General features: G+C 38.7%; 1 long non-coding RNA gene across 1 annotated transcript; it reads left to right on the top strand.

Annotated features, from left to right (window-relative positions):
- Positions 1–22616: 22616 nt before the first annotated feature.
- Positions 22617–45779, top strand: LOC120750551 (uncharacterized). The gene is made up of 2 exons (XR_005700041.2): positions 22617–22857; positions 44193–45779. It is a non-coding gene; the product is annotated as an uncharacterized LOC120750551 (long non-coding RNA).
- The last annotated feature ends 26310 nt before the right edge of the window (positions 45780–72089 follow it).

Raw genomic sequence — 72089 nt, 5'->3', positions numbered from 1 at the left:
TGAAATCTGTAAGAACAATGGCCAGCACCTGGACTTGGTATCAATCAATCACAAAGCAGGGGACCTTGGGTCGTGCCAGAGGGTCACAGAGACCTGATGAAGACTCTCCTGACTTCATCCTTTGAGACCACTGACCCAATTCAAGGGAAGAACTGTGCACACGTGAAGGACTGATAGCCTCATTTTAATACAGAGCGGGGATGGGAGGTGCTGGGGTTATGCGTATGTATTGTGTGTAAGATCTTGGAAAATAAATAGAGAGCAAAGAGCCTTGTTCGGGGTGGCCACGCCTTTCGGAGATGACTCCCGTGCCGCCCGCCGGTGAATAAACATACCACTTTCTAACTTTAATTAGTTAGAGGGTCTTTGTCCGTGACTATATCAGTTTTCAATAACTCACAGGGAAGGTGCAGAGAAGATGGAGCCAGGCTGTTTTCAGTGATGCCTGATAACAAGGCAGGAGGCAATAGGCAACAGCTGAAACACAGACAGGAAGCTGTCTCTAGATCAGGAAATACTTTTTTACTATGAGGGTGACTAAGCCCTGGCACAGCTTGTTTAGTGAAGTAATGGATTCTCCATTCTTGGGGATATTCATAATTCACCTGGTTCTAGGCAGCCTGCTCTAGGTGACCTGGCTTGAGCAGTGAAGTTGGACCAGATGACTTCCAGAGGAACTTTCAAACATCCACCATTCTGTGGTTCTCCTGTATTTAGCATGTTTTAAATTGCCTTGGAGAACAGGCCATTCAGGTAGAAAATACATTTCTTCCAGTTGCTGCTCCTCAGTGCAGGTCTGCTCCAGGGCAAAAGCATTGGGTTGCCAGGAAGCAGCACTATCTCATGAGGCATCTCTTCTAATCACTGGTTAGGTGTGGACTCTGAAATTCCTATTAGCTTGTTTGCATCTGATTTCTTGACAACACTAATTTTTTCTCTAACAAGAGAAAAAGGGGAAGTGAAAGTACAAAAATTGCAGACAAGAAGTGGTGGGGATTTCTGTTTTCCACAAACACAGTTTTGGGGTATTTTTCAGTAGCAAAGCAAGAGAGATCCTGATGATGGAAAAATATGAAATTGTTGAATGATTACTTCCTCTGAAAATGTCAAGTGAACATATTTCTGTGGGATGTTTTGGAGATGGAAATTCTGCAGAGTACTTCAATTTTAAGACTGTGGCATTTGTGAGTGGGGGGTATGAGGTTTTGGTGGCTCATTTGTGAGGGTTTTGATGTGTGTGGTCGTGTTAGTGAAAGATGGCTCCTACTAGATTGGGGGCTAGGCATAATGTCTGTAAAAAAGAAAAAGTTATCAGAAATTTCTCTCCCCTGTAAGGGAAATGGAATAAATGTTTCTAGATATAAGCTCTGTGAAATGGTCTGCAGTCTAAGTGTTCAGCGTTATATCCATCAGCACAGATGAAAATTGGGTTAGTGAGTAGGAAGCTTTCCTTGAGTCCCACACTGGGACAACATCTTTAGTATTTCTTTTGTTGTTATTGCAGTTGAACAACAATGCCCCTCCAGCCACAGATCCTATAGCTTTGTGCTGCTGTTGCATCAACCTACTAGCTTATAATTTGGTGGTTAAATAAGTGCCAAAAAATAATTTCTGCCTCCTTATGGAAAAGTGCTCAATGTCGTACACTTTCCCAAAAACTACTTTTGCCATCCAGAAGTAGAATATCAGCCTCAGCAACTCCTTTGACCTGACTCCAGTGCTTTCTATGAAAACAGACAAAGCAGAGGAAATTCTGCTGGACACTGTTAGCTAAAGTCAAAAGGACAAATTTAACTTAACGTTGATCTGGCTCTCTCTTCACTTAGGAAGCAGAACCTGAACTTTAAATATCTGAATCAAAATCCCTCTTTGTGTCCATTTTGAAGGCTTTAAAATAATTTCACTCTTCCCATTGTAAAGCACCTTTACCACTGCTCCTGGTGCCTCCATTTTTCGCTCTGATCCTCCACTGATGAGCAGTTTTTAAGCTGTTCTGAACTAGAGCAAGTCATATCCCAGGTGACAGGCTGTTTCCAGAGGTGGTGGCAGGTCTGGGATGGGCCCTGAGGTTGCCACAAACTAACAGCAGTAGCTGTTAAATGGCCTCTTTGCCAACCTCACATTGTTTTCAGACCTTGATTTGACCAGAGCTTGACTTATTCTTGACGGGGTGATTCACTGCCGGTATCCCCATATGTCCATAGTCATTCTCTCAGCTGACTTTTCACACAGCAGATGGTTTGCTTAGTTGTTGCATTCATACACCAGATTTTTTACTACCTTAATGTTGCACATTATCAGTGGAAATGTGGTAAGTGAGGATGATGATCTCTAGTTATAATTGAAATTGAACTTCTGTGGCTCTTGCTGCAACTGTGGTATGTACCTCACTTCCAGATTATTCTGCCTTATGTTGTTTTCTGTCCCTGTTCTATTTCACTCAAAGTACAGGGCTGTAAATCCAGATTTCTGACTATTATTTTCTGCCAGATCAAAATAAACAAGAACAAAATTAGTTTGTTTGCTTACCCAAAAGAATATAGAATATATAGAATTGAAGTAATAGGCATCAGAGTGCTGAAAATTTTGCTATCTTATTAGCCACTCAATTTCCCATACTTTATCTATGGAAAAATGGGGCATCAGACTGTCTCTATTCCCTTTATTACATGATAGGGAACATCACTTAGATCTCATGTCCCCTTTACAGTTAAATATTTTGAAGAATGGCATTTATGCTTGCATTTAACTGCACTACAAATCTGTTGCAATGAATACAAGCTGGAAACATATTTAGGTGTACTCTGTACAGAATGTGTACTCTGTAATTTATTGCTTGTGCCATGTACTGTGAAACTTGCTGCAATTGCAAAGTTTATACAGTGATGGGTGTGTAAGAGCTAATGCAAAGCATGTAAATTCGAAGCACAAATGAGATCTTAAATGAGCTCAGATCAAACTGTTCTCCTTGTCTTTACTATTCAGGAAACCTCTGTTTGAAAAAAACATTCTTCTCTTTCATGAGATTCTTTCACCAGTGTAGGCTACTAGACAGGTATGGATTTAAAATATGACTTCAGACTCCTGTGGGATTATAAAGTTCTGTCCCCAATCAGGTAGTGAAAATAAATATGGGAATATGGTTACTTTTCACAACACTTAGTTTTGGTCTCAAGGAATCAGTCTGTTTAGATGTCATTTTGCCTAATGACAAATATTATTTTAAATAGTTTTACATTTTAAAAGAAAGTGTTTTCCTAAATTTATATTTATAGAAGGTCTAAGACAGGATATGTTTCCTCAAAATAATTAATGAAATTCTGTGTATTAATATTTTCTGGTGTTCCCTTGGAAAAAGCCGCTTGATTGGAATTGTTCTTCAGCTCTTCTAAGAGAGCTGTGACTTGCCACTGTGTCACATTCAGGTCTGTATGTGCTTGCATATAAAATTATTATTTGCTGTAATTAGGTGTAGTTCTACTCATTATAGGGAAACCTCTCTACCCACTTTCCTGTTAATTCTTCTAATGAAAAAGTAAAATTTTTATAGAAGAGACGTTAGCTACAGAATTACAGTTTCCTTTCAAATTGCAATATTTTTACTGATTTAAAATTACTTTGTTTGGTGTGTTTCTTTGGTACTGTGTATCATATTTAAAAACAGTAAAATTGCAAGTGTTCTGAGTGACTGAGTTACAGCAGAGCATTTTAAATTTTAATGAGGTTGAATTTGGCTTTACAATGATAAAGATGGAAAACATCTGAAATTCAAACTAGGTTTAGCAGATAAGTAGGAGTCAACATGACAATAGTCTGGATCTGGTGGGGTCGAGTAGATGACTGAGACCTTTCTGTCTCTCAGTTTTAACAAGCTGATGAATTTCTTTAAGGGTGCTCTGGAGGGTGAGGAGAGGATGTAAGCTGACAGAGATGAGTCTATGAATATTTTACCTAGAATTTCACTTACCCCTGTGCATCATCTCTGAAACAGAGACAGGCATCTCACTTTTTTCCCTGTTCCTCATACCAGAAACAAAAGCTGCTATCCAGTGCAGTGTTGTGTCCATTTCTTACTAAATTTGAACTAGTAAGAAGGCAGTAGGATTAGCAGGTATTAAGGACATTGCCTTACATATACAGGATAGCTGAGTGCTTTAACATATGAATTGTGTGAAGGAGTTTTAACATGATTGGGGAAAAAAAAGCAACTCACAAACACTGTCCCCACTCCCCTGCTTATTGCACTTATCATGCAATTGTCTGTTATAAACATTTGGATATTTGTATCAGAAGGACTCATGCAATAATACAGAGTTCTTTTATTTGGTTGTTTGGGGTTGTTTGTTTGTTTGTTTATCTTTTTCCTCTGGATCCCTGAGGAAAAGTTTTTGGCCAATAACTAAGAGCATATAATCAGCCAAATATATCTGAGATCAGGTTCTTCTTGTACTCTGATCTATTTATTATAGTTTTATTTATCATTTTCCCACCTGGCATCTAGATATTAGAGAACCATAGTTGGAGCCTTCATCCCATGTCATCTAGAGAGCTGATGACTTCTTGATACTATTTTTAAAAGAAAATAGTAGTCTACAGACCAGAAAGATCTCAGCTAAAGTAGATGAAATTTTCTTGGAGATCATTTTCTTGTCTTGACCAATACTAATTGTATTCAGTATAAATGGCTACATTAATAATAATAATAATAATAATAATAATAAAATGTCAGTATTTTATTCTGACAATTACTGTTACACATTCAGTACAAATTCTCAAGAAACTGTTTAATTTTGTGAACCATACTTTCACTTAACATATTTATTAATTCCTTAAATGCCTGTGGAAAAGTCTGCTTGAAAAAGTAAAGTTTTGAATCTCTAGCCAATTTTAAACTGCAGCAAAAACTTCTTTGGCTCTTAGGTACTTGAGCTCAAGTAGACACAATTTATCTTACGTTGATTGATGTAGTTATGTGAGCTACCTTAATTCTAATTGTATTTTGTTTCTGTTTTGTTGCTCAGTGGTGATTTTGAGGGGAAATGTGTTCATTGTTCAGTGGGAGTTTCTTTAATTTTTATTTTACTTTATCTACAGACCCCCATGGCTAAGATCCATTAACTGTCCCATTTCTCTGCCTCTGGCATAGAACTTGTACTCTGTGGTGTTCAAATCAAGGCAATGCTGAAATCTCATTTATCTAATAAGTAGTCAATTCCATTTCTACTGGTAAAACTGAAGTCTTATAAATAAGTAGATGTAATTTCATGATTCATCTTGGAAAACTGAATTAAACCGGAGGAATTTTGAATAATTTATAATAAATTTAAACAGATTGGACATGTAATATTAATAAAAATATTCAGTGTATTTCTGATTTTAAGTGTTCACAAAGGACCGCTTTTTCAACTCAATGAGTTGAGCAAAACTGTGTGTTTGTTGGTTTTTAATGAAGAAATCTTTACAATGGAGGACTTTCGAGTCTAGAAAAACTCTTGTTTGGCCTGTGCTAGTTGTATGACTGAGGTTTTTTAAATGCAAATTCAATTGTAAATTTTTAAAGTCACTTTATTAAATTTGGGTACAATTTTAGTGCATAAAGCACTACAGAAAATTATTTTTTCACCTGGGTGGAACTGTCTATAGTACTGTTTCCCAGTAAAGGTTTTGTGGAAGCATTTCTGTGCACTGAATGTGCCATAGTCTTCTTTCCATCCATATTGATGTTCATTTATGACTTTCTCTCAACATGGAAGTTCTTTCAGGCAGCACTATCTTGTTGAAAAAGCCTAAAAATATTTATTTGTAAAATATCATTAGCCCAAACCTTGTATTTTCACTGAGGCCGCTTTGAAATGCTTTGTCTTCTATTTCCATGCTTACTGGTTGAATAGGTTTCAAACTCCTGATTCTTTCAAGTCATCGGTCTTTATTTCCAGAAAGTGGCAAATGCTACAGGCATAACAGGCAGAAGCTATGCTTGTTATCCATGTTATAGTGAATTCTGTGTCTTTTCAATAAAAAAATGTGTTAAATTTTATCTAGACATATGTGGCTGTTTATGTATAGTTGTACATGTTGCTTTTATATAAATCCTGATGCTTTATTCCTTGGACAACATTTTTCTTTTCTTCTTTCCTTGTCTCTCAGCCTCAGTTCTGGCAAGCAGAATCCAGTCTAAGGCAAGATTGCCAGTAGTGGCATGTTCTGTCCTTGGCTACTTGCCTTGCAGCTCCACACTGCAAGAAAAAGAGGACCTGAAGAGCTTTTTATATAATGCTGCTCGGGCTAAACTCATGGTAAATAGAGGTAAAAAGATGAATGGCATAATGAAATTATTTTTTTTTACCACTGCTTCTTTAATGAGTTCTATGTTTTGGTAGTCTATAGAAATAACAAAATTAGTCTGCTGCCATTGGCATAATAAATCATAGAAGACTGCTAACAATGATGTAAGGAGTCATTGCTAGCAGGAAAAGCAGTCTCTATCAATTAAAAATTTGCCTAATTGAATTCTAATAATTGTAGAGAGAATCTGAAGTATTGACTAGATGGAAAAAGTTGTGCGTTTGCTTTGCCAAGTGTCCAACATTTGTACTGAGACGTATCGAAAGATGTAGCTTGTGTCAAGTTCTGTTGAAATATTTAATTTGAACTGAAAATAAAAACATTTTCTATGCTTTTGTTTAAAAGACACTGGAACCAGAGCATTGTGTTCACTTCTTATGAGGAGAGAGTAAATTGATCTCAATTATTAACATTTGTAGTTTGAATTCTTTATACAGGAATAACCTATCCACTACCCCTTTCTTCCTTGCTACTTTCCTTAGAGAACAGATAACTTTTTTTCTGTGGATTGTGAATAGTTTTGCAAAATTGCACATAAACAGGCATCCTCTAATACAGGATACTACTTTTCAATATTGAAGTTTTGTAAATTTATATCTGGATATATGTTGCTGCATGGAAAAAAACAAAACAAAACAACAAAACAAACAACAACAAGAAAAACCACCAACAAAAACCAAACAACCCCCCCCCCAAAAAAAAAAAAAAAAAAAAAAAAAAGAAAGAGAATGAACAAAACCAAGAAAAACACCCTAACCAAGGCAGAAGTAGAATCTAGGGAAATGGACTAATAATTTCTTGTGTGCATTATACCTTCCCACTGCATGATATTTGGGGCATAGGACATGTGCTTTCCAAGCTTGACTGTTCCCTCAGCAGAGAATAAGGAGCAGGAAAAATAAATCTTTTACACACAAAAAGCTGTGAACTTTTCTTTAGGCTAACACAATTTTATTTGCTAAATTGTCATGTTTGAAGGAAGACAGAGCCCTGAGATGGAGTGACTAGAGACTCTGTATAGGTTTAATTACCCCTTTAAGCATAAAAATATAAAGTGCACCTGAATACTGATAAGTGCAAATAAATAATTTGGTGAATGAAAATGTCTGAAGGAGGCTTGTTTCCATCAGAGTTCTCATATGTTCATACTGCCCACTAGGGGAGACAGGTACTTTAACTTACTTTTTTGGTGTTTGGCTTTTGGGGTTTTTTGGGAGAAGAGGGGAAGGTGGTTTTTTTGTTTGTTTTTTGGGTTTTGTTTGTTTGTTTTGTTTTGTTTTGTTTGTTTTTGTGGGGGGTTTTCTTTGTTGGTTTTTTTAAAATAATTTTCTTTCCTTTTGGGTGGGGCTTTATCTCTAGTGTTGTGCCTCAAAGCAGAGAGGAGACAAAACTTGTCCCTGTAGTTTGAGATCAGGATCACTGGGTACCCGTAATTCTTCCAAGATGTCTACTGCAGGGCTATGACTCTCTGATAGCCTTCTCTGGTACAAATCCTTGGAAACGCACAGCAGTAAATGGTCCAATGGCAATAAAAGGCATATTCCATACTTGGGTAGGAAGGATAATTACAGATATTTTAAGAACTGCCTGAATGTTTCAGAGTGATTCATCCCTAGGTTTTTCTGCACAGCTGGTATATTTCTCTGTCACAGCTATCTGGCAACTAGGATGTTATAATTCTGTTTATATTTGTGCATGTCTATCCCCTGTATGGCTTAGCCTGCCTTAACAGTGTGTAAATACTGCTGAGTACATAACAAATGAAAGGTGATCGTGGAAAGACACTGTTCTATTAGTCATTAAAAAGCTCAGACACGTGGGATAGAATTTTCATGAATCTGCTTTCTGAGAGACTTTCAGTGAAGGGTGAATGTCAGTCATCTAGCTTGCTGATTTGATAATAGTTTGGATCTATTTCAGATACCTGTCTGCAAATCAGACTGAAAATGTTGAATTTGGAAGAAAGGAGAAATGAACTATTTCAGGAAGTGTATGAACACCTCTAGTTATATTTTGGTTTAATACTAATTGAAACGAGTATTGTCTTTCAAAAATATGATGACTCCCCTCCACCCCATCCCAGTCCACACCCACAGATATACTGCAGGTGAAAAGAAAAGGTATTCAACGAAATATTTTGATATTTCTGCAAGGACTTTTTTGCTTAAAAAAAAAAATATAATGGTACCAAAACGAAAGGTGACAGCATGTGTATGTATCTGTTCTCCCCTCTTCTTTTACAGTCCCAATTACTCTGAACATACATCACAAAACCAAAAATCCTAGAATGGTTTGGGTTGGAATGGACCATAAAGATCATTTTGTTCCAACCCTCCTTCCTTGGGCAGGAGCATCTCCCACTAGACCAGTCTGCTCAGAGCCCCATCCAACCTGGCCTTGAACAGTTTAAGGGATGGGGCAGCCACAGATTTGCTGGGCAGTATATTCCAGTGCCTCATCACCCTCACAGCAAAGACTTTCTTGCTAATATCTAATTTAAACCTACCTTACTTCATCTTAAGGCCATCCCCACTTGTCCTATCACTACATGCCCTTGTGAAAAGCTCCTTTCCAGGTTTTTTGTAGGTTCTTTTGAGTACTGGGAGGCTGCTGTAAGGTTTCCCCTGGAAGCTGTCTCTGATGAGGTCTCAAAGGGCAGAATCCCCTCTATGACCCTGCTGGCCACGCTGCTCTTGGTGCAACCCAGGACATAGTTGGCTTTCTGGGCTCTAAGCACACACTGTAAGTTCACATTGAGGTTCCCATCCACCAACAACCCCAAGTCCTTTTCCACAGGGCTGCTCTTTTTGCATCCTCTGCCCAGCCTCTACTTATGCCCCACACTCAATTTTGTGGTTTTTTTTTTTTTTTTTTTTTTCAAATGTAACCTTTGCACCTTTGTTTAGCATCCAGTTACAAACTCAGGAGCTGAATCATAGTAGCTGTACTCCTATCTGAGATTAGTTGAATCTGTCTATATTTTCTTATTGTGGATTTTTCTTTTCCCTGGTTTTGGAACAAAACTGAGGCCCCTGAGCAATGTGGTCTGTGAGGAGTGGTTTGCTGCTCTCAAAGAAATCATTTGATAAATGGAGTGATAGAAGGCTTCAGGGGAGTGCTCTGTCAATTTCAAGAGGAATAAAGTGTGTTTAATTAAAGTAATCTCTGTTTAGATTAAAATAAATCACTTTGTGCCAAGGGTGGGTTTTTTTTAATGACTATGGGATGCCATTCAAAGGAGATGCAGGAAGCTGATATAGTACTTAAAACTCTATTTCCTCAACTCATGATTGATCACTTAGATGATATGCTCAGCCAAGAAAATGTTTATTAAACAGTATTCCACAGCACACCCGTAATTGGTAGGAGATGTGGCACTGAGGAGAGAGCAACAATTCTGGAACAGAGAAGTTCAAAGGGATAGAGACTTTGCAATGCATCAGAGAATTGACTATTTTAAAGTGACAACCCATGGACTGTAATCTGCCATGTCCTGTCAGCACTGTAATAATTACCAAGAGAAGTGTCCTGCAGTTAGACAGCCTCAAAGTATTAGGTCTACAGACAAAGTTTAGGAGTATAACTGCTCTTAATGAGCTTGGAAAAAATTTGTGATCCTGCCTCCATCTGTGAGGGCAGTTTTATTGGTGCTTCAGTCTCTCACTTTTCATTTCTTTTCTTATCTGCTTTTTGATTTTTTTTTTTATTATTATTTTTATTTTTAGTGGGTAACTTGGCTCAAACCCATTTTGATATCTCCAGTTATTTCTATGTCTTGTGCTGCACAGCAGAACCTAAAATTATCTCTGCTCTGCAGTGGTGGGAGCACCTGCTGTCTCAGATCTTTCTCCCACATGGAGCTGAACATTCCCCATACTGAAAAGCAGTGGGGAAACAGCTGAACAGCTCTTCAGAACTGAGGAGGTGATCTGTGATGGTGGGGATGAGGGAGACTAGCACAATTTGTAACAGAAACAAGCTTGGAAGGACAGAGTTTTCCTGGAAAAGGTGTTAGTGCATGCCTTCATGCCATGTAAAGAGGGGCAGTAACCTAAATTTTTGCAGATATACATGGCTTTCCATGTTCCAGGAATGTAGGCAACAAAAGAAAGGAGGATAGTGCCTCATGATATTAATTATGACTTATCAGGAAGATATGGCCTTTGGTTTTGTGACTGGGTGTCTCCTTTCTTCTCCTTCACACAAGGTCAGTGTGAACCCATTGATCTTTGTAACGTATATATATATATACCCTAAAATGATTCATCTAGCTGGTGAAACAAAGGTTTTCTTCATCCAGGTAACGCCACTGATGAGGCTGGCTGTTATACCATTCTGCACTGCTTCTGTGAAATAAACACAGAGCTGCTGCTGGTTCCTGTGTACGACACAGAACTTCAAGGACAGGGATCATTTTTTCAAGGTTCCACAGCTCTCCTTGGCTTCACTCAGCATTGAAGAAGCCTTTTTCCTGTTGGCATGTAGCATTCTCTGCCAAAATATATGGTGAACAAAGCTGAACAACTAGGGTGAATGTTGTCTGCTCTGAGGTGTGATTTGGTTCCCCATCCCAGATTTGAAGATGAAACATTAACCTGAGTTTGACTGAATTCCTGATGTGCTCAGTACTTTTGAGAATTGAGTTATTGCATATCAAATATTTGTGCATGATTTGTCTTTCATGCTCTGTGTCCAAGTGTGGTTTATTTTCTGAGGATAGTTATAGTGGAAATTAAGTGTTTTTTAATAAAAAAGACTAGTGGTGCTGGACTGTGGATTACTTTTTGTATAGAGACTTCTTTGGTTGTGCTATTTAATCCCTGTTGTAGTTTAGTAGTGGCAATCCCCAATTTAATTTTCCTGCCAAGATTCTCTAAACCATGCTGCCGCCTGTTTGCTCTCCTTCCTCCTTTTCTGTCCCTATGGGTGAGGAGAACTGGAAACACAAAAGGCAAAGATCAAAGGCTGAGATAAGAACAATTTATTTGAAATGGCAATGAGGTAAAAAAGTGAACAGTAACAACAAGAGTGTGTATGGATCCTTTCCATTCTAGTGAAGAGCTGTGAAATTTAGTGATCCCTCCATTGATTCTGATTATGTAATTAGCTGTGTATTGTACAGGAATAGTGCTCTTATACTTTTACAGTACAATCATTTTTTATAGACGTTGTAGGAATAGTTTATCTCCTGAAGTGTTTTTAAACTCTAGTAATAAACACTTACAGTTCTGACATTTTAATATTAAAGCCAAAATGGCAAATGTGATGGCAAATTGCTTTCATCTGACTCTCTCTGGTTTTGACTTCACAGTGACAAGCCCTCCAAGGTGGTCATTTCACAGTAATTTGTTTTCTACAGATTGGGCCAGTCTTTTCCAAACCACTTTCATGGTTTTGGGGTTAAAAAGAATGTGTGCTGTATATTTCTATATTAGTGCCCTCGGGGGGTTACTTGGTTGCAGGAAACAAGTGTCATGGCAACTGAAAGAAAATCCTCTCTTGAAGCTGCTAGCCCAGCATGGTTCTCCATGCGTGGCTCTTGCGACTCTGAACTGCCATTAAGAAAAGTGCTCCTTGGGGTTTTGTTCATTGTTTTGTTTTGTTTTTTTTTCTCCCCTGCAGCAGTCTTCAGTAACTTTCTTCAATTCTCACTACTCACTCACTCTAAAATTAGGAAAAAAAAACCCTCTAAAGTTAGAAAATGGTGGAGAAATAAGGGATGCAAGCAAATCTTAAAAGCTGTGCTCCTGGCAGAAAAAAAACAAACAGGGATTATCTGGAGACCAGTAAGGAATATTGATTTTTCTATTAGGCAAAAATAACTCAAATTTATTCAGTCTAAATATTTTACAAATTAACTCTTTCCCCTTTGCACAGGCAGAAATTGAACCAGCATGAATTCTCTCAAATTTCTTGAAGGTTTTCCTTAATGTGCATCCTTACTATATGTTTGAGTTCCAACTCCTTCATGTGTGGGATTTTACAAAAAAATATTCAAACATATATTTAAAATATTTAAAAGCAAGACTGCAAAGCAAGTCAGCATATACAATCTTAACTAGTCTTTGCACTGGTACAGAAATAGCATTTTGTTTACCCTTTCTGTCACTCTTTGGGTCAGTCTGCATTGTGATGTTTGAGTTAAATAACTGAGATCCAGAGGAGAAGGGTGTTTGAATGATCTATTTACATCTTTTAAGTATAAAGTATTACCTTCACGGCAACCTTGCTAATTTGCTGATGGTGCAAAGATTAAGAGGAAGGCATATCTGAAGAACTCCTAATGTTAACCTAAGTGCAATGAATTCTGAGTTGAATGAATAAATAATCAAGCAGGCTAGAAGCACAATGAAAAATTGTTGCTTGATCATGCAATTCTACCGAGTTTAAAGCCATGTTAGAGTGCTGTTTGCAGTCGCAGGAAACTGATGGAAAATTTGTTTGGTTCAGCATGGTTGGAAGCAGCTGTGAACACTTCACAGAACTGACTGCTGTGTTGGAGGGTCTTTGTCTTGTCACCAAAATTTTTGGATGCCTCTACAACTTCAAGATCTGCCTGCTGCAGGAATTTGCAATTCTGCTCACTTTTGGTTAAATACTTTTGCAATGGAGAGCAGGGTTAAGATGAACTGACTTTCTGTTTTGATATTCAGCAGCTGGATGTCTGGAGACTATTCTGTGGCCCATCCTGTGGTTTTTCCCATGGTGAATTACAGATTTGCTGAGGTGGGGACATGCTTCTGAAAATCAACTGGTCCATAGTCCACTCCTCCCACCCCAGCTGGATCAGAGAGGGGTGTTAAACTACAGGAGGTTGCTCATGGCTGTGTCCAATTTAATTTCGAATATCTACAAGGACAGACATTTCACAGCTTGTTCTCATGATTGGCCATCTTCAATGTAAAAAAGTGTTTTCTTAGGTTCAACTAGATTTTCCTTATCTTCAGTTTGGGCCAGATGCCTCTTCTCCTGCCACTAGAAACTACCAAGAAGAGTCTAGATCTGCCTTCTTACTTCCCCTCAGGTATTTATTGTACATTTATCAGATCCCTCTGAGCTTCTCTTCCAGACTGAACAGTCGCAATTCTCCCAGGCTCTACTCATATATAGAACAGAATGGAATAATCTGTCTGTTGAAAGGGACCTACAGTGACCATCTAGTCCAACTGCCTGACCAATTCTGGGCTGACCAAAAGTGCAAGCATGTTATCAAGGTCATTGTCCAAAGATCTCTTAAATACTGACAGGCTTGGGGCACCTCCCACTTGGAAGAACAGATAGATTCCAGTCAGTAGGGATGCCCCCAGGCCCTCAATATTTTTGGTAGGTGGTCAAGAGAGGTCCTGGTACATAATCTGCTAATTCCTGCATTACTCTGGAGTGAACTCCATTAGGCGAAATATTCACAAATGTGAATATTCTTTGATGGAGGTGATCCCTGACAATTTCAGTGTCACTGTTCCCATGGTCCTCTGGCTCAGGGGCAGCCCATACTCCATGAGTATTAAAAATTTAGGCAAAGATTGCATCTGATGCTTCCACTTTTTCTTCATCCCTTTAAGCCAGATGCCTGTCTTCAACAACTGTTGGTCCAATGCTTTCTTACTATTAGCATACTTTAAAAAGCCTTTCTTATTATCTGATACAACACTCTCCAGCTTAAATTCTAACTAAACTTCAGCCTTTTGCACCTTCTGCCCGTATAAGTAAATTACAGGTCTGTACTCCTGTGAAGCCTGACCTTGTTTCCATAGATGATTGTTTCTTTTCTTCTTGAGCTATGTGAGGAGCAACCTGTTCAGCCAGTCTGGCATTGTCTTTCTTGACTTTTAAAGTGGAATTGCCTACTCTTGTGGTTCTGAAAGGTGGTTCTGAAAACCTGATTAGCCCTCAAAGACTCCTAAGACCTCAAAAGGAGATTCCCAGGGTACTTTGCTAAACAGCTCTCTGAATAGCTTATAGCTTGTTCTCCTGATGTTCAGGGTAGAAACCCTGCTGCTCTTTTTTTTCCCACTGAAAATTCAGAACCCAAGTTCATGATCACTATGACCTAGGTAGGTAACCACCTACCATCACATCCCTCATGAATTCTTCTCTATTTACAAATAGCAAGTCTAGGAGGGTATCTTGCCTAGTTTGCTTACAAAGTAGATGCAACATTACCACCGACAAACTTCAAGAATTTACAACACCTGTTTTCCACTGTAGGGTGAAGTTCCCAGTTGATATCTTGGAATTTGAGACCACCTCTAGGGACAAGGGCTGCAGATCAGAAATTTTTCCTAATTGCCGATAGAATTACTCATGCTCCAAGATTCAGCTGTCTTTATGGCTATTCACCAGACTCGTTGCAGTATGTACAGATGTCTGTTGTGCTGGGGAGCCCAGAATCAGACTCAATGCTCCAAACTTGCCTCAGCAGTGCCAAGTAGAGAGGAAGGAACACCTGCCTTGACCTGGCATTGTTCCCCTAATGCAGCTCAGGGTACTGTTAGCCTTCTTTTCTGCAGGGGCACATTGCTGTTATGTGATCTACTAGGTTCTACCTGTAAAGCTGGGGTTTGGCCGGCCAGGATCCAGCAAGTGCTCTTGAATGGGTTTGCTCCTCCATAGGTCTGGTATTTTGCATTTTCATTTGTTGAACTGCATGAGGTTCCTGTCGCCACCCTTCTCCAGTCTGTTCACATCCTTCTGCATAACAGTGAAACAGCCTGATGTATCAACCACTCCTCCTAATTCAATATAATCTGAAAACTTGCTAAAGTTGCACTCTTCCCCATTATTAATGGGACTTGTCATGAAGAAGTTCAATTATATTGATCTCAGAACACATCTCTTGGGGATACCAAGCACTCCCTCCAGCTGGACTTCAGTGCCACTGGTGACAATCTTGTGAGTCCAGCAGTTCAGTCAGTTTTCAGTCTACTTCTCTGTCTATTTTCCTGCCCCATAATTAATTCATCAGCTACGATGTCACGGGAGATGGTATTAAAATCTTAATAAATTTGTTACAAGCAACATCCATCCCATCCCATCCTATCCCATCCCATCCATCTCATTCTCCCTGGTTCCTTATCCAGTAAGCCCGTCCCATGACCCTGTAAAGATAATTGGAGTCCATCTTACAGTGATGTTGGCCTACTCCTTCGGCACCCATGAGTACTTCCCATCAAGTCAGCATGTGTTCAACTTGTCTAAGCATTCCCAAATTTGGTCCTTGCACATCAAAGAGATGTCTCCTCTGTCCTCATAAATTTGTTGGTAAGACTGGAATTTCAGAGAAATTGTTATGCTTTGCCTTTTCACTGATATGCAGTTCTAATGTCCATTAAGCTGATGAGATTCCTGCCATTTGGATCGAGCAGTGTTCATCAGAATGCTCTGACATTTCAGAAATCTATTTCAATGAGGGAAATAACGGATGCATTTATACTTATTCCCTACCCGCCTCTGCAGAAAACTCTAGAGCAATGATTTTTAGGTCCGCTCCATTCAATTTGGCTTAGGTTTTTTGAGCAAGTATGAGTGAGTGGTGAGTTGATGCTTAAATTGACAGCTGAAGGAGTTTAAAGCTAAACTGAGGCACTAGAAGACTGGAATTTGAAGGAAAAAATTAAATGGGGAGATATGTGAAATCTAAATACTACCACTTATAAATGTGGAGAAAGTGCTCAAACAATCTGGTGAAAAAGAAATTAAATTCACTGCTAATTACCTCAGGCTGAACTGAAAGGTCATCTATATCTTACAAGATTAATTTGTTGTTTTTTTCTTTGCTTTTACTGTTCAGTTGGGAAGCAAACAGTTAAATGTACATGCTATGAAGTCCAATAAAGCTCTGTCTGCAGAATTAGCAGTGTAATTCTGTTAAATCTGCAGTTTACTGTGAAAAGTGGTGCTTCTGCATGCTAAACTCTAAATCCAGATTAGAAGGTGTTCATGAATAGTGAACAAATCCTGCTAGAATCATCCTACCGGGTTTTATTTTATAGAATTGAGTGGGCAAATTCGTCTCAAAATCTTACATGATTTTGCTTCTGTGAATGAAAGGCAGCTTGAACAATGTTAAAACATTGCAAGTGTTTTGGGGTTTTTTGGTGTGTTATATTGGTATTGGTTGCACCTTTATTCATCTACTATGATCTTGAGTTTGCTGATGTCTGTATTTATTTAGTTCTGTGAGTGGCAGTGGATCTCCACTGGGTTTGAATGCTTTTGTATTTTATCCATCAGGATACTATCATGGTGGTGTTTTGGGGCTTTGGTTTAGGGTTTTTTTTGACAGTAATAATACTACTACTAATATACTTCCTACTAATGATGTTATTAGTAAATTGCATTTACCAACTGGTCTATTTGATTATAAATGTTTATCTACACTTGTTAAATCTGCTATGTTTTTTCTGGGTATGGCAAACCTGTTTGAGCTGCTACTAAATTATTGAAAAACCTGACAGTAATGCAGTAGCGATAATGAGCTCTATGGTGATCTAGCAAGAGAGGGGCTATCTGTCCACATTTCCTGTGTATAGTTAGTTTCTTCCCTCCTTTTTTACTTTATTCTTTGGTCTAATTGTCCATGTTAGAAATAGTTTAGACTACTGGCTGTAGCTTGGAAATTGAAGAAATCTGTGTGGATTTCTGACACTGCTGTAATCTTTCTGGTGTGGCCTTGAGGCTATTGTTGGACTTGGATTTTTTTTTTTTTTTTTCCCCCAAAATGATAATACCTTTTTAATTCTAGATGTTTGTTTAGCATATGATAACTAGCATGTCTCTTTTTCAACTTTTTCTCTTAGCTTGGAGGAAAAGTCTCAGGGGTAACTTTATTTCTCTCTATAGTTATCTGAAGGGAAGTTGTAGTCCTGTGGGGATTCAGTCACATCTACCAGGTAACAGGTGACAAGACCACAGGAAACGGCCTGAAGTTGCACCTGGGGAGGTTTACATAGGATATTAGGAAAAAATTGTTTGCTGGAAGTATTTTCAGGCATTGGGACAGAATACATAGGAAAGTGATGGAATCACCATCTCTGGAATTATTCAAGAGGCATCAACAATGAGGCACTTGGGGATATGATTTAATGATGAACACTGTGATCCTGGGATTTGTGGTTGGACCTGATGATCTTAGAGATCACCAAAATTTTTCAACCTTAATGAGCCTATGATTCTACTACAGACTTGTTATTTTTTAAAAAATAGTCCCACACTCAGATCTTGCTAAGGTGAAATTCATTTAAGAAGGAGGGTGATTAGTGGTCCATTCTTCAGACAGACTTATGTAGAGATAAACTTCTCTTTGCCTCCTTCAGGAGGTTAGTGAGGTGAGACTGACTATGTGTCATTCAGCTAAAGGCTGCTGTGCTGTTATCTGTCAGTCACAGTTCTCCACATGAGGCACTGAGGGTCCACTAGCACCCCCAGACAAATACAAGGACTTTTTTCTTCTCTACTAGGTGCTAAACCTATCTTCATCTCTCACCTGAGCTATCTGGTACTGTTTTCCTTCTCCACTGCTGATTTTCAAAGTTCTTTCCAGCTTCTGTTTAAATAGTTTATTTTTAACCAGTTCAAGAGTGTTCAGGCTCCACCCACTGCTTTCTACCTAAAAGGGTCATCTTTGAGACAAGCGAGGGTAAGAGCATTGATTTATAATTTACAGGGAGTGTGTAGTTGTAGGTGTGCTGATGAATAGCTCTTTGGAGAGAATAGAAAAGAATTAACTTTCAAAGAGAGTGCTACCTTTGCTAATATAAGTACAAATACATGACTTCAGAAAGTATGCTTATTGTATTGTTTCCTTAATTAAAAGTAGGAAAAAAATTCCCTTGGGGAAAGAGAAACATTGGTATATACAGCTTAAGAGATTTTCTTAGAGGACATCTAAATTATTCCTAGGTACCAAGGTGATGTCTGAATTTTACTTCACTTCATATATATGAATTTATAATAATTACAGTAGCTGGGAGTATGGAAAATGCAGCATGTATTCCAAAGCAACAGATGTAAAGCAATAAAATCTCCTTAAAATTAAAATATGCCATTCTCATGGGCCACATGAAATACTGTATTCAGCTGTGGTATCCCTCCCTCTCAAAGTCTGTGGGAGGAAACAGATGAATAATAATTATTAAGAAATTCTTGATGCTTAAGTGGAGGTAAACTGAATGTAGGCATTATGGAGATATGGGGAAAGGCATGCAGATGATGCCCATGATAGGAGGATGAAATCTTCCTCAATCATTTGACTCAAGTGAGGGATACCTCACTTTGCTGGTGCCAGTCTGGGATGCTGCTACCCCCCTAGTTAGGTGTGCTCTATCCCTTTTTTCCTGGTAATCTGCAATGGTGTTGAGCTGGGGCAAAAGGGCAGTCTCAAATTTCTGTCCCTTTGTTTTGTGTCTCAGTGAGGCAATCCTTTTTCTGTGGCTGACAATGGAAATAAGTAGCAGTTTACGTGGTGTGGCTTTGCTGTGCTGCTTTCTTTTTCTGCAAAATAGTTGTTATTTGTAACAGAGCTGCAGTCAACATAAAGTGCTCTGGATCATGGACAATTAAAAAGACATTATATTTGAGCCACAATTTCTGACTGTGAAATTGTCCATTACAAGGTTGCAATGCTTGCCTCTTGTGCTGCAGTAACTACATCTACTTTCCTCTTTTGTTTTTTCCACGGTAACTGGAATGGGATTATCTGAAAGTCAGGTGTTGCTATGCAGTGCTTCACTTTGCTCTCATAATCCACATCATACTCTAATAAGATAGCTTCAAAACTAATGAGAACCCTTGACTGCAAGTCTCATTAATCCACCCTCTGCCTCAGGTACTTATTAAGCATTCTTCTCTTGTTTGTTTGACTCTTGAGATACAGAAGTGAGGAGTAGAAGATGGTGTAAAAATGCTGTAGTGAACTTTTTTTTAATGTCCTGACTGGGGGAAAAAATAACAGATGTCTTATCTCGTTGCATCTTTCAAAACAGAGGAGCTGTCAGTGCCCTGATTCATTTTAAAAAGGAAGAAATTACCTGAGCTACAAAAATGTGCTGCTGACACAAGCTACACTCAGACTAGACTACCATGGGAAGAATTAATGAAAATAATACTGTTGGGCAATTTACAGTATAACCCCTGATCTGAAAAATAAAATGTCTAAACAAGGAAGAACTGGTGCAGGATGGGACAGGAATATAAACAACTTTGTGGCTGAAGAAGAGTACAACTCAGTGTCCCATGCTGGGGGAGGGATGTGTGGAAGTGGTGGAACAGAGCAGAACAAAAACTCATGATCCCTGGGAACTAGGATATCGGTATTCTCTGTACTTGATGTGTTATCGGTATCTACCATGCTTGTATTTCTACTTTTGTCAGCTTTACCAAGATATTGTGCAGTGATGATGGATCATTCACAGCCGCATACATTATGTGTCTGGCTCTTCTAAACAATTTGTTGGGATATCAAGTGATACTACAGACATTCGAGACCAGGAATTTGATATACCACGGAGTATTTAATCAGTTTTCTTTGGCTACCAATGGCATTATCCATTGTCTCTTTCATAATTTACCAGATGTTTTCTGCACTAACCATATCTTATCTACATATTATATGAGAGAAAATAAAAGTTTAATTCTGTCAAATCTGTGTGGGACAAATATTTGAAATCTGAGGGTAAAAATAAAATCCCTGAAGGAACAGAGTTAAAAAGTAAAGTGTCCCCTGATTTTATGATGCCATCCTTTCTGTTGAGCATTAACTTTTTTTCCATACTTCTCATTCAAACCTATGGTTTCCTGTATTATTGATATCACTGTTGGAATCTATGCTATGTTAGGGTCTATATCTTCTCTGGCCTGTGAGGAGACAGACTGGTCTGTCACTATGTCAAGTGTTTTTGTTCCCAGATGTGGTGCATATATATGTATCACCCAGATGGTCATGTAAGGAGTCTTAAATACGCGTTTTCTCACCTGTGAAAATGGCTGTAAAACTTAGCAAGGACACTTTGGAAGTAAATAGCTACCACATAGTATATTAGTTTGAAATACCTTTGATGGGTCCAGCCTGTTCAGGTAAATGGCTTAAATTATGTAGCGAGACAACGTCCCTGGACGTGCTTGGTAAAATAAAAGGTTTGATAACAAGGAAAATAATAAACATAAACAGAAAGAAAATGCAGGTCGAACACAGTGCAGAGACCATTCTGACACTGTTACAGCAGTCCTGAAAAGCTCTTTGGTTCTTTTGTGTAGTCCCTTTTGTACTTAATAGTCTAGGAGGATTCCACTGGGAAGTTGCCAGTAAGGAGAGGTACAGACTTTGAAGGACTGTGACAAGGTCCAACAGGTGCTTCTCTCTTGACATTGAGTCAATTACAAAGAGAAAGACACAGAACTTTCTAGTTTGGTTTCCTTATATGTTTCAGGTAAGCTGAAACCCTTTTCCTTATACAGAAATTCTCACTCAGGAGTGGGGGGTGCATTACGATAACGTAGTACACTGCTAAGAGGGGTGAAATGCTGAGCCCTGAGTGTTGTCATGACAGTTCTTTCAAAAATATTTTTTTAGTTTTGTAGCTATCCTTAACTGTTCCACAAGGTTTCCTTGATCAGCCTCCATCTTTTTTTGGATTATGTCCTTTTTCATTTATTTGTAAGCATTTCTTTATGCTCATCACCATTAATTAGATAGCAACTAATTGTAGTCAAGAATCAATTTATCTAGCAGCAATAATCCTGACTAAAGTCGAAAAAAAATTTAGGAGTGGAAGTTGTATTTTAAGCACCAGATGATTTGGTTTCAGAGGTCTTGATCAAATTAAATGGAGGATCAAATTAAGTGCCAACTGGTGACTAAATTATACTGTAGACACTATACTCGCAACAACTAGTTTTCCCATGCAAAAAATACTTATGAGGTGAAGGGTAGTTATTTAGAGCTGCAGCAGCTGTGTCCTATATTTTTGACTGCCTTTCATTCATCTGCCTCTCAGTCACTTCAGAGGAAATATGGCTTCTCCAGGAGACACATTCAAACTGCCCTAATGCAGCAGTTTGGTCTCTTTCCAAGAAATGCCATACAAGTAATGCAGTGACTGATTCCTAACTGAGGCTGTAACTAAGGAAAACAAGCACATCAGAACTGCTGGTACATCACCTATACAACTGGCAGGAATACAAAACAGAGACAGCTCAGCAGAAGCATTGTGTAGCTTTTTCTATCAAATATAACAAGCATCTCTTGTTCATTCTTAATATACATAGTTTTACAGCAATGCAGATTTTGTCAAATAGCTCAACGTTCTTCATTTCCAAAGTGTGATTGATTTAAGTGAAGTATGGGGTTCTGTGCCTTTGCTGGGAGAGGGAATAAGCAGAAGGAAATGAAGCATGGTCTTGTAAAGGGAGATATTAAAACCAAAACTACAAATGGAGAATAAAATGTTTCATTGAGAAGTACATAAATGTTCACAGTGCTCTTTTTCTGCTCTAGTTGCGCATGAAGCACCTCAGGCCAAATGCCATTCATGGTGTGCCTGCCTCTCTTTTATGCAGTCATATGGGGTCAGGCAGAGTCAGTAATTAGCAGTTGGTAGAATGAAGTCTAATCAGTAAGTCCTGGCAGTCATTTTGCACCGATCACTTTAGACAACTCTATGCTCTATAAAACCCTTCTGAAGGCAACCACTGACTGCTTCTCTCTGAGTCCAGTGGCAGATTTGTGTCCATAGATGCAAGGAGTGTGAGAGCTTCCTTCTAGTCTCCCATGCCTTCTCATTTTTCTGTGCAAGTGGCAAATCCTGTGAATCAGCTGAGTCAGTGTTTTCAGTCTCCAAAGGTGTCTTTTGTTCTCTACTCTGCTGATTACTTAGGGAGGAGTATCTTTCTTGTGAATTGGCTGAGATGAAAATTCCATTGCTGTGTTGGTGTGGCCCTTGCTTTTAGCTGTCTGTTTCAAAGTCAAAGATAACATACTTTTAGATAAGAGAACATGACATACCTATAAAGAAACTTTGAATAAATCAATCCTGGTATGAGGGCTAAAAGTAACTTACTAGAGTGAGATTGTCCCAGAAGTTTGCCTACAAGATGGGAGTCCAATGGCTGCACGAAAAGGGAATACAGGTGACCTGGCCACTGATAAGGAACAGCTGTGTTAGTTACCCAATACAGCGTTGCCCCTGATAAGTCACAGCAATAGCCAATAAAGATAAGTGTGATAAAAGGGAGTGGGTTAGCTAGTAAGGGAGGATCAGGAAGGAGGAGGAACCTTGAAGAGGAGGGAATAAGAGGATCACGAGGAAGACTGATCCTGAGGAGATAGAATTATTGCTGTGAGGTTAGTCTGGGTCTGCATTTAAGGCCTGTTGTTGGAGCCTGCAGCCACAGTTCAGCAGGCAATAAGCAGCAGTCAGAGGCTGCAAGGGAAACCTACAGTAGGAGCTTGCTGCAGCTGGAGTCAGGATGGCGGAGCTGTAAAGAGGACTAAACCAGGGCCCTTTTCATGCTGTGGTAAGCAAGAAGTCTCTGTCTTGGCTCATTTCTACCCTCCAACAAGAGGGCTGCTGCAACACAAGGACCATTAACTCTCTCTCCTAATCCTGTGCAATCTGAGATTTGGGTTGAGTGTTATTTGGGGCTCATCATCTACCCAGAGGGTTCGTCCAGTGCTCATGAGGTTCTCTTCCCCTTCACTCACTCTTTCTTGACTGTCCTGGATTGTAGCCAATGCTATTAGAACAAGCAGCCAGCACGTGTGAGATTGTCAGTGTCTGGTCAAGGAGGTGTCAGATAGGAGCTGCTGTTCCTTTCAGGCGTAACCCATCTGTTGTTTGGACCCTACGCGTGGTGTTTCGCAAGTGCTCAGGAGAGAATGGCAATTAGGATAAATAGCAAGGCTGAATCACTGTGGATTTGCAGCTGATGGTGTATTGATTTAGGGGCAAGAATGTTGAAGTTGTTGCAAGACGTGACAGTATAAAAGCAGGCTCACAAAGTTAGCAAAACTAATGGTATGTGTACTGGCTTAGGAAAGAAAATAATGAGAAGAAAGGTATAGAGAAACTTGGTAATGTTCCTCTCAGTTTACTGTGATAGCTAATCATAATTTAGAATATTCTTGGCTTATTTGTGATGAACCTTACAGTAATTGGTAATGAAAATTGTAAAATATAAAAGAGGTAACATTTGAAAAAATAGATGGCAGCTTTCTTACTGTTATCCCTTTCTGGATATTGGATTCTAGTGTTTGTCCTAGTTATTAGGAGAATATGTATGGTAATCAGTAGACTTATTTAATGGAAACATTTTTATTTACTAAGTTGTTCCAATGTTTTTCTTAGCTTTGTGATGTAAGTGCTGATACCTAGAGTGTGTTGCAGAAATTTACTTTCTCAAGTGATAGAAAAAAGGGGACAATGCCTTTCACTTGTGGAGAGCTGCTATTTTGTAGTAGCTTTCTCTGATTTCTGTAGTACAGCTGTGAAAACTTTTTGGTTATTTTCCTAAGAAGAGAGACCAAATACTTGTGAGTTTTCATGTCGGTCACCAAAATCTGACTGCAGCCATGAAAGCACAGTAAAATTTCACTCTTGAGCTATGTCACTGTGCTGCTGACTTAATGAACATTGTCACTCTCTCCAGGCACCTGCACTAGCCAGAGGATTAAATCCTAGCAAAGGCATTTTCCCCCTAATTTCTTAGATTTTTGGCATTGCTTCTGAAATGTTGGCAATAGATAGCCTATGGTTTTTCAAATTGCCCAGTCTCAGCGGACATCCTGATTTAAGGTGGCCAGCTGTTCATCATTACTCAGGGCCCTCATTAAAGCCCAGACCTGCTGGACTCATCATTGCACTGAAGTTATGGAGTAATATTGTTAGTAATGCAAATTGGAGTTGAATTCAAATGCTTAAACTTTTGTTCAGGGTCTTAAATTTTAATCAGATTTCTCTTTACCTGAAATATCATTTTCATAATGTTAAGGTTTATGCAAAGTAGCCTATTATTTATTGTGATTTTACTGAAGATTGACATCTAATTAACTCTTAGTTAACAGTCAGTAGTTTTAGTATAGTTATTCAATTGCAGTGACTTGAGAGATGACAGTGAAATGACTGCATACGGTGCTGCTTATATTACGGATTATAATTTTTTTTATAGTAAGCAATCAGCAAAATCTTAGCCTATGGGTTAATTCCAGTATATTAGCACAGACGTTTGGGAAGTGCTGCTGGTATGTCTGTGATGTTATTGTTAAAACTAAGGGTTGTAATTATTTGTCATGCAAATAGTAAAAATGCAAACTGTCTAGCTAAGATTGCAGTAGTGGGACAAGGCAGTCAGCAACTGCTTGGTACTCTGGGGGTATCACGGTATTTTGATTAATGCTGGACTGCACAGAGGACAGTGGGTATGAATTAGTCTCGATTCACTGTTCTACCTCAGCAAAATCAGGATGGTACTAACATGTAGTGGTGTTAGACTTTGGCCTGAATCTGCTACTTTTTCTGGATTTTGTCAAGTGCAGCAAAAACTTATATTAGAAGAGTATTTAATTGACATTTTAAATTAAAACCCCAAACAAACAAAAACTAGAACAGGGTGTGTTGTGATTGTTTTTTTTTTTTTTTTGTGTTCCAAACCCACATACTTGAAGTATAACACATGCACAGAAGTGGAAGGGCCTCAATGGGATCAAAGGTGCAATTTGGCTAGGTTTGTTGGGTGATGGCTTTGGTTTATTTTTTTAACATTCACACTGCATAAACACTCAGTAGGAAAAATGGCATTAGAAGCATTGTGACATTTGATCTTTTTGCGTTTCTGTGCTGTTTAAACTAACTCTTCACTTATCTTCATTATTCCCTAGATACATTTCTTATTCTAGTCTGAACATTGTGAGACAAAGCTTTAAGGTGGTATGAATTTAATTTTTTTTGTCTACTAAATTGACAAATTCTTCTGTCAAATTTCTATTCTGTATGTGATATACCATTGAAACGAACTTTAATATTCTCTCTGACAACTAAATACCCTGAGCTTTTTTGACTGCTTATTATACAGCATGTTTTCCAAGTCTTCAGTTGTTCTTTAGGCTATTTTTTAGTGGAGTCATATATCGCCACATTATTTTTTGGTGAATGCACACCAGATCTGAATTCTTATATAATGCTTATTACATGGGCACATAAGGCTTCGATCTTTCCCCTGTATTTCAGAATTGATCCTGTAAAGCATTCCTTTCACAGCAAGTTTCATTTCTTGGGATACTTAGGTGTCTAGAACTCTGCAGCAAGGAGTTTTGGATGACAAACCTGGAAATAGAGATTGTGTGGTTGTGTCTAATACCTGGTCCAGAAGTCTGTAACATTAGAAGATGAATTATTTTATGCTTGAGGAGAGGGGAATGTTTAAAAACTGTTTAGGATGGTCCAAATATATTTCTGTCCACCCTCTGTTTATGTGTAAATATATTGCCTAGAATCTGGGATGCCTCTCCTCTACCCTGAGCAGTGGATTTAATATTTAGGCAGTATGTTAGGTCTCAGAACTCATCTCCAGAAATGCTGCTGTTCAACCATGGTTCCCCATTTAAAACAACATTTTAAGGTCTATTACTTTGGGAGGTTTGAATTTGTGTAATGCATGCCATGCCGATCTTGCGTAATTATTATTCATTAATTAAGGTCAAATCTAATCCTTTACAGAAATCTATTACGTTAACAAGTTTATCCACCTATCAGCAAAAGCTCATTTGAAAACAAGATTTAGAATTCATAAGACCCTGTTCATTGTCTTTGATTACATTGCATTCCTTTTAACACTTAACAGTGCCATAAATTAGTAATTTCATTATTTTATTTGGATTGGTGCCAGGTCTACTGATTGCTGATATTAAGCTAGTCAGCCCATTTGCCTTTGTGAAGTATTGTTCCATCACTGCTTCATTTTCTTGTACTGTTAAACGTTTTAGACCGCCAGAAGCTACTGAAAATCTGCTTCTGTGGTTCAGGTTGCTTCTCAGCCAGCTCTTTTTTGTATGGCTGTATACATTTTGTGGCTTCTTTTGTTTTGCTTACCTCAGAAATTTATATTTGAAATGTTAAACTGGCATTTACATTTCAACAATAACTGAAGATGATCCAGAAGTTTTGTTATCTTTAAAGGATGCAAATACTTTTTACTATTCTTCACAATATTCAGGAGAAAAATGTTTAATACTTATGCCCTTTTTTATATTATTGTACATAACTTGTAATCCATAGGTACTATTACTGAGATCATTTGTGTTCTTGTGCTTAAAAAAAAATCTTTGAGTGCTAGTCAGAGAGGTACTTTTATGTCTGTTATTTGTTACATGAAATTTCTGTTCTCTCTGGCTTTTAATTCATATTCAATGTTATAATGCTGTCAGATTCTTTGTGTGAGTGTGTGTGTGTATTGACAGATTTTTCTTGTCTCTCTAAAAGCAACTTCTGAGTCCAAGTGATTTTCATTCAGAGTAGATGGAATGTGACTTTTGAGGAAGTCTCTTAGTTGTTTTCAATCATCTTTAGCTATTTGAGCTGTAATTTGCACTTTTGTTGCTTCTCTAGGGTGAGTAGATAGACATTTTAAGGCTAGACGAAAGGACACATTTACAAATGTTACACTTAGGTTACAAAGTTTCACTTTTATGCCTGTATGCAACAAGATAGTGACATCTGACTCTAAGAAATGGTTAAGTCTCTTGTTTTGAGAATTTTTCATCTGAGCAGGCGATAGCTGATGTAGAATAACCATGTGTTGGATGTGGAATATTTGTGAGTCAGATTTTGTTTCGTGTAAAACGAGTAAAAATTACAGAACATTTTAGTTCTGATATTCTAAGACATCTAATATTTGAGGTTTAGTTTGTTTTTTGTCTGTAACAGACAACTTACAGGAGAAGTTTATGCTGTACTCCAGTGTACAGTGGTGGTCTGTAGAGATGCCACCTACTAGCCTTGATAGTGATCATTTATCTGTAAATGTTTGGGAGCTCTTGCTTTAGAGGTGAGGTGAACTTGGAGAAGAGCAGTACTCACCACTTTCCTTTACCAGCTGATTCCTATTGGTTGCCTTTAAATAATTACATTTTAAACACCTTCCACTTTTAATTCACTAATTTTTAATGCTAACTACTCTGGGTCGATGTATGTGAGGATCTCTTGTTTCTGTTAATGGGTCCTCACTGGTAGTGTAGCTATAATTTCCTCAGTTTCATTGGTACGATGTCCCACTATGGCCAATTTCTGGAACATCTTATGGCACTTACTTTTCTTACAAATTCCCTTAAGAGTATGTCTGTATTTCTTGAGTAGACATGGGTTCAGAGAGGAAAGAAAGTTATCCCTGAGGGCAAAAAAACCCCACTGATGTAGGGGAGAGAGTGGATTTATGAGCTATCAGTATGCTCTTGTCCTTGGAAGTTTTCTGTGTAAATAAGAAGAGGAAATTCAGGAGATTATATTTGTTCAAGTAGATGCTGATTCAGACAAGGACTTAAGTGTGTGTCTCATCCTCAGGATGCAAGAAGACTCATCTCTATTCAACAAAGCTTTTATGTCACCACTTAGAGATGGGCACATGCTCAAGTGCTTCCCCAAAATAGAAACATAATTATTTTCAGTGTGTTGACTTAAAACACTTTGCTTAGGCTGGTACTTGACATGTGGTTGGTAATCTACTCCCAATTACTAAGCAAAGCCCTCTGTCCTTTCCAGTGAAAGGTTTAAGGCTGAGTTTTACAATATGCATACCTGTCTGTGCCTCTGTGTTTGTAGTAGTGAGCTTCAATGACAGATGGAGAGCTCAGGTGGGGAATTGCAAGCTATGGTTAGCAAAAATCCCTGCTTGCTTTCCTTTTACCTGTTTAATCAAGTATAATATCTGACCTGATGGATTTTTTTTTTTAATATCAGTGCTAGGAAATAGATTTTGTACCTGTTAAAAGTGCTGCATTTGGATTTTTTTTTTTTTTGTGGTGGTGTCAATCTATCAAAAGTCAGGTCAGCATCAAAAAGTTTCTGGGCTGCAGTAGAGATGGTCTCCTTGGACAAGGTTCTGCTCCTGGGGGGGAAAAAAAAATCTGTACACAACTTCTTTTAATGTAGACATGGAGAGAAAGTGTGGAAGAGAGTTTTGCTCTGACAAGAGTTTTAAGAAAAAAATCATTGTGTTATGAAAAGTTGTCCCCTAAGACAATGGCAATGCTGCAGTTCATATGTTGTATTACAGAGTTAATGTGTCTTCTCCTCTGAATGTTATCTGGGCAATTAGGGATTCATCGAGTTTTGTCACTTTTCATCATGTAATCCTTAGTGAGTGCATAGCTCCCATTATTTTAAGGGTGAGTTCCCGTGCCTAATTTCTTGCTCTCTGCATGTTTTTCTACTCCTTACATTTTTAAACAGATAGGTTGACTTGTTCTTTATACACATATGCCTCTCTGTATCCCTGTGAATCCTGTGTGTCTCTATGGCTCCTCACAGACCACACAAAGTATTTCTAGCACTCTCATAATTGAGTGGGAACACACTTGGAACTTTTAACTTATAAGGCTCACCTGAAGGCAAGTCCATCAACTCTTGTTTGATGTGAGCCAGTGTATGTCTGTATTACCTCAAGCATTTCCACAAAAATATTAGTATTTTTTTAATTTCTGCTAATATTTGCACATGTTCTTGCAATATATGGGCTTGTCTGTACTAACACCAGCACTTTGTGCAGGCAGCAGAAGCATCCAATTTTGAGTAACTCAGCCTTGGGGCTGGCCTGGAAGGAGATGACAGCACTAAAGCGATGAAATAGTGTTGAGGATCTGAGATGAATTGTGTCCTACCTTTGCCTTCCCCTGTGTTGATCTTTATTTGAATCTGTTTAGGAAAGATGAGTAGAGCTGTGATGCTTGCTGTGCAGTGCTGCTGTTGAAGGTATCCTAAACAAATTTTCCAATGATAGGTCACTGCTGGAGTCTGAAGGCCCTAAAAACAACTAGGAAAATCAGGCACAAGCCATAAAATATTGTTTGGATTAGCAGCAGAATAAAAATATTAATTTTGAGGTACAAAGCTGATATATTGGTCTTCTGCTTCAGGGTGTTCACCCATCTCCCTGCAAAAGTGCTTTGCTTGGTTTTTAAATGACTTGTATTTTTTTGATACGTGCAAGGGACCATGTGGGAAGATTGCCCTTTCAGGACAGAAACTCTCCTGGCTGTGAAGGGAGATGATGGATGCTTCATTGCCTACCTGTTGCCAGTGAGAGAAAAAGAAATGACTGCAAGAGTTTTTCTTTTCCAAGTCCCCCTCCAACCTTATCTTGATGGATTTCTAGAGGTGTTTGGTCCTCCAGAGGCCTTGGATTGGGTCAATAGGCAAGTGGGTACCTGCCAATACAGGGCAGTGGAGACCCATGTTAATGGAGGGTGCGTGTCAAGCCCACCCACCGGACAGCAAACACCTTACTTCAGATTACCTTGTTATTCCTGGACCATATAATTTTCAACCTGAGTATCAGTGTATGACAATGCTTTATAAAGCATTTTGGGTGGATAAGAGTGCGGTGAAGGAGATGAAAGGCAAATGACCCCTCCAGTTCTTTTACTGGGAAGGAGCTGGATTGCTGAGAATATTTTTTCTTTTAATTCTGGTAACTGTACTGCTTAGAGACTGTGGGTGCTCCTTAGCCTTTATGCTCACATCTCTGCATCCCACCAACTGTGCAGGATGAAGAAAAAGTCCTTATTTCTCCTGGATGCGTTTCATCAGAAAGATCTTGTTTTACATTTTTGTTTTGGTGCTGTGTTGCTGTTTGTTTGGTTTTGGTTTCTTTTTCTTGTTTGCCTGTTTTGGGGGTTGTGACACTAAGCTCTAAGAAAATTCAGTTTCAATTTAGGTTTCTATGCCCAGGGATCAAAACATGTTCTTCCTGCAGAAGAGCACACACAGGGAGTGGAGTACTTAGCTTATCAGTCAGGTGTTCTGTTCCATATCACAGCAGGTAAGACTTGGACCCAGATTTTTGTTTTTCTTTAAAGCATATTTTTTCCAGCCAAACTCTCCTTCTGCATCAATCAGCACGAAAAAAGGGTTTGAATTTGTTGAGGAAAAAAAATAATGGTTAGCATATTTTCTAATCAAATAATGGGAAGCCCTCCAATTTTTATGCTGGATTTGGTTATAGCAAAATTATAATTTGTCCATGGACACTAAAAATAATTTCTCAAGCATCCAAGCCTTGAAAACAGAATATGTTACACAGTACTTTCCCTTTAGCTCCATATAAGGTTGTAGCTTTTTCTGCCTGTATAGAACTTCTCTTGTGAAATCTCTCATGTACAGGAAGATTGAAGAGAAGGCATTCAGCTCTTTCCTTGTGAAATGTCATCATTGTAGCAGGTTCCAACACAGATTATGTGGAGAGATGATGAGTATGTGGATCCTTTTCACAGTCATCTGAGACTTAAAATACTGTGTAGATTATAAATTAGTTGGAAGGGTGAATGGACAGTCTACCCATGCCAAATTTAGACTTCTGTGGTCTTGCCAACACAGCACTTCACAAATTACACAGTGCAGGACACAAGGCTGGATGGGCCATAAACTTCAAAGGCCCTCAGTGGGGTCTGTTTGTTTTAGACTCTTAATTATGGCAAGTTTTTTTCCTGATTATACAATGAGTTTAGAAATACAGAGTTATGTGTGCTTGGTTTCCTGGATGGAAACACACTCTGTAGCTAAATAAGATGAGACAGTTTGATGTTGGAACTGGAAAATAACAGATATTGCAAGCATCAGAGATGTTCCAAATGAGAATCAATGGTTCTCAACTAAGCACAGGCTCACAGGCACGGTTAGGATGATAAACATTTACAAAAATCTGGAGGGTGTCCAAATCAAGCAGAAACAAAGTGTTTTTAGGGGTGGTCCATGAAATATGATGAAATAAAATTTGGCAAAGCAAAAAAGGCAAACTTAAAATTGCAGAGGATAAGGGGGGGAGAATCCCCCAAACAGCAACATTTTCTTAAAGAAACTAGCATCAGTTTTCATTTATTCTGAGGTATTTGGCTACTGGGCTATTACCGTTACTATTTGGGACGGCTCAAATAATGATACATAGAACACCAGTTCCTTTGGAGGGCATTATAGCAAAGGATTATTGGAAGACAAACTCTTATCCAGTGTTTTGGTACAATGATATTATTGGTTGTTTCAGACCAACACCTCTCAGTAAACATCTTTACTATAAACAACTTGGAAAATCAGCAGGTGTCAGGAAGAAGGTATCTACAAGGATTGCTTTGGGTTCCTCCTTATGCTTTCCCAGGCCAAAGTGAGAGAGCTATGGACTTGGCTTTTCCCACAGGCTTCAAGCTACTGCCTGGAGCCTAAAATCTAATTTCTGACCACTGTCAGTTCCCACAGGCTATCTAGTTTGTCAGAATCTAGCAGCACTGAGTACTTCTGAACAGGTATGTCTTTAGTGTTCTGTCCTCTCAGATACAGGGCTTCTAACTGGGGAATATCTTCTTTCCTTTAATGTGAGACAGCTTGGGTGAGCGGGGGAACCTTTTGATCGTGGAGATTTTTACACACAGGTTCTGAAAGCTTTCCCTGTTTCTCTGTCTTTGGTAGACTTGTAGTTAGCAGATAAGTACACAGTTGCAGAAAAGAAGTCCTGTTAAGGAGAGAATGAGAGGATGCTAACAGCTCTTTACTGTTCCTTAAGCACTCTGCAAGATCCAATGTGGTCTGAAGAGAGGTTTTTCTTTAAAATGTCAAGCCCTGCTCCTTTTCTTTCTGGTTCTCGGCCTTTTGCCCAGGTCTTCTGCCAAGCATCTGAGAACAGGTGCTGTGCTCAGAGAAAATACTGCTGCTTCCCACGCTCTGTATCTTGTAGCCCTGTGTTCCCAGACGGAGTTTGCATGCAAGTGATGCATAAATAAAACCATTGAAGCTTGGTTACCTTCTTGTTTTTCATGTCCTGCTGAAATTCTGGAGCTCCTCCTTTTCATCTTTGCTCTCTTGGGATGGGAATGTTAAGTCCTGAAGACATGAGGCCGCTGCAGTTTGTTGTTGCTAAAACAAAAAGTGAGAGAATTGTTTCTGCCTTCCATGTTTATCAGATGCCAGACTCGTAAAAAGATAGAGCCAAGCTCATAGACCTTGGCTGCTTGAAATCAAGGGATCCTCTGTGAAAGTTGCAAGAGATTTGAGTTTTTTCTGTGCATGGAGAAAAACCAAGGTGTACACAATAAGCTGTGGTTATATCTCATCTTGTCAGAAAAAGATAATGTCATTCTGGCTGATATTAAAAGTCAAGCAAAGTAACATGGGTAAGTAAAAAATGTTTAGTGTGACTTCAGTCTGGGACAAAATTATTCAACAACTGAAACATGTTCCCTTTGGTGAGGAATTAAAGGCTGGAGTACGTATTCTGTAAACTAATGTTTACAGAGTACCAGTATAGAGGGAATTTATTTTTTTCTAGGAGACCCAAAACAGATGCATGAGAGCTGGACTTGTCAAACAGCAGATTGTCAAAACAAATTTATGAAATTTCACAGCTCTTGCTACAAGTGGAGAATAGTGGGAGATAAGTAGAATGACTTGGTATGGGTGGCAAATTATATAGGGCCTTAAAAGTGCAGTTATACGTGACTTGTAAACTGACAGATCCCCAAATCCCCAGCAAGAGGGACCATTACTGAGCAGATGCTTTTTGAATGGAGCTGTGAAAGTGCCAGTACTCAGTCTAGACCTGGCTGTTCAGCACTTTTATTGGTGGTCTAGAAAGTAAACACAAAACTGCTACTGAATTGAAGAGCAGTCAGAAATGCACACTGGGTGAGATGAAAGACTTTGGTTTATCAGAAAACTGTCTAGGGAACATATGCTGTGTAGTATATAAACACAGAAGGGAAATAATGGGTTCTGAAATGTATTCAGTGTAGTGAGGGAAAAGGTAGAGATAGAGCTAGTGGCTGAAAGATAAAGGCCAACAAATTTAAAGAGGGAAAATCAGTGTGCACACAAAAATGCTAGCAAGGGATTGACCACTGGAACAAATTACCATGAGTAAAAAGAGCTTTCTGTCTCTCTTCACATCAAAACTGTCTGGAAGATATATTTTAAACCAAACAGAATTCACTAGTCCTAGGGGTATGTGGGCAGTCTGTATTGTTATTAGATATAAAGGTGGATGGGGTACATAATTCTAAAAGGTCTTTGAAACTGTAACTCTGAAACAATAAACCACTGCCTGCAGTGGTTTAAATTCAGTATGAGTCCTTACTATTTGCTGTGTGCCTTCCCACAGGAGGCTGAAGTGGTTATGCATTGCAGTAGAACCCCACCAATTTAAATAGCATGGCAATACTGTGTACAAAGGAGGACTAACATGTAATGTGGAGCTTTCTTACCCTTGCTCTGGTTTCTGCATTTATACCTGCCATTCTGGGATTTGGTTTCAAGTCAAGAGTTAGTTCACAGTTTCTGGGGTCAAATTTTCTAGCTATAAGGACTCTGTTGTGTCTTTGGGAGTCTGAAGCAGATACTTGGAGACAGTTCCCAGCTTTCCATGGGAAAAACTGGTGCTGTAATGATATAGTATTAGTGTAAGAAACACTGATATTCTTTTTCTCTTCTGTTATTGTTACAGAAAAATTAGTCTGCTATAAGGTAATGAAGGTTTAATTTCTCTGTAATTACAATGATGCATCAGAAACTTGTTGAATACCATCACATAATGCTTCATTAGAATAAGGATTAGTTGTTCCTCAAACAATAAGGAGCTACAATATCCTTTTTTACAGGAAGCTTTGTCTTTAGGAGGGAATGTTGTAATAAGTAGAATATATTTGGTATGAAATTGTTTTCCCAACTAATAATAAATGTCTCCTTTTCACCTTTTTTAGGTCATGGTTGTATTTGACAAATAATTCAGTTTACAGCATGTTATTACTCGTAAAATGCAATAGCTTGTCTCTCAATGTCTAGAAGAGAAGACGAACCAGTAAAGTCTCTGTTTGGAAACTTGTCTTTTGCAAGGCAGAGAGCTTATCTGGCAAGCTCAAAATGCCTTGCAAAAATGGGCTGCCTTTAAGAGACTCAAAACCATAAAAGTCTAGGGGTGATTAGAAGGAGAGTCCTGTATTTGCCAATTAAGGCCTTCTCACAGCCTTGGGAAAAAGAGAAAAAAAGTACATGGGAACATACGCATTTGCATGCCTGTCTCTCCGCCACCATAAAGGCTTTGACAGAATTAAGTGAACCATAGTGAGTGTATACCATGGAAGCATCTGGTCTGTGGTTTCAGCTGAATGCCCTTCCTTTCATTGTCTCTTTGCTTGTGTGTTACGAATTTCATGGACTGGCTCAGGTTGCTCATGCTGCCTTACAGGCAAAGGATGTTTCCATCAGCACAGCACTCAATGTCCTTCAAAACAGATTGACTTCCCTAGAGAAACACAAGTGTCATTCAAGCAGAGATGATACAATGGAAATCTCATTCTCATGGTTTTCTGAATTGAAACAAATTGCCTTATTTCTAGTACAAGTGAGCATTCCAAATAAAAATGACATGGAGAGACCCAGTCAAGAATAGATTATGCTCTTGAATTGTGCAACTTGTATGCAAATGAAAGGAAGCTGGCTGGAAATGTTGCTATGATCCGTGCAAGAATGAAAGTGAAACTTTGTCTCTGTTTTCTAAATAGAGTGCTAACTAGGTTTGGTGTCTGAATGTCAAGAGGGGAAGAAAAAAGCACCATTAAACTTAGTGGAAAGGAGGAATTAAAAAATAGAAAAAAATGAAGATAAAATCCTGACTTTTCAAAAATCTCAAATGCAAGTAACACTAAACTTTCAATATTTCTCTCTCTGTGTGTAGTCAGTCCTTCAATGACATTCAGTTAAAACCCTCTTGTTATTTTAAACATGTTTTTGATTGCATTTTCTGTAAAAGAGAAATATCATGCACAGAACAAACATGAGCCTAGAGAAACCAGAAGTATCATTATGGCTCTGTAAGAAATGAGTTTGATGACAGCTCTCCTAAGTTTCTCTGGTAATTTCTCTCTCTTCGTATCAACTAAGGAGAAAATGCATTTGCCTTAGCAAGGGAAACATTCACCCCTTCTATTTTGTGAAAACAGTATGGATAATGAAAACTCTTGAGGGAAGTGGGGCAGCAGTTGGAAAGCTGTTATTAGACCCTGGCAAAGCTACTCATACCCTGGTAGACCACTTCTCAAGGTTCCCCCAGTCTACTGTAGAAAAGACAGACAGTGTGGGAGCTGTAAATAAAGGGAGTTAACTTCACTGAAACAACATCTTCAAGTAGAAACTTGTCATTAGCAAATCTGAACTAGGGATAATTGTTTGTTCCTATGACCCAGGCAGATCCGTTGTGGAATACAAGTAGGTATCCATCTATGCCTGAATATGCTGCAAATGCTATTGCTGAATTAATTATCCTTGTGTCTTCTTGTACACACTAAATACAGAAGAATGGAGCGTAATGTAAATTATTTTAAAAGTTACTCTGTTTCTATTTGGGAGATTCTTTTCTGCTAGTTAGTAGAAGCAAGAGGAAAGGTAATTCTTGTTGAACACAGGACAAAATATAAGACCAGTCAGTTTGGTCTTTTATGTTTGAGGATGTTAGAATGTGATTATTTACCAGGAATTCTATCAGTGAAACTTGTTCTTGACCACATGTTCCGTGTGTGCAGGGATATGTGTTCATGAGCACAGGTATGAAAATGCAAAATTTAGATTAGATGTCAGGAGAACTGGGTTTTAGGAATCCATCTAGATCCTTTCTTCATCTTCACAAAATCAGTTTGATTTTGATGGTGACCACACGTCTTCCTCATCCATGCAGACTCTCCATTTTGCAGTCTGGGATGTGTCCTTTCTTGATATGTGAAATCTTACTTTAAGGTTTAGTCTAATTTTTCTTGAAAGATTCCCAATACTCAGGTAGTCAGTTATGCTTCCCCTATTCTCCTCAGAGTCTTTTTCTTTTTTTTATTATTTTCAGGTAGGAGAGAGAAGTTTGCTACTTTTCCAAACTATTTCCTTTATCTGAAAATGTGGGGGATTCTGTAAAGAAAACTTAATTTGATAGAATCGCCTGCACTTGAATTTACAAAGATGTAGCAAATTAACTTTCAAAATAAGTTTATATATACCAAAAAAGTACTCACGAGTTTTCATTCGCAGAGATTTATGGTAAAAGAATTGCAAACACACACACAAAAGAAGTGTGTTATTTTGTTGAATAAGCACACACGTTAGCAGATGAGATTTCTTGTAGAGTAGAGGTAGTGAATGATAGATGACTTATCTTTCCTCGATGTACTTTAAAACAACACAAGGGAACCTGCTTTATAAACTAGTCCACTGTAATCCTGAAAACTCATAAACAATAAAGACATTGTGAAGTGCAGCTTTGTTTCTTGGAATGAAATGCCCATTTTTGAAGACTTTATTTTTTCCTTATTTGAAATCCCAATAAACTTTATGAGAATGTTGTTTCTGAGATTCTAATTCTGCAAGAGAAATGAGACTACAAATTCAGGTAAGATTTATGTGATCTAGAAACACATACACTTTTTTCACACTTTGAAATGGAAGTTATTTTTAATCTACGGATAATAGGAACGTTAGAAACAACCTCCAGAAAATGGAGACAGGACAATATTTTCGTTTCCTCTGTAAAAAATGGTTTAGAAATAAATTGTTCACAGTTAATCTGAACACAGATTCCCCCCTCATATGAATGGAAAGATGCCTTCAGTGTATAGGTTAGAATGGGACCTTTACTGCAGTCTTTATATTGGAATTGTTATCAAGAACCTCTGTTATGAAGCTGACTATTTTCACAGCTAAAATATCTGCTTTCATTATTCTATTTCAGGTCTTAATGTGGGATACTTAACAATATTTTCAGTATGTTAGTATTTAAGAAGACTTTTAACTTACATTTTGAATTCAATGCTTACGAAGAGTTAGGTTATTTTCTTCGAGTCCTTGTGTCAGATAAAGACTTACCCTAAACAGGGGAGGGGCAGCTTAGAGAGATGTTCTATGTTTTTGGGCTTTTATTGCTGTTCTCCATGCTGTCCCCCTCCTTCTCTGCACTCTTCAGGAGACTCCAATGGTACCTTTCCTTGTGGCTGGCTAAGTGTGACCAGGCGCTCCATGTGCTCTGGTCAGTCCTCTGTGCTGGACTTGCAAGGCTTAAATATCTTGTGGGAAGAATTGAATAACAAGGGATTTTTACTGTCATAATCTCTAATCTTTAGGCACTTAAGCGTTCATTGCCCCTTATAATTGAGGCTTTAAGAATTAAAGTGCTTAATGGAGAAACAGAATGCTCAGTTCAGAATATGTGCTCTTCTGAACAAGTCACATGACAGACTTGGTTAAAAACACTCAGAAGCACTGCATATCCAACCTATGGCAATAGAATTTACTGCTGCTTAATAGGAACAATGGGTTATCTAAAGGAAAATTTAAAATATGGATATAAATGCAATTACTATAGTTTGTTTTAAAATGCTTTTATTATAAATTCTTGTCTTTCAAAATTTTGTGGTTTTTTACAGATATTTCCATTTCAGACTAAAATATAAATATATATAATAAATGCACAACTTGTGATGATGCTAATGTGTAAAAATGTGAGTAGCCTCAGTAGTAATTATCATAGTCTCATAGAAAGGTTTGGGCTGGAAGGGACCTCTTAATCTCTTATGAACACACCTTCCTCCCCTCCTCTCCACCATTATCTTTTGCTAGATAAGGCTGCTCAAAGCCCTAGTCCTTCTAGTTCTGGTAGTTTGTCTGGGTAATGCAATCCACTGTCTCACCACCCTCAAAGTAAAAAAAAAATCAAACCCAAAAATTCTTCCTTATGTCGCATCTAAGTCTAGCACCTTACAGTTTAGAACCATTTGCCCTTGTCCTGTCACTTAGAGCCTTTGGCAAAAAGTATGTCTCTTAAAAGCCCTCTTTATATAGGGTCAATGTGAAAAAAATTTTCTAAAGTTGGGAAAAAATGTAAAGTAACAAATTCAAGGTGCCAAAGTTTCAGAAGATAAATATTTAGCGAGTCTGATTTGTGTAACGTAATGCCTATCTGCACTAATACTTTTGACACTGTTTCTCAGAAACCTGTTGGTGGAATATTTTGACTGTTGAAGATGGTATGCCGCAAGATTTTTGCTATCACCAAAGATCTTCAGTTCTTGGCCAGGGATTTGAGTAGTCCATAAATTAATTTATTTAATTATGTGTAGTGTTTCAAACTGTCATTAGTTATGCATACCTGAATAAAGAGGGGGAAAAAAAATCAAGGAAACTGCTGAAAAGTATGCTGCTTCTAGCAAGGACACCTGGAAGCTCTTTTGACTTAATCTTATTCTGTTTCTGTCTAGTAGTATTGCCAGGATACTGAAAAAATGTCATACTGTGACATTACAAGTGGTTTATGTTTCTAGCTGTGTTCCTATTTTCATCATTCCTTCACCTTCATCTTTCCGAGGACTTCAAGGAATAAAAGAAAATCTATAATTGGTGCTGTATCCATTAGCATAATTATACAGAGCAGACTCTGTAGTTGTCTTAATATGCTGTCCATACTGCAGCAACTGCATTTCAACTATAAAATGACTACTCTGGTCTTTTAAACCTTTGATAAGAGGGTGCATAATTACTGAACTATACCTCTGATCTTTTCTCTCAGCTGTCTCTGTTCTGTTCTCCAGGAGATAAGGTTAGGGCTTTTGTGTTAGAAGATGACCATATTACTGTTATAGTAGCCCCTGAAATTAAGGCTTTCATATTTCTAGTAGGTTTTCAGTTTTTCTTCCCTAAATATTTCCCTTTTTTTCTGCCTAAATGTGCTCTATCCAGTATTAGACCTAATTTTTATTTGCTGCCAATTGTGTGGGGAGTAGTCCAACAGCCTCATTTGCTGTTTATTGCATTGAGAGAGACAAAATTGCGGTTTTCAGAGTAAAAGGAGGAAGTCAAGTGTTGTGACAAGCAGCTGATGGGTCCATCTCCGTGGATATGGTAGTACATGTCCTGCTTGCTGGATAGGCAGCACCCAGGCTGGGCAGAGAGGAAACAACCTGCGTTCAGGGGGATTCAGCTTCTCATCTGACCTGCAGTTTGGTGGGATATTATTTGATTCCTTCAGAAAATTTTGCCTAGATAAGTTGATATTGTGTTGCCTTCTTTTGTTTGTCAGGTTCTATTGGGGTTTGTTGTGTTCCCCTGGCCGTCCTGTGCACCCCAGTTTGCCTCCACAAATCATAGGTCTTTCAGGTCTTTCACATGGCAGTGAAGTGCTGAGGGCTTTGGGTGCTGTAAGTGTGCATCACCATTCCCCCCCCCCCGCCACTTTTTTTTAGGACTGAAATAAATGACGCCACCATATACATTTTCATAAAGTCACAACTCTTTCAAAATTTAATTGGGGAGTACCTCTGGTGCACTACCAGGATTCCCTGAGAAGCTGGTTCGATGATGTTTTTTGTCATATTTCCTGTAAACTTCATACCTGTTGCATTTCAGAAGTTCCAAACTGTGCATAAGAAAATGGTACTTGATGCAGCTAAACTAATGTTTTCTTCCTTTACTGTGTGAAGTTTGTAGTTCACCATGTCTGAATACAGATTGAAACTAATATGTAAAAAGCATTTCAGAACTACTAATTTGAGAAGAGTTAGCTGATCAGAAGTCTTTCTACCTAGTGAAATTGTCTCTAGTTCTCATCTTAGATGGGGAAAGTTTCAACTGTGCTTTAATACCCTTTATAAAGAATGGCTTCATCCTAGCACCAGTCATCTGTAGTACTTTGGTGATAACAGCAGTGTCTGCATGATATATGATCTTTGTCAGCTTTGTGTCTTTCATTAAGCTATGTTCTCAAGACTCATTTTGCACCATTAATATCATAACTATCACCATCAGATCTTTATTTGTGAATGAACTGAAATTGAGGCAAATGCTTTTATAATTCCATGTTTTCCCTACTTGCAGGTTGTGTAGTGTGTTTTGTTTGTTTGTTTGTTTGTTTTTTCAGTAGGTATTATGCCTTGTTTGGGTCAAATTTCTTGTTATCCCAGCTCCCTGGCTCACTGCTTCCTTTCAGGAAATGAGCCTCATTCTGCAGGGGTGGCACCTGGTGTTGTATGAAGTTGTTTGAGCTTTCCAGGTTGCAGTAGTTCCTAGGTGAAGCAAAAGAAGCAAAAAATGTGTGCCTTTTCTGTGTTGGCTTTTAGGATTCTGGTAAACTGGAGCTCTAGGACTGAATTTCTACATAACCTCTGTCTTGTAGGAAACTCTCATGCTTTCTAGCATCACAGACTTGATGCATTGCTGTATTTTGATAACTCTTGTTTCAGCATCTGGGACACTAAATTAATGTAGTATATTGCTGTTAATTCTCAAAAATATCTCATTAGTGGCTGAGAAAAGATGTTTTAATTCAGACACAGTACAGGTGAAACAAATGAGAAAGATAGGCAGCTCTTATCCAATGGTGTTGGGGCATTTACTCAATTTTCTATTTTCCTCTTAAATCTGCTACTGACATTCTGAATAATGAGGGAATTATGGCATAAATAATGCTGCCTCAGTGAGTACTTCCTTACCTATACAGTTAATAAACAATATTTTTAAAGTGTTAAGCTTATACATTAAATGCTTTATTTTATATATAACATAAAGTATCAAAGAAGGAAAGATAAAATTACATTTTCATTTTAGAATAAAACAAGGACAAAATTAATATTGCCTGAAAGTACAGTGTGTGATGCAGTATTTTTTTAGTATTGGGGGATCAGAATAGCTTTCATAAAAAACTAATTTGCTGACTTCTTGTATAGAAGAGTTGTTTTGAAAAGTAGATCTTTGCAAAAAAATGAGTAATTTCTTCTTAAAGTAACTGATAATTGGAAAAAGATGAGCAATTGACTTGACTGTCTATTTACTGGGTTACTTGTATAGAAACTGCAAACTGTGTATCCAATCTTAATTCTTCATCTATAAGTGGCTTTTTTGATGCGTTTGAGAATAGGGGGTACCTGTATTAACATTTCCATGGGCAGTTTTCATTGGGGATGCAAGATGACTTTTACTACGTGTTTCATGGAGCTTTTGATTTTTGTGCATGTCAATGATGCATTTTGCTAGGTTTCTTTGTTAACTTTCTATATTGCACACAGAGAAGGAACATTCTAGTTCCATGATGTTCCCAGCCAAAACCTGAAGACTCCTAACATATTACTGTTTATCAAGTCACTTAGTGTCACTTTCAATGTGACAGAGGAGTACAGTCCCTGAAGGACCTTCCCACACTTCATTAATGTCCACTAAAAACCATTAAAAATATTAATGAGAATTGATTTCTTCAATAAAAAGAGTGATAAAGATCAAATGTGTACCATCAGATGAATGCCATGAACTACCAGCAGTATCAGGGATGAATCTGTGCAAACTATCACCTTTGAATGTTAGTGTTAAGTGGGAAGGCTTTGGGCTAGCCATAAATTTCAATCCAGATGAAAGCCTACACTTAAAAACTGAGTCAAGTAAATGTGTAGTTTAGGAAAGAGTCAAACACATTTCCAGCAGCAAAATTCTAGCTTTAAGTTTTTTCAGCCTTTTCCTATAATTTTTTTTGCTTAATTTTTGATGTTGTTGTTTTGGGGTTTTTTGTGTGTTTTATTTTCAAAAGTATGAGCATTTTATAGCTTTTTGTATTAAAAATCCTGAGCTTTCCATAATGAAAGAAGTCTTACCTCTTGTTCTTGCAGAGCCACCAGGATACAGTGCTGGGCTCCTAACTGTCTGTATTTTCTGTTTCTCTTGTGTCTAAGACAAAAGAAGGTTGTAACATGAGCTGGACTTGCTGCTGAATGAAAATTGAAGTTGGGTAGCACCAGATGGCTGTTTTGTTCACTTGTTTTTGCTGTTGCTGTTCTTTAACCATCTGACTCAATGCATTGCTCCATTGGAGATACCAGGTCTTGACTCTTAGAAATCTTCAACGGAGGTATTTTGTAAATTGTTAAGAGGTTTGTTCAAGTGCTAAACTTGTGTTCTCTTTCATCCTGTATGTGGAGTACCTGGAAAAGCGTGTTCTCTCTTCTGTCATCACGGTGTCACTTTCGTGCAAAGGAGTCAGAGGTAGAAAGACCTGGTGGGATTGGCTGTACCATTTTTTGAGTTTGCTGACTGTCTTGCTGAATACTGTTGCCAGAAACCACTGGCTAATAGCCACAGATCCTGATGTCTGTCCTTTGTGTTCAATAACTTGGACAGAATCAATGACTTCTGTTACATTGAGTATTGCTGTCCCACGTGAAACAGAAAACAATACTGACTGGAGAGGGGGAGATCCCGTGATTAAGAAGGTGTGTTGATTCCTTAATTTTCCCCAAAAGTGGGAAATTCAGTAGTGCACAGCCCTCTTCTGAAACGAAACAAACCAGCCCAGATAGGCTTTCTCTCTTGAGGCTGTGAATGTTGTTTCTGAAACACCCATATCCTCTGCTGTCCTGAATAACACTTCGCTTCAGACTGCTTCCAAATTGCTTCATATATGCTGCTAAATGAAAAACAAGAAACACCTAGTAAATTGTTGGCACTCCATGATCAATTAATAATCGTTACTTCTTTTAAAAGTGGCTGCAGACTGTACAGGGCTGCAGGGATCTGCATCAATAGCAAAGAAATCTGTCAGTGCTACTTACAGTTTGAAAGCTCTATCCTGTTCATTTGTTGAGCTCCCAGAGTGCTTGTTCTTTTGCATTCCTCGGGTTTGTAAGATTCCTTTAGAAAAACAGAATGCTCTGGCTTAGTTCTGTGTGGTGCTTGTAGTGGTACTTGTCCTATGCCTGATTTATACATATAGCATTTCTGGAGGCATTTATTATCTTATCACTATTAATGATCTTATTATCTTATGTACAAGCCTCTCCAAGATTAGAAAATGCAGACATAGGTGACTCCCAGTGCATATAATTATCTGTCTGCTGTGAACCTCCGGCAGCCATGGCTGAGATAGGATGTGAGCTAGCCCAAGGGAACTGGGACCAGTGTCAGGAGTTTTGACAATGTAGAGTCTTGCCTGGGTTTTGAACGGCTTGCTGCAAACTATGGATGGTGTTGATCTGGTACCAGCCTTAGCAAATTAATTACTGCTTTGCAGCTGTTTATACTCATTATATGTCCATGTGTTTTGTATTTAGAAGGTTGAAAAATTTCCTAGTCCATGCTTCTGTCCCTGAGGCAGATCAGCTATGCCTCAATCTCCTCTAATGATGTTTGTTTGTCAGGCCTGTTATCAAAAACCCCTCCAGTGGTGGTTCTGCCGATGAACCCAGGCAACCTTTTCAGTGTTTTTCTCTCCCTACTGCTGGAAAGATTGTCCTGAATTTGACAGCAAGAGAGATTAATGTTGAGCATATCTATCACTGTTCATTGGCAAAAGACATTGGAAAATAATTTATTTTCTTGTTCTTTGCAGCAGTATGTAAGCTACCTGCAAGATGCTACCTTTCAGCTTTCCCTTCCTTATACTGGGCAGCACCAAGTCCTGTAGACTTTCCTTGGAGGGCAGGCTTTGCAGCTGGCTGGGTATTTTTTTGCCTTTCATACCAACTGTCTTCACCTTCTTGAAAGATGGTAGCCAAACATAGAAGGAACTTTCTTAGTCCTGAGCGAAAGGATAATTTTCTGGTTCTCAGGCTTTGTTTCTGTTTTCAACTCCGGCTGAAGGCTTTTTTTTTTTTTCAGGAACAGAATGAATTTTGTACTCATGGCATGCTGCGATCCTCAGATCCCTTTCCAGAGACATGCTGCACTGAGACATTTTCCATCCCATATACTCCTTTGGGTTACAGTTGTTTTGGATGAATGGCATTCTGTTTCCAGGTCAATTTATGCACCTTGATCTCTAATGCTCACTTATGAAGCTTTTCCACCCTTGATGCCATTTACTAAACTAAATTCTGGAACAGATTTAAAGAAGATAACATGAGATTCAAAGCACACATTGTAAAGCAGGAAAGTGGTCTCATTACAAATAATTCCAAATATTTCCAGCAGATACTGATCTAGAAGCCCAAATATAGCAAACCAAAAAATCTTAACTTAGTGTATTTTAGTTCTGTGGTACAACAGGACCCAAAAGAGCTCATTTCAACACTTTGCTAAGCTCTTGATGATAAGCTGTGGGAAGCAAAGATGTTCTTCTTTCCAGCATGAGAATTCTCACATGTACACTCTGTGACAATAATGGGTTCCCTGTGTGTAATGTACAAACTTGTTCCTTTTGGGAGAATGGTCTATAAATATATGGAAGCAATATCCATACAGAGATTGATTTTCTTTAGTTTCCTGGTTAAACTTGCTACGCTCTGCTATGCTTCTCACTACCTCTTCCAAGAGGATAAGCTGTAAATAGAGGATTTACTTGGAAGAGAAAGAGTGCAAAGTGAAAAAAATCTTATGTCTGAGACATGGAGAAAGATATGCTTCCCTTTGAAATTAGGATATGTGAAAGACACACATCTTGTAGAATATCAGAAGAGTAAGGATGGCCAGCTCTGTTTTTAATTGAATTCCAATTTTCAGTCATCGGGGAAGAACCTTCATACTGATCTTGATTCTCACTGCAATAAAACTATGGTAGCTTTGTAACCCAGGTGAGAGGTTGAGAGCTGAGCTGCAGATGTTTACTGTTGTCTTGCTATATGAAAGAGTCTTTTAAGCTTGTGTAATAGGACATCATTCTTTAAATGAACAATGATAGATATCTCAAGAGTGATGGATATGTGTTTAAGCTTCTAGAGAGTCGCTATCTTCCATGAGTTTCACGTTCAGTGATAGTAATTTAGATGACCAAAGAATGACACCTTGACTGGATGGTCTCTACTGTAAACAAGGAGTTAGGAAAGTTTCCATAGAGTAATTCATATAATTAGGATTGGGTATTTCTACTGGGGGGCTAAACATCTTGACACCTGAAGGACTTGGGTTTTTCCTTTGGCAAAGTTTGTCCCTGTGTAACTCACATGGAAAACATCCAAAAGAGCTACTCAAAAATCATGAGAAGAGCTACAGTACCTCTTCAACATACAGCAAGTTGCAATGTACTTTTTTTTTTTTAAACTCCCCAATTTTACAGCCTCTTAGTGTAATATGTGCTACATCTTTTTTGTCAGACCCTAACAATTAAACACAATAATTTCTTTGATTGCTTCTTGGAGATTTATGATGGCATGGGAATGGCTAGTTGACAGAATAGAACAGCAGAGTTCTGTGTCCAAGCATTTGAGAATCTTTATTTCTGCTCAATATTAAAGTTGTTACCCATGGTAACTAGCTTCTGCCTCTTTATGTGGGTGAGAGGTAGGCTGAAGTAGCATTGAATAAATCTCTGAAAATGGTGGTAGGCGAGAGACAATAGTGCTTGCCTGGAGTAGGCATATACTATGACTCACTGTACCTGTCACTGGTGGGAAGAAAAATAAGAGGGTATTCCCTCTGCAGAGTTGACTAAGTTGAAGAAATACACAGAAGACTAGAAAGTTAGTTTTAAAGCTGCTTCATTCTTCCCCTTTTTCTTGTTTCACTGAAGCAGTCTGGTCCAAGTACCTTCTATTTCTTGATATTTGAGTTTACCTTAGAGAATTGAAAGAAATAAAGTGAACCTTGGGTTTAATAGAACTATTCTTAATTCTACCACATAATATAGACTAATAGTACTTTAAAATATTCACTTGGAATGTTAATGATCTTAATAACCCATTAAAGAAAAAACTGCTAAACTACCTCCGGAGAAAGCTGAATTTTACTATAGGTATACAAAAATATCCATCTTCTGAAGAATTTTACTTTTAAAATTAAGGTCCTAGATAGGTGGGTGCAATTTGTTAAGAAATGAATATCTAGCTATACTGATTAAAAAAAAAAACAAGCAAAACCTTTCTAATTTAAACAATGTAGTCAGTATCTTGGGAAGGAACACTCTCTCATCTTCAGAATTTCAAAATGGACAAGAGCTTTTACACTATTGACTTCATTTCACTAAAGGGGTTGTGAAATCATTCGTTACTTCTAGAAGCTATCATTGGTTGAGTGCTCTGCCTGTGGTCAGAGACACAGCTGGGCCTGGGATTAGTAGGGTTTGACTTAGCAGATAAGACTAATGCCCAATATCCTCACTATGTGTCTTGGGTCATGTAACCTAAAAATGTGTATTCTATTTCATCTGTTGAAAACTGGTTTTAGGGAGATGTTTTTCCCTTCTCTTGTAACTCCAGGAGGGAGGGGGGCAGATACCTTCTGATAATGGCCCAGCCATTAAATCCAGGTGGGGCAGTGTTTCTTATCTCTTTCACCACCCCTCCATCCTCCAGGGGAACATCCTCTGATAATGGGCCATTAGGTCCCACCAATGACATGACACATTCCATCATCCCATGATGCTCCACACAGTGGGGGAGGAGCCAGCTGTTCCTAGCTAGATAAAAACTGGGACTGAAGGACACAAGGGATCTGTTTTTTTCACTGGATGCCCAGAGGAAGACAGGACCCATCTCATCGCCACTGGACTTTCTACAGGACCATCTCTACTCCACAGAACCACATCTGTTACTCCAGGAGGACTTATTTGGACTGCTTCCAGCACCCTGAGCAACAGGGTGTCAGGTCTGATTCTGTCAGGGTTTTTTCCAGGATTTTTGTTTGCTTCCTTGCTTGTTTTTTTTGTACTACTACATTTGTATTTTCTTTTTTTAATATTCCTAGTAAAAAACTGTTACTCCTATTTCCCATATCTTTGTCTGAAAGCTCCTAATTGCAAAATTATAATAATTTGTAGGGAAGGGGGTTTACATTCTCCATTACAAGGGAGGCTCTAGCTTTCCCTGGCAGACAACTGTCTTTCAGAACCAAGACACTATGGTGGATGCCACTCTTCCCCTAATGCCTGTAAGAACTTGAGGGTCGCTAAGTGTTCATTAATGTTTTTTCTTCCAGTCTTAAAGCTCAGTTTTCTATTTTGGATTAAATAAGAAGGTCACCAGGAGCTTTGACGTAACAGGACTTGTGTCTCACCTTGTTGTCTGCATTGAACATGGGAGCAGTGACTTGCATCTGCAGTGTTCGACAGGCTGATAAGTCACTGAGGCTCTTCCTGGCTTAGAAGTTTAACAGCTGCTGCAGATCAACTGCTGGATTATTAATTTTAGTAAATTGCCCTTCTTTCTTCCGTGCCATCTAGTATCGTAGAGAAATGTCATGTTATTATATACTGGCAGAAGGCTGCAAAGCACAGGGTGAAAATGTATGTGTACCTGGTTTCTTTGGTTTACACAATAATTTTAACTGAGTGTGAAGAGAGCACACAGAGGTTGGAGGTTGAAAGCCTGTAGTGGAGAGCATAAACATAGGATGTACTTGTGACTCTCACATAGCTTTGTTCTGCTGGCTCAGTTCTCAGAGAAAACAACTCTTTATTGTTGTATTCACAGCATTAGCTGTTACCCTGAGCAGATCTTTAGTCCTGATACAGCTGGCCAATGGCCTAAGCAATATTTTTATACTTAGTCACAAAGAATCCTGTGTTTATCCAGAAAAGAAAAAAAAAAAAAAAAAAATATCCCTCCTTTAATGATTTAGTGTTGGTTGGTTTTGTCTTTTTTTTTTTTTTTTTTTTTTTTTTTTTTGGTAAATAGTAAAGTTCTAAGAAAAAAAACAACAAAAAAATCCTTTATTCAGGAAAAAATGTTAGATTTTAGATTCTTATATATCTGACTATTTTAGAGCTAAAGTACAGAAGACTAGAGTGAAAGAAAACCTCTCTAAAACTTGAACACATTAATGCATTTTGCAAATGAGAAACAGAATATAGTGAAATCCACAAATCTTTAAAAAGCACATTATTTTATTTAAAACTTAGAACAACATACGTTTCACCCAACTATACCAGCAGACAGAACAAAGATTGATTTTTTTTTTTAATTTTTATTTTTTTTTTAGACTAGAAAAGGATGTGTGGCCAGCAGGTTGGGGGAGATGATTCTCCCCCTCTACTCTACTCTAATAAACCCAGCCTGAGACACTGGATGCTGTTCTGGGGCTACCAGTATGAGATGTGTGTGGACCTCTTGGAGGGAGTCCAGAGGAAGACAATCAGGAGCTGGGGAGCCTCTGCTATGAAGAAGACAGCCTAAGAGTGATGAGGTGGTTCAGCCTGGAGAAGAGTAGGCTCTGGGAAAGCCTTGTAGTAGCTTTCTGGTATCTGAAGGAGTCCTACAGGAAGGCTGGAGAGGGACTTCTCACAAGGGTGTGTAGTGATAGACAAGGGGAAGTGGCTTTAAACTGAGAGTAGAGTTCATTTAGATTTTAGGAAGAAATTCTTCACTGTGACAGTGGTGAGGCACTGGATCAGGTTGCCCAGAGAAACTGTGGATGCCAAGTGATCAAGACAAGGCTGGATGCTGCTTTGTGTAATCTGATCTAGTAGAAGCTGTCCCTGGCTGTGGCAGGGGTGTTGGAACTAGATGAACTTTACGGTTTCTTCCAATTCAAACTATTCTGTCATTTTAATTTACTGAATCTGGCTATGCTACTGACTAAAGGTGTTCTCATCCCCGCTTTCTGCCCCATGCTGATCCATTGGTTTTATCATCAGCACTATTTTGTGCCTTTGTGCTGTTGGAAAATTTGTGAATTTACCATTGCCTCTGATGCTGTTGGCTGATGAAGTTTCTGGCCCAAAGAATTTCAGCTGAGGAATCAATGCCCAGAAGCAAATGCCTTCTTGTCTTTAGCTCTGCTTTTCAGTGATGGTGTGATAGAAAGCCATTAGACTTTATACATTGTGTTACAGAATCATGTATTTGCCTTTTAGTACTTTTGTGTCTTCTTTGCTTTTGACTTTGTGAGTTCCTGCACAGTGTGACAGGACTACTTTCTGCTAAGGGTCTTTTCCAATACAAACCTATGTTATTGTCAAAGATGGAAAAGTGCAGTCACATAGGGACTTCGAAGGTGCGAGAAGAAAAAAGGGATGTGAATTCTGTTTTGTTAAATGCTTGGGATTGATATTACCTGATTATGGACTCCCTCCTGAATCAGTGTATAAACTTTTGTGATCATAAGGGTCCATTTAAAAATTGGAGACTTACAAGGAAAAGTGACACTGGAGATGTGGACTGTTTTTTGCCTTTTCTATGCAAGAAGCTAAAGATAGTGGGGTATCAAGGTAAATTTACATGGCAATCAAGGAAAAGCAAAATTAAAAAGAAAGGTGCTCATCAGTTTTGTTTTCAAAGCATCCTATTTCAAGTTGAATTGTCTTTGAGTTATACAATGCAAAGAGGGTGAGCTGGGGACGTGCATGAAAGGAAGAATCAGCTGCTATATGGTACAGTTGGCTGTTTCCTAATGTTTCTTAATGAACAAGAGAATGAGACTGGGCCTTAAAATAGATCTTGGGGGAGGGAAGAAAGAATAAAGTTCCCTAAAGCATAATTAAGTAGGGAGACACTTTTCTATACTCATTTATATTAATCTTCAAAAGCGAGAATAAAAGTAGGAGAAACATACAAAGGAACTAGGGTGAAGTAATTTTCTCTACTTTCTTAATACTTACAAATTAAGTCTTAAAAAATAGGGAAAGAAAAGAAAAGGTTGACTTCAAGGAAGAACCTTCAGGGAAAAAATATAAAATTATATGGATATTTAACTGACCTGTATCATGGTGCCTTAATTAAGACAAAGTACCTTACAATTATGCCTTCAACCAGGTTAATGCATACAGTTTGAATTCAAAATTAATATATTAATCTTAAAGAAGATTAAAAAGAGCCCCAAACCACACAAAACCCTGGAAGACATATATTATAAATAGATCAACAATATCAGTTTAAAGATTAAGAACCTTGTTAAACATTGTCTCACACTGTAGACAGTGTGAGAATTTGTTTGCATGTTTCCTTCTGTGAAGACAGCACTATTTGTCTTCATAGGCCTTTTAGCAAAGTATTAAATTGCTTGCCAAACAGTGAGTTCTCTGTATGTCTTTGCACAAATTTCTGAAATGAGGATGCCAAGTGAGGTAACTTAGAGCTTGCCATGAAATGAGAAATTTTTTTTATAGCTGTCTAACTCCACATCTTGGTTTTGAAAGACAGTTGTCTGCCAGGGAAAGCTAGAGCTTCCCTTAGAATGGAGAATGTAAATCCCCTTCCCCCTAAATTATTATAATTTTGCAATTAGGGGCTTTAGATATGGGAACAGGAGTAACAGTTTTTCACTAGGAATATTAAAAAAAAAAGCAAAACCCAAAACAACCCAAAACAAAAACAAACAAACAAAAAACCCCCTGCCAAAAAAAACCCCAAAAAACAAAACAAAAAAACCAACCAAACAAAACAAAAAACACCAAAACCACCACCACCAACAAAAAAAAGGCAAGCAAAAATCCTGGAAAAAACCCTGACAAAATCAGACCTGACACCCCGTTGCTCAGGGTGCTGGAAGCAGTCCAAATAAGTCCTCCTGGAGTAACAGATGTGGTTCTGTGGAGTCGAGATGATCCTGTAGAAAGTCCAGTGGTGACGAGGTGAGTCCTGTCTTCCTCTGGGCACCCAGTGGAAAAAACAGATCCCTTGTGTTCTTCAGTCCCAGTTTTTACCTGGCTAAGAACAGTTGGCTCCTCCCCCACTGTGTGGAGCATCTCACAATGGGATGATGGAATGTGTCATGTCATTGCTGGGCCCTAATGGCCCATTATCAGAAGATCCCCTGGAGGATGGAGGGGTGGTGAAAGAGATAAGAAACACTGCCCCACCTGGATTTAATGGCTGGGCCATTATCAGAAGGTATCTGCCCCCCTCCCTCCTGGAGTTACAAGAGAAGGTAAAAACATCTCCCTAAAACCAGTTTTCAACAGATGAAATAGAATACATATTTTTAGATTACATAACCCAAGACGCTCCAGCATATATGAAACACCAAGAATCTGAAGGTTTGGCAGCAGGTTTTATGATGAACCCTGCACCTCTGGTCATGTGTCCTCACTATGCAGTCCTGTGTTTCAGAGTGGTTACACCAGTGGGTGTGAGCACACTGTTCAGTCGGGTCTCTCTGCCCTGGGGTGTCTCTGATTTCTCTGTGATGATCCTGGAGCTCTTACAGAGGTTAGCTCCCCTCCCTCGTCTGCCAGTCCTACTTGAAGAACTTCAGGGCTTAAAATTCAGTCAGCCTGGCACTCACATCTACTCCTAGCAGGGTGCAGCATCTGCAATACAAATCAGTTCTGATGAAGCTAAAAGGGACCATGTAGGGTGTTGCCCTCCTATCAGTTCATGTCTGTTTTTGGGCATCCTACATAGGAAGAATATGTGTGCCTGTTTTGAAAGATTTAGTGCTAAGTATCTTCACTTAAATCCTCCTCCACTGGCAATAATCTCCTTCACTTGGGAATTGGCTGGCATCACTGTGCCAGCTCTTTGTCATTTTTTCACTAACGCATGCCCATGAATTTGGGGGCTGATGGAACTAGACAACCTGGGGTGTTAGACAGCTGGTAAATGATGATTTCTGAGTGTGTTGGGAGAGTCTCAATGGTGGAATTATACCTTTAAAAAAAGTAGAGAAGTGTGAAAACTTTGGGGAATTTGGGCCAAGTGCTCTACTAAATCAAAACTTTGGCAATAATTTAAAATTATATCCCCTAAGTTCTTAGTCAAGGATTACGCTCTCCTTCCCCAGGTTGACATCTTTCTAACCTTAAAAACTGTTTCTAATGATCTAATGTATGCTTAGCTGGACAAAATTAAAATTCAGGTTGCAACTGGAGTATCTGCTCTCCTATATCTTAGTTCAGTTTGTTGCACTTCCAGTTGAAAACATTTATAATGTTCCTGAAAGTATTTCTGTGCTAAAAGCTTGTCACTTCTAGAGATTCTGGTGACACTGTCTTATAGTGAATATCACCCAGATAATACTATGAAGACAGATGAAAGATAAAAAGGAAGAAAAGAATACAGGATTCTTCCACTTCTTGTGCTGGAAAGATAAGTGCTTGTCTCTGTGTGGGTGAGAAGAGAACTTCAGGGAAGTTTCTGTCCCTGCTATCTTCAGTGATGAATGGCAATCACTGAAAGTGTGCTCTCTGAACCAACTGAAGGGAATCAGCCCTACCATGACAAGACTCTTCCTAACAGGGAGCTACAATTATAATGAATATGGGATAAATTCTCACTTGGGTGTAACTAGTTGAGGTCAGTGCTGTCACCTTCATCTCTGAGGTATTTGATGCAGCTAGGGAAGTTAAACTCTGGGGTGAGAGACATATGGGTGTAACATTTTGCTCTTGCTAATGACACAAAAATGGGAAATTGGGGTATACCTTGAGTTCATCTTGAATAAGGGACCTCAGCTTAAAGAAACCAAATGCTAAAAAAAGTGTGACTCTGGATTTGGTCCATATATCCATTCCTTTAAAATATAGCTTGCCTCAGTTGGTGGGGAAGAAGAGCTGCCTCTTTTCTCCCTGCTCAGTAGGTTGCTCTAGAAGCTGTGAAACTGTTCAGTGCTGCCCTGGGGGAGTGCTATCTTGCTATGGAAATGAATTCATAAATTTGACATTTTGCTGGCAGCGACAGGTGGTGTCTGTGAAAGCCTGAGTGGCTGCCATCAGTTTGCCTGATGGATTGACTCCCATCGCTGCTGAGCCAAAATTCATTGATTTTGCTCTTGCCCTTCCTTGGGATGACCTTCTCAAGAGGGAGACTGTACTGATTTTACACTTTCCCCACCCCCTACCCTTCAACTCATCTCTGTTCTCTTTTGTTTATTTCCTTTCGCAATAAGTCAGCTTCCTTAATCTCTTCTAATTATAGATTGAAGATAAGGGAGGTAACTCAATGGGTTTAAATAGAAGAGCAAAGTGTGCAAACAACCCTTAGACAGAAGAATCAGAGGTTGTTCCAGCTTCCCATAGTTTGAAATTGATGCATTGTCAGAAAAATTGTACCATTGTCCCCCTAAAATATTGTCATGAAGAGGAGAAGGTGGGAGTGGGCAGGAAAAGGGCAGACAGTGTAGAAGCAAAAACCTTTAGAGGGAATTCAAAACTGAGTCAACACTCAAAGTTTGGTGTGTGTCACTAGGGGACTGTTACTTCCTTTAAAAACAATAGGAAAAAATATCAGTTTAGAAAAAGGGTAGTGCCAAAAAGATAGTTTGCAGTGTTTAATCAAGGCTTTTACCTTTCAGGATCACCTAGTGGGGATGGTGCAAGAGGGCTTTGCTACCCTCTGTAGCAGATATGTTATCTTGAACAATTTTAGTCTAGTAAGATGCCTTTACCCTAAAGCGAGGTAAGGACATGGTCTGAAAGTAGAGAACATCTGGTCTCTGGGTGCTGATTTGGCAGGAATACATACAGTGGGAACTGCAACTTGTTCTCTGGTTTTTCTGGTAGTAGTATGTCTGCTGCTGTGACAGAATCCACATCATATCTAGAGACAAATAGGTGCTTATAAGGATGGAAGGTAAAATAAAAGTGAGTTTTAAAAAGAAATGTTTTGTTGGTTTTTTTTTCTTCTTTTTCCCTGTTTCTTTAAAAAACACTTGAATTCAGGCGAGTTGTAGCTTAAGTTTTGCCATCTGTTAAGTGAAAGTAGTGATGGTTGCCAAACTGAGGCTTTAGGCCTCATCTCTGCCAGGGATCTGAGAGCTGACAATGTGCAACTACTATAGTTGTTGTAACTACACTACAAATAATTTCTAACATATTCTTAAGCACTATATAAAGTGTGTTGAGTGTAAGCCCGCCCCAGCCTGGCAAAGTTGCTATTTTGTCATGTCAGGAATTTTTTGAGCAACTTCTTCACAGAACAAGAAGGGGGTAAGGGGAGAGGCGTGCTCTGGAGGCTGTGGGTTGGGAGAAACCTGGGTAGGCAGAGGAAGCACAAGAAAGAAGGGAATGGGGGATACAAAATGGAGAAGGAATCTCCTTCACCCCAGATGGTGGGGGGTCCTTGACTTTGGTTAGGGGGAGTTTGTGGATGCCCTGTAATGGTGCATAGAGAAATATTCACAATTCTCAATATGAAGAGCACTGAAGTATTGTGTGTGCAAGGAACTTTGGGGTGCTGCTACCAGGGAGGAGGGTGCAACCCCACCTCTTACTGTTGAGTTGTAATGGAGGATATGGGGAAAGGTGCATGCTTTAAATGGGAGTCCAGAAGAGACAGGGCAGCACGGGGCATCCCTTCTGCACAGTGTCAGGAACAGTATTTGTAAGCAGACTGCTGGAGAATGGATGGATGAGAGGAGTCCTGAGGTTGAAGCACCAGAGGGGGTGTGACTCCCAAGGCTCTGCTGCCTGTGTTGCTCATTGCTCTGAGCCCTGCCAGACACAGAGGTGCCAAAATCCCCTGACCAAGAGTGTTCTCGTGGGACTGCCCATTCAGTGTTGCACAGTGAGGAGGTGTAAGATGAGCCATCTGCAGTTAGGAATGCTTCTCCTCACTGAGGACCCACTGATTGGTCATTTCTGTCACATATTTACATCTGCTGCTGCTTCTTGGTTTGAATCCAGAGTAAAAGGCTGTGGGTCACTTAGTACCTTCTGAGTCTTGCTGAGACAACAATGGCATAGAGCTGGGAGAGAGCTTTCTGTAATAAACTACTTCATTTCAGCATGTGGTGGTAAGATTTTTTTATGTGGCAGTAGTTTCAGGATTCAAACCCTGATGATGTAGTGCTTTTTATATATCTATCTATCTATCTATATTTATTTATTTATTTATTTTTAAACAAGGGGCTGAATCCTTTGATTGCTTGGTGATAGGATACTTAGTATGATAACCCAAGTTCTTAATGACCAAAGTGTAGTTAGCCAGCTCATTCAAATCCCCAGCATAGTTCAAGGAGAGCCTAATGTTCTACTCAGTAAAATGTGCTGGCTGTCTCAGCGTTGCCTCTGTTGGAAAACTGTAAACACCATATTGCAGATGTTGCATTCAGTTCAACACAGTCTGAAATGATTGACAGCATCTGCTTCACAGAGGCCCAGGACTGAGCTAGCATGAATGCTGTGTTACCTTGTGCTCAAAGAACCTCCACTATGTCACTGAGAACATTATTTGTAGGGGCCCATACTGTGTGGTGACTTTGATTGCATTACAGCTGCCTTCAGAATGTACTTTCTGTAGCTAAGGGACACAGCATTTTCAGTCTTGGGGTTTCATCAGATTTCTTGAGCAGCCTGTCTCTTCCCAACCCAAATGATATAAAAAGTCGCTCTGACAGCAAAGTTGAAAAAACTGGAGAAGTGTATTTGGGTTGTGCATTAGAGACAATGAATACATATATCATTTATAATTTATGGTACTTTTGAAAGGAAAAGAGAGAGAAACCTATCTTTTAATTAGAAACTTTCTAAAGAGAGAAATAGTTGTCTGTTTGCTGGAAGAAAAGAAATTCTAGGATGTCTACATGGGTAACTGCTAGTAAACTTTTTTCTGTTTTGTGAGGAAAAGCAATGCAAAATCTCAACTAACAAGCTGATATGACATTTCAGTATGATGAAGCCTGATAGTTGATATGCTTGGGTCATCCATAACTGATATTGTTTTTCTACTCCATACAAAAACATGGTTAAAAAGTAAAATTTTTTGTTTGTGTGTGTGTGGGGCAGTGGGAAAGTTGAAAAGAGATTGCCTACTTGTCTTCATGCTTTTGATGGGGAGAAGAAAGGTAGCAAAGGGGGACACAAGAACTTCCACCACCTTCTTCATGGAAGAGTAGAGAAGCCTGGGTGATGTGCCCCTCCTCAACTAGAATAATGTGGATGTGGGATTGGATGGGTGTGTGACTAGCTACATATTTAGCAACAGGAGAGGATATTTGAAAGAAATTTTTGTCATATAGATGAGATTTTTTTTGTTGTTGTAATAATAATTAAAAACAAAAAATTCCTGGACCTAGAGGGGTGTTTACCTCCCTGGACATGGGAATAAAGGAGGATAGAGTGCTGCCTGTGGAGCTCTTCTGCAGGACACTTGTTTTGAAAGAAGAGTCTAGCTGATCCAGAGGATTCTTTGAGTGACTCTGAGCTTTAAAAGGGAGCACCTACCATGTGTTTTATCTTAAATACACAGTTCAGCTGGGAATGAATTTCCACAGCAAGCTGTAAAGTAGTATGAGTAAGCTGTCTGAACGCTATTTGCTGATTTTCCTAAACAAGTAGAATAGAAATTGTTAGAGCTATGTGAGAACTGACCTGGAAATACATTAAATGTAGTAGGTGGAAATGAAGTTGGGAAATGAGAAGGAAATTTAATGCTTGACTGGGGGAAAATAAAGCTCTCTAATTATCCAAATTGTTTTGGTAGAAAATATATTTCTAGAAAAAACAAAATATATATGTCTCTATGACTTTATGGTTGAAACTGCTGTAAAAAAACCCCTACAGCTTCAAGTAAGGGGATTGAAGGACCCTACTGCCAGGCACTGGAATTCTCTGGGTGAAAGAGGGAGAAATGCTCCAGGTCTGATCTGGTGACTGGTGTATCTGCTGAAATCTTTGGTGCTGATAGCCCTGTGCTTTGATGCAGTTTCAAGGCCCAGCTCACACAGCTCACGTGTGCTTCTGGTCATAATGTGGCCTTGCTCCCTGGGGTGCTGAGAGCTGATTCAGAGAGCTGTCAAGTGACCATCCTACCTGTGTTACTGTGAAGGGACAGCTAAAATGTGTCTGCTAGGGCACCGAGGGGAAGGAGTTCCCTTGCAGTGTCAGCAGTGCTCCTCATGCGTATGCCTGTAGAGGAAAATACGTGGCTAGGCGGACACTCAGGGTTTCCCTGGGGGAGATGAAGATTCCATGGGAGCCTCTGTATGGTGGTTGAAAGAAATGCTTTTTAGCACCCTGTGAAGAATAATACCTTCTTTGGGTTTCTTAGAAAATTGTCTTTGGCCATCACTACTTGGGTGATGCATCTCCTCCTCCCTCTCTCCATCACAGAGCATTTTGGCTTCTTAGAGCAGAGATTGCGCTTTTTGTTGGACTGATGGAAAGGTGAGCTGTTTATCAGAGGGGCTAATTCTTGAGATTTCATTCTGTCCTTTGGGGGACAGTTAACTTGAGAGTGTAGAAATCAGCTAGGATTTTGCTAGAGGAAGAATCGCTAGTTTCAGCTCTGTGTGTTGGGTTTTCTTTGTTTTGCCCCATGATTTTTATTATCTTTATTGCATTGCCTCCATGGAATACGTCTGTGGTCTTTGCGTGTGCAGGAGTATCTGTATATGCTTGCTGCAAGATTCCTCACAGGTATTAATAATTTTAGGGTCCTCTGGTAATTTAGATCCATTTGAGGGAGTCAAGAATGTGTTATTTGTCATTTGGAAAAATTCTCCACTGTGAAAAGTGAATTTACTGGCAGGTGAGGTTGCCAGAGTCAACATACATCCTTACTAGGTTGCCAGAGTCAACATACATCCTTACTTGCTCACCTTCTTTCCCCTGAAAAAACAATGTTTTCTGAGTGGCACAAAAAAAGATATTTGAAACTTCAAAGACCTCATCTGCATAGTTAAACTCACCTTTGTTTTGCTTTATGATGCTAAAGCAGGAAAGGCAGAAGAGTTCTACGCTGAAAATCTGTCCTACAAAGTTTTAAATTAGTCCAGACTGCTCATAGACAAGGTTAACAATCAATTCTTTTATATATAATAGGTACATTCAATAGGTTGTAATCATTTTGAGGGGAAAAAATTAAACCCTTCAAAACTATAAAAGTCACCTATGGCATTAGGTTGATCATTGGAAGATTGTGTAATACTTGGATTTTTGCTTTGTTTTTCTAACAGCAGTTTTCTGGCTAGAAAAAGGACAAAAATAACCATGAAGATAACTTCAACTCTGAATTTGCACGTGTAAATTGAGACTTTCCTCACCTACGGTCTCAGTTCCCCAAATATATGTACATCCACTTTCTCTCTCCTTGCCCCCAGCTGTATTTGTCTGGAGGTACCAGTTGCAAGGAAGCTATGGGGATCCATTTCTAATTCTGCCAGGCAGCAGGTGGAGAATTAGCATAGCGACTTTCATTATTGGAAGCAGGAGGCACTGAGGATCTGGATCCAGAATCAGACGTTACAGTGAACCTGTATAACAAATGGAGGGCCCCAGAGATTTACTGCTGTCTAGTGATAAATTGCTCTCCCAGTTTTTCTCTCAGCAGTTTTGGACTGTAGTTTCAATCTAACACAACAAAATAAGTTAGCTGGAGAGAAGCAGGTGCTCTTAAGGTTAGGCATGTGGAGATGTGGGAAGGGCTACAGGAGGTAATAGCTGGGCAGTGTGTTTCCTGGACCAGCTGCAGCCGTGGATTCCTGCCCTGGATGGGTGCTGAGCACAGGCAGCTGTGACTGAGTAAGAGGTGGTCCATGAGTCCTGCTGGCAAGAGAATGAAGTCTGTCAGAATGAGGTCTTGCTTTGCAAATCTGGGGACCTGCAGCTCTAAGCTTTGCTCCCTGCTTCTCTCTCTCATCACAGGTAATTCCCAAGGTCTTCGTTCCCCTTTCACCAGCTGCAAACTGAGGAAAGTATTATTAGCTTGTCTCAAAGGCCTGGAAGATAAAATCATTATTATTTGTGAAACATCAGATACCATAGTGATGAGTGCCACACAAAAGCCCATGAGGAAATTAATAATTAGGTATTCAGAGCAGGGAATGGATGTTATACAGTAAATAAGGTGAGACTACATGCTGAATGAAGAGGATGAAAAGAAATATCGAATAGCTAATTTAGTCCCAAAGCAACATCCAGCTTGTGCACTGATTAAAAGGAAGGGTTATGTGGAAACTTTCTATTCAATTGCATTACAAAAATTGTATTATACATATGTATACCAGAGATCTAAAGTAAAGTCACATGTAGAGCATTAAATGTGACATTTTCCTAATATTTGACAGTTTACTCTGTATCCAAACTTTATTTTAATGTATGTCTTAATTTTTTTAATGTAGTTCATTTTGGAGAAGTAATAATGTTCTCTGAACAAAATATACTATGAACTCATACTTCATTCCTTAAATATTTTGGGATGGAAAACATGGTACATGGGGAAAACATTCTGCCCTATAACAGTAGTGAAAATTGATTTGAATATGTACTGAAGTGCAAGTTACCTAATCACATGCTCTTCTAGTAACAGGGAACATGATAATCTGACAAAGCACCAGTGTATTTAAACAGACTAGAAGTAATTTTCCTGCTCGTAACTGCAACTTTGAATTTAGCATCAGAGGAGTTTAATTGCTGTAATCTGGATGTCAAAAGTTGACACTTACTAAGCAAAGGAGTATTCTTACTACACAAGAGGAAAATCACCGATGCCTGCATTTTATAAAGAAAGAAAAACCTGGTTATGTTCTGTTTGTTGGGTAGGGTAGTTAATTATAGTGCTGCAGGTTTCCTTCTCTTATTCCTATGGATAGGACCCATGTGTACATCAGTTACAAAGTGTTAACCTCTCTTTGTCACAACACCCATTCCAGTTAACAAATTTAACAACAAAGCAGCTTCCTTTTGGAATGGATGATATAACTGGATAAATAACAGCTGGATGGACCGTTGAATTACTTACTTACTATTTTTTTAACAGTATGTTTGCTGGAGTGTACTTGACCAACTATGGCATCAAATAGTATTTGTTGAATAAATTTGAAAAATAGTGGATAAATATGACTATTATTTGATGAATGTAGCTTGGCAGGCCCCTCAGTTGATTTTTAAAATATTTTAATTTGCTTGGAATGATTCCATTTTCTTTTTTCTTTTTCTGGTAAGTGCATTTATAGATTTCCCAGTCCTAACTTTACTCCCTCATCTTTGCCATATTTGTCTTCCGAACCAGTTTCTTCTTCCCAACCTGTGCTTTCCTCTCTCTAATCCATGTCAGGTTTGCTTTCTCCTGTTGTATTTTTAATATTCTTAATTTCTTACCTTTTCTCGAGTTCTCCTTCCCTCTGTAAAACCAGTGACTCTTAACTCTGAAGTGCATGTCTTGGAAAAACGCCATGTACTTCATAGTTGTGAACCACTTAGGAAATAATGGTGTTGGCACCAGTCAGAAGCTGTGCTTGTATGAGAAATTACTCCTTTCACTACAGGCTTCTGGGAAAGAAGGACACTGAGGTCTTCATGACGGTCATGAGCTACTTGGGTATGTTACAGTATTGCCTTGACTGGGTGAAATCACCACCAAATTCCCTGCTTTGGTTTATATACACCAGCTGTTTTCCAGTCTCCACAGCCATCTGCTTCCAAGCCATCTGCTTCTGAGTGGGTAGCTACAAGTAGCTGTCAGTTTGTGCCCTAATGTGATGGGGACAGCTCCAGTTTTACCTCCTCCCCATATTTAAGTGTGTTTTGCTGTCCCTTTAAATGCTCAGTTTTCCTTATTCCTGCTCAGCAGGGAGCTTCTTCAAACTACAATGCCAGCCCTGTTTGAATACCATTGGATTCCTTGCTCTTTGGTGTTCTGGAAAACACTGGCTGCAAGTAGTAAAACCAAAGTGCTCTCCGCTTGGTGGCTTGAGAAACATCTGAATAGCAAGACAAGTCCTGTAGCACCCCTGCTGGAAAAGTTAGGAAATTAGAATGCTTTGTTTTCATGTCAGGATGGTTTTCTCGCCTGTGATAAAAAGTTAGAAACGTTCCTTTTAGTTAGTTAATTTTTAATTGGCAAACTTAGTCTCTGCAGAAATCAGAAACAATTGTCCAGGTAAGATGTGTGTCTAATTTGCTACATGGGTCTTCAAGCTGTGTTGCCCTTTACTTTAATCCTGTGTTTAAAAGGTAGTTTTCAGCTCTTCTTCTTCACTCTATCTTTTGCAGGTAATTAGCGGTTGCTTTTATTCCCTTAGAGGTGAGGAAAGAGGGCACAACTGGTGTCATTGAGCTAAGTAAATTCTCTCAGTGAGATTAGGGCAGAGCTGGGATCGGGCTACTCTAAGTCCCCAGGTGCCAGGTCAATGTTCTGCTCCCAGCTTTGTTTTCTTCCTGGGGTGACGCTTCATGGGTCAGGTGCCTATCTAGGATTTGTCTTTAATGCTGAGGACTACTCAGCTCCTTCGGCTGCTGCCAGTGCAGGGTGGGTATAAAAAACTAATGCTTCAGTGTATCCTCCTTCCAGAAAACCAGCATCTATATAAAAATCTGGTAAAGTCTAAGCTCTGTCAGTGCCTCACCTTAAAAGTTTTTGAGAAAGCAAGCATAGTGTTGTTGTGAAGTGAAAGTTCCTGGATGGAGAATTTGACTTGTTTTTCATTTTACTTCCTTAGCTGAGCATAAGCCCAGTACAGTGCTGGGTAGTTGACAGGCACCCAGCTAGTCATATCCATGATTGTGAAGTGGATAGTGATTTTTTTTTTTTTTTTCCAGTTGCTTTTCTTTTACTAATCACTTAGTAGCTGTAGTGATGCCCTCAAGCTGATGCATCCTTGTAACTTAAGAAAAAGAAAACACTCTCTGTTGTCTGAAGGCATATTGATCATCTTGATCTCCACTGACTGACTCAAGAGTTAGCTGCAATCAAAACCAAAGCTTATTATTTTGGTTTGATTTCTTTTTAAAACTAAGGTTGTTTGTGAGGTTTAGACACAGCTCCTGCCATTCTTCCATTATAGAAATATGGCAAAGGCTTTCTTATTTCTTTTTTTCCCCCCTTTCTCCATTATAATGATAATTTTCTGTAGAACAAAGAAATATTTAGCCTGGTTATTTTAATATTTTTTTGGTGTGGACTGATTGGGTGTTGATTTTGCATAGTTAGTCATTATTAATGCATGAAATTCATATCTGATATTGTTAACACAAGATTGAACAAAGTAAAATAGAAAATGTAGTTTTGTCTTGATTTCAAACTTTCTATCTAAAGGGACCTACTTGTATCTGATATTTTAAAATTATGGGAGAAAATTAATGAGTCTGAAATACAGATAAACATGTTAAGATAAACACTTTCTTTTTTCTGCCAATCTCTATGGCTTCTAAGAAACAGGAGGAGAGCATGATTTTATTTATGGGTGAAACTGAAAAATTTCTAGGAAGTTGAACATGACAAGAGCACACACAGTGGATGGTCTGAAACCTGCAGTTATCTGCCAGTAGTTATTATAAATGTGTCATCTGTGACAGAGGTCCATATCATTTTTCAGAAGTGCCTATTATGCACCTGTTATGATTTTGCTGTTTATAGTGCCAATTCCTCACATGGTGCTTAGATCTTTAAAGATAATATGGACGAAATCAGTGGACTGTGTTGGAACACTCCCACCATCACCTTGGGTGAGCTGCTAGGCATGATGTGTACACACAAATTGTGAGTTCCAGAAAATTTTTTGTGTTTTTTTTTTCTTTTCAATATTAGCACTCTCATTTAGATAAAAAAATCTATCTCCTGATTAATCTTTCTTAATAATTAAGTAGTCTAGAATTTTTCTTGGTTATCTTTTATTTCTGAAACTTTCCTTACACTAGAGCACACAGCACACTGACTTGACAGATGCACAGAACAAGAAATCTCTATAGCCCTCTGTGCTGTAACACTGTTTTAGGTGTTTGACTGCTGCAGGGGAATCTACAACCTAACCAAAAGCTTGTATGCTCTAGAGACTATCCACCAGCGACAATTTTGTTTTATACGTGCTGGAAGGTGGGACAAAAATTCAACATGTCATCCTTTGCTTACAAATAATTTCTTTACCCTTTTTGGAATTCACTGTGTAGAATTGGTTCTGATAGTGAGTGCCTTTTGAAAGAGTAATGAAAATGCAATAGTGCAAAAGTCACTTCTTAAAAAAACCAACCAAACAAAATGCACACAGAAAAACAAATAATCAACCCAAAATACTAATAATGTCCCCACAAGTAAAGGCTGAAAAAGAATTTGGGGTCCTTTGCTTTGTACTTGAAGAAAAGATCACTCAGCAGTTATGGGTGGGGAAGGTGAAAGTTCAGAGTCATGACATGCCTTGGGGTCACAAACCCATGTCCTATTCTCTTAAGAGAGCTGTAATACCTTGACTTTAAATTATTCTGGGTCATTATAATTTGCTAACAATATCTTTAGATTCTAGGGTCCACAGAAGACTGTTCTCTCTGAGTGCTCATTTCTGTCCCTACCTTATTCCACAAATATTTGTTGCATGTCACAAAAGTGATGTGCTTTGCAGAGGGGTCCCGTAGGCAGTTTTGAGCCCCTTTGTGACTCAAAAAACCTCTCTAATGTTCTATCAAATGGACTTTTCCTAGATTTCGTTATTTCATCGTTTATGTCAGAGCTAGGTTTTAAAAAACTTTGATTATGCACATTGTCCAGCCTGTTGAGTGGAAGTAGATAAACAACATTGGAATTAGCTACCTTGGTGGGTGAGTGCTTTTTCTATTTAAAGGATGAAATTGCAAATGAATCTCAATAACTATGATTTTTGGAGTGCTTTAGCTATTGATTGAAGTAGAAACAGAGGACATGCTGAAGTGCTGTGCTTTCTTCTCCTTTCTCTGTCCTTTTCATTTTGAAGGAAGGTGGCAGTTGGCACTGTAGGTTTGAAAGAATTGATCTGATGGTGTTGCAAAGGCCAAGTGCTCTAGACAGAATCCCTCCATCTGCCTTTCCTCTTCATCAACTCCAGGACAGTGAAAAAATGAACCAGATACGGAGTCACTCAGTCTTGCCAAAAATGGTATTCTCTGTACGAGCAAATGCAACACTCAGGTCTGGGGAACTTTGATGTGGAAAAGAGTTGTACCTCTAGAGCTGGTGACAGCAAGGCAGGTAATCTGGGGACTTCGGTTCTGGACTTTTAAATCCTGCTTTAATCCTAGTTCTAAATATAGAATCCTTTTGTGGATTTGGGCTTAAGTCATTTCTATCAGGAAGGACAGTTCAACACTGAAATTGATTTTATTTAACAAGGTTGTGTAATTTCAATTATCAGATATTTTTAAACTGGTATTAGAGGTCTGTCATGATGGATTTATATAAAGCAGACTGTCTTGGAGCAGGGGTTGAACAGGACAGGAACTTAAGGTCACTTCCAGCTCTACTTTCTGTAATCTACACTTAGGATAAAGCATTAGTTGTTCTTCTGTTATGGCATGGATGGTTTGTGGTTGGTTTGTTTCTGTGGAATGTAGGCTGAAAAATCAAGAAAATCTCCTGAGCTTTATTGTTGGTCTCTCAAGCTTTGAAGTCATAAAGTAAGCATGCAAGGCTGTCATAAAATTGATCTGAAGACTCTATTTTGCTGTTTGCTGCAGGACACATGTTCCGTCCTGATTTATATGCTATGAAGATATACTTAGGTGTATTCCATGCTTTGGAGCAAAGCCACTGAGGCCAATTAAGTTCTCTGGATTAATGAAGATATAACTGAGGGTGGAATTTGACTCATGACTTTTCTGGTACTACATAAATATGAATCAGGTATGGTTTTGTGTGGTTGAATCCAATACTTAAATGCACATGCAGCTGAATACAGAAATACTGTGTGAGATCACTAGGCTAAGAGTGACTGCTGTAGAATGAACAAAAACTACTGAAATTGTGCCTATTGTCTGGAGAAAAATCTTACCAAGTTTGCTTGCTTTTCTTCCTGCAATATATGATCTTAACATAATGCTATGGAGTTAATTTCAAATGTGTCTCCCTCAACATGCTTCTTTGGAATTCTATGAAAGAAAAGCTTTTATTTAATAAGTGGCTGCGTTCTGCAAGTTCTTTAGAGTGAGAAAGACAGTACAAAACTTTTTGACTACCTGTCCAAGAGTAGAGTTGAAAGGTAAACTGCTGGTAATGTTACAGCCAGAATGAATTAGATCGAAGTACTGGCTATGGTCCTTAAACTGTAGCACTGCTGCCTTGTGCTTGTCAGGTATCAGAGAGTGAGAAGTATTTAGCCTGGTCAACAACTGATTTGATAGATTAAGGTGCATTTGCAACTTAGTAGGCAGCACCCTAAGTTAGAAAATGTGAGTCATTTGAGTTCTGCTGCTAGTCTCTAATAAGGAAAAAACTTGTCAGTGACCATTTTAGTTGCTAAAAATTCATGCCAGTCTTTATAAAGTTTCTTTGTTGTCTTGAAAATGCTGTGTTTAGAGAACCGATTAAAAATTAGTTCATGCACAAATATACACACTTTAGAACTGGGACCTAGGTGTCCCTTTGTGTATGCCAGTCCGCTAACCTAAGAGTAAGAGTTGATGTGAGATATGCTTCTTCTATTGTTCCCTGTCTTGTACAGTGCAAGTTCTAGCCTATTAAGAACTTTAAAGTTTCAGGATGTGTTTCTTAAAGATGAGTTCTTGAGATATGCTATTACTGCCTTCCATTTTAATTGACTGTAAAAAGTAATGGAATTATTTAAAAGTGGAGCCATTTTTCTCCAACAGTGGAATTCAAATAGCTATTCTTCCCACCTCTCTATGGCAGATTGATCCTGTCTGGGTGGCAGATGTCCACCAAAATTGCTTTGTCATTTAGCTGGACAGAGGAGAGAAAGTTCATGGGTCAAGATAGGGACAGGGAGAGATCACTCACCCATTTATGGGCTTCTTCACAAGCTGTTCCAGTGTGGGGCCCTTCCACAGCGTAGTAGGTCCCATCCTACTCCAGCACAGGACCCCCATGAGGTCGCAATTTCTGCCAGCAAAACTGATGCAATGTAAGCTCCTCTCTCCATGGATCCACATGTCCTGCCAGTATCCCACTCCAGTGTGGGCTTCTCACGGCCTCCTTTGGGCATCCACCTGCTCTGGCATGAGCTCCTCCATGGCCTCCAGGTGGATTGTTGTTCCACCCTGGACCTCCCTGGGCTCCAGAGGCACATCCTTCCTCACCGTGATCTTCACCAGGTGCTGCTGGTGGATCTCTGCTCCAACACAAAACTTCAAGGGCTGCAGGGGCGCAGCTCCCTTGGCATGTCTGCACAGGCTGCAGGGAAATCTCTGCTGGAGCACCTGGAGCATCTTCTCCCCCTCCTTCCCTGACCTTCATGTCTCCAGAGCTGCTTCCCTCACATATTTTCAACCCTCTCTTCTTTGGCTGCAGTTGCTGTTGTACAGGATTTTCCCCCCTTCTAAACTATAATCCCAAAGGTGTTACATCCCATCAATGGCCTTGGCCAGCAGCTGGTCCACCTTGGAGCCAGCTTGCATTGGCTCTGTTGGATATGGGGGAAGTTCTTAAAGTTTCTCCTAGAAGCCAACCCTGCAGCCTCATCCCACTACCAAAACTTTGCCACACCAATCCAACACAGACTCTGTGATTCTTCACACAGTATCACTTTGTATCTTCCACTCTGTGTGTTCCTAAGATACTCAGCCTTCTTATGTTGTTGTGATTTTTAAAGAGCCTAATGATAAATTGCTGTCTTAGAGCCTATTTGTTGAATTCTTTCCAAAGTTTGATTTAACAAATAATGATGGTGAATCAATCATGAAGAGAATGAAAATAAAAGCTTTGTAAACTGCAGTACTAGCTGCAGAGATGAAAGAAGGCTCTGTTAAACTTTGAAGCTCTTTATCCGCAGTTCCAGTGAAATTCCTTGGGTAGCGCAGTCCCTCTTTTCCACAATGTTGCACTATTTTGTGACTGGACCAGACTGTGCTCTATCTAGAGAGATTCCACTTTTGCTTGAACAGATACCAACCAACTGGTGTAAGTACAAAATTTTGTATGATGACCTTAGATTGCCTCTTCAGTGGTATTTCTGAGATGTACAAGTTCATTTTCTAGCCAGGCCTTTTACTCTCACAACGCCCGTGTCTTCATTGTTAGTCTGTCTTAATGCTACTTGCAAATGCTGGAATGCTTCCCTCAGGACACTTGCTGTTCTACCTTGGACTTACAGTACAATTGTAATTAAAGGTGTGAATATTATTGCTTCCTTCTTAAGCAAACTGTATCCACTTCCCAAGTTTGTACAATCTCTCTGGCTTACAGTGATGATGCTGGAAATGTTTGTTCTTGCACAGAAAAGTGAACAGGAGCCTGAGAGGTTGAATTAGGGAAACAGATATCCCCAAAATATGGGATTTCTGCCATTTCTGCTGGAAGACTATTAACAGGTTAATACATCTTGCATAGAAGAAGTCTTTCATGGTGTTCAGTGTAAATTATTTCACAGATGAAATATACCTCGCTGTCAGGGAGCAGCCTAAATTTTCACTTTCTTAATTTCATCCCATTTCTCCTCGTTATATCCCTTGTACCAATCTAAATAATTCATCACCCTTCTTAATGTTTATACCCTTCAAATATTTATAGGCAGTTATCACATCTCCCTTTAGTCAGAGCTTAGCTGAGCTGTTCATATTTGGACCTTTTAATCTTTCTTCATAAGAAAATCCTTCTACACGAGATTGAGGGCCTGATCCTCAAAGGTATGGAGGTGCCTGTCATTGACTTGAGCAGAATTGTGGCCTAGATATTAGTACCATTAGGCAGCAGGGTTTTTTCTCCTCTCTGAATTACTCCTAATTTGTCAGTATTAGATTCTAAGGGGTTCAGAACTGAATGTGATATCCTGGAAGCATCGTGGGCAGTCTTCCCTGGTTTGCTGGGTCATGTATTGCTTCAGCATACACATCCCCCAGTGTGCGTTGTGCCTCTTGCTCTCACACAGAATTGGAAATTTGTATCTGTGGTAGTGTTCAGTACTGCCCTTGCCTTCTGGACCTCTATATTCCAGATTTCTTACTAGTGAATTTGGTATTCTGTGTCTGTGAGTACATATATTCATTATAGATGCATATATATATATATAAATGGTACTTTCTGCCCATCGTCTGAACATAGATGAAAATTAAGAGGTTCTGCTGAACATTAATCTCTATATCACTACACTATATAGTTTTCCAGCTTTATATGGTGGCATTAATCACTACTCTTTGTTTACAGATTTTTTCAAACAATTTATTGTCCATGTAACTCTTCTCACATCCAAGCCAATTTGAATTAAGATTGTAAGGCAGAATCCCTATATCAAGTGCTTTACTAAAATCCAGCTACAGCAAATCTAGTGCAGGGCATATTTCATTGTTCTCAGTGGTCTCTTAGTCCCTCAGGTATTAATTTTTCTTTGAATCTTCCATTTTTGTCTTGTGCAGTATGAATTATTACTGGTGGTTATGGTTTCTGGGCTACCACAACTCTCTCTACTGGAAATACTCTCTCATTCCAGTTAGAAATGGAAATAGTCATCCCATGTTTGGGCTCAGGATAGACTGAAATTTTGTTAAAGTACCAATTTCTGCCATCGCAAAAGAGTTTGGACACACAGGTGTAGGTCTGGAACCAGTCAGAGCTGGACAGATCAGCAGACTACCACATTAGTGGTAATGACTGTATTTTTGCAGCCTTAAAATATTTTTAGGTTTTATTCTTTTAGTCCTTTTTGTCCATATTAAGGAAACAGTTAAGACAAATATTTTAAAATTAAAATTGAACGCTATGTAAATGTGTAAAAGCAACTTTTTTTTGTGAGTGGATAAAACTAATAATCATATTTGAATGAAATATTTGTTAGAGAGATTTTTTGGCTACATCGAAGTTTTGTCTGAGTAAATAGCTTTTGCACAACTCTACTTCCATTTTGCGTCTGGCAAACGTGAAATCAAATTCTGGCACTTGATACTGCTATTTTAGATGCCATAGTCCTGGTGCAGAGTGATGCTACGCCAAAGCCTGTATATCACCCACAAGCCTGCCAGACTGAATTGTCTCTCCTTTGCTTGTTTTTCTGACAGTGTTTGGGTGGTGGATTTGGATTTTTTTTGCCTGAAAGGGCTTGATGCTTGTCAAGCCTGTAAAAAAACAACAAGACTTTAAAATATTGCATGGTAGTAGCACCAAATTTGAATGACTTTTCTAAGGCAACTTAGCTCATCTGTGCTATTTTTCTGGATGACCTTGTTTTATTGCAGGGAGAGCATTTCTCTTTTTAGTATTCAATACAATGCATTTATCATCTTTCATCTCTCACTATTTCACATTTGCTTATTCTGAATTTCATGATACAGATTGTCCTCTACAGCAAAAGTGTTCTGCTGAAGACCCCCTTTCAATCTTCTACAGAACTGCTGTGCATTATTGTGAGTCTTATTGCTTTCCAGAGGTATAGAATTTTAGCTTCAGTCTTGCAAAGCTGGCTTGTTGTTAGTTTTTTTGATTTTACGGTATCACATGAATTTTTCTTTTGTTTAAAATACTGCCCAAATAGTTGTATGCCTGTGTGATGCAACTATGCATATATGTGTCCTACCAGAGACACTCGTACTCTCCTTCTTTCTTTTTAGTGTGCCATGTGAGGGACTATTTTCGGTTATGTTATCAAAAGAAAGCTTTTGACAGTGTAAAACTTGGTCTTCCTTGGTAGTGTTGACCCACATAGCTCCCCTGAGAAATATTTTTAAGTGTAGACAAGCCACTTCTGTGTGACCTTTAGCTGTAGCACAGTGAACAATACAGAAAACAAAACTCAGAATCTTCTATGAGATGGTGAGCACTCAGAGGGGCTGCATGCTGACTTGGACCAAGCTAGATCAATCAGACTTGGGAAATAAGGAATTTTAGGTTTTGCGTTTTTAAACAGTAAGCAAAACAAACAGGAAAGAATAGCACCTCCTAAGACTGATCATGTTCTTAATAGCCACTTTTTTTTCTGTTATAATTTTATACCCCTGCAAATCTGTAGTGCTGGAGAATCAGGTCCATAATGTTCCTCTGATGGCCTGTAATGATTTAAAAAAAAATCAAGAGATGAAGTGTTCAGGAATTAAGGGAATAAAAAGGATCTCACACATTTATAACTTTTAAAATCACTAAGATTAAATTATTGCAAAAACCCAGTTAATTTCAATGTTATATTCTAAACTTCAAAAAAAGTACTATGTCTTTCCAAAGTGTGATTGTTCAAATAGTAAATTTCTGTATAGGAACAGAATATTTGAGGGATTCAATAGGCTATTTTCTTTTACTGATTTGAATTCAAACCTTTCAATTCTAATAAAATAGGAATGGCAGGAAGATGATATACTTTCTACTCTCTTATTAGATTAATAGTGTTATATTCTTTAGTTCTAGGAAATTAATAATGACACCAATTATTGATGTTGTGACAGGTTAAGAAGAATATTATCTGAATACCTACTAGTCAGCTTGACCTTTTATTGACTTGACCTTTAGCTTCTCTGAGAAACAAAATTAGGACACCTGCATAACTGTGCTGTGATTTTGAAGTTCTGACGTGATTTGGATGATAATTTTGAAATTGGTAAACCAGTAATCTATCAAATCATTAATCTGTACTGGTAACACAGGCGGATAGAGTTGAGATAGGCTTTGTTCAATAACCAATGATAACATAGCTGATGGGGATTTTGGATAGGTTTTTTTTTGTTGTTGTTGATTTTGTATTATTTTTGTTAAGTTACACCTTACACCTTTCTTTATTTCCCCCCCCCCCCCTTTTTTTTTTCTTTTTCTTTTTTTTTAAAGAAAGAATTTCTTTAGCAAAGAGGACGTGAACTCAGGGATAAGCAAGCCTTCCAGTCCAACAAATAGTGTGGGTTGTTTAATATTGTCTGAATTTCACTCCTCACTTCCACTCTGCCCCGAAATACCTTTTCTTGCTTTCTTGTGGATAAAACTATTCTAGTTTGGGTTTTGCTGCAGAATATCTTAAAAAAAACAGTTTAATAAAAATAAGTTCTATGTGATGAAGAGGAGAGTCTGTAAATAGTGAAGTGTACACTAGTACATTCTACGTGTTTTGTCATAAAAAAGGTACCTTGGTTCCCTGTAGGTCTTGTGGCAACACCCAAGGTCATCTGTCCGTTTATCTAATCTATAATATCTCCATTTTTCTGCTATCAGAGGAGGAGATGCTTACATGGTGGAGAAAGTAACACATCTAATTATGTGGGAAAGCAGAGGATTATGAGGATGAGTGTATGTGCCCTTGTGGGAAGGACCACATCTCCATGAGAATGCCTGAAGGTGTCTTCTAGTAAGAGAATGCCTACAAAAATGAAGTATAAAATCACTCCAAATTGGACCTTGCCTAGATTTGGGGAAAAAAATATTGATTAAGACTGTTTTTCATGACATATGTAGACTTTACTCTACAATATTCATAACAGTCACAAAAATAGTGCTAATCTTGTTGACCTCTAAGCCCAATCTGTGTTAGCAATGAAAACTTATTCCTGCTATCAGTCTTTCATCTGAAACAGCAGAGGTTCTTGTGACTGATATGAAGGTTACAACCCTACTGACAAACACTCTGATGCCTTGGGATAAATTCCCTTTCATAGTTCGCCCTCTTAAAAACCATGGCAACCTCACACATGCACAACTCCAAGCAAATAAACTAATATATCCATGTGAAAAGACAGTGAAGTTGCAAAAAAGCCTTGAGATGTGCGAAAACTACAAAATGTCAGAATGAATCGGTGAGTACAACTTAGGTGCTACAGTGCACACACACTGGTGGCCTGCTTGTAAGTTCAAATACTATCCTTTTCGTAGGATTTCTGACTTGTATTTAGAATGGGTCTATCTAAAAGAGAAGTGAGGAAAATGTAACAAA

The sequence above is a fragment of the Hirundo rustica genome, chromosome 3 (genome assembly GCF_015227805.2).
Source record: "Hirundo rustica isolate bHirRus1 chromosome 3, bHirRus1.pri.v3, whole genome shotgun sequence".
NCBI classification, from domain to species: Eukaryota; Metazoa; Chordata; class Aves; order Passeriformes; family Hirundinidae; genus Hirundo; species Hirundo rustica.
This window is presented reverse-complemented; position numbering and strand designations above follow the sequence as displayed.